This window comes from Culex quinquefasciatus, chromosome 3 (assembly GCF_015732765.1).
Source record: "Culex quinquefasciatus strain JHB chromosome 3, VPISU_Cqui_1.0_pri_paternal, whole genome shotgun sequence".
Classification (NCBI taxonomy): Eukaryota; Metazoa; Arthropoda; class Insecta; order Diptera; family Culicidae; genus Culex; species Culex quinquefasciatus.
In genome coordinates, this window is record NC_051863.1 from 39,225,321 (window position 1) to 39,297,409 (window position 72,089).

A 72,089-nucleotide genomic window follows, 5' to 3' on the forward strand; every position below is an offset into this window, starting at 1 on the left:
ACGAGCAATTAACATTACCTGGACATGTTTCTTGGCAAAACTTACTGCCCTACATTCCTGGAGTATGAAAATTTGGATGTGAATGAAAAAAATTCCAGAAATATTTGAACTTCAAATATTTTAATTCAAATATTCAATAAATTTAAAAATCCTTCTAGGATGGGACTCTGGGTCATTTCCTGGACATGTATTTAGGCAAAACTTGTTGCCCTACATTCCTGGAACATAAAAATACAACTTGGCATGAGGCCATGTGGAGAAAAAAAAATCCAGAAATATTTGAACTTCAAATATTTTAATTCAAATATTCAATAAATTTAAAAATCCTTCTAGGATGGGACTCTGGGTCATTTCCTGGACATGTTTTTAGGCAAAACTTGTTGTCCTACATTCCTTGAGCATAAAAATACAACTTGGCATGATGCCATGTGGAGAAAAAAAAAATCCAGAAATATTTGAACTTCAAATATTTTAATTCAAATATTCAATAAATTTAAAAATCCTTCTAGGATGGGACTCTGGGTCATTTCCTGGACATGTTTTTAGGCAAAACTTGTTGTCCTACATTCCTGGAACATAAAAATACAACTTGGCATGAGGCCATGTGGAGGAAAAAAATTCCAGAAATATTTGAACTTCAAATATTTTAATTCAAATATTCAATAAATTTAAAAATCCTTCTAGGATGGGACTCTGGGTCATTTCCTGGACATGTTTTTAGGCAAAACTTGTTGCCCTACATTCCTTGAGCATAAAAATACAACTTGGCATGAAGCCATAAGGTGGAAAACAATTTCAAGAATAGTTGAACTTCAAATATTTGAATTCAACAATTCAATTAATTTGAAAATACTTCTAGTCCCATCCTAGAAGGATTTTTAAATTTATTGAATATTTGAATTAAAATATTTGAAGTTCAAATATTTCTGGAATTTCTGGCCTCATTTTATTTATGCTCAAGGAATGTAGGGCAACAAGTGCCTCTCATCCCATCCTAGAAGGATTTTAAATTTATTGAATATTTGAATTAAAATATTTGAAGTTCAAATATTTCTGGAATTTTCCTCCACATGGCCTCATGCCAAGTTGTATTTTATGTTCCAGGAATGTAGGGCAACAAGTTTTACCAAAATACATGTCCAGGAAATGAGTCCCATCCTAGAAGGATTTTCAAATTTATTGAATATTTGAATTAAAATATTTGAAGTTCAAATATTTCTGGAATTTTTTTTCCTCCACATGGCCTCATGCCAAGTTGTATTTTTATGTTCCAGGAATGTAGGGCAACAAGTTTTGCCTAAATACATGTCCAGGAAATGACCGAGAGTCCCATCCTAGAAGGATTTTAATTTTTTTTGAATATTTGAATTAAAATATTTGAAGTTCAAATATTTCTGGAATTTTTTTCATTCACATCCAAATTTTCATACTCCAGGAATGTAGGGCAGTAAGTTTTGCCAAGAAACATGTCCAGGTAATGTTAATTGTTCGTTTTTTTTGAGAGTATAGCGACCGTCACTATAGCTTGTGAGATCTCTTCTTGTTTCGCGTGATTCCCAGCGATGGCATTCTCTCTCTATCACTCCTTCCCTTTTCCTCGACTCTGCGCTCTCACCGCTGAGTCTCTCAATCTCTCCGAAAACTGCAATGAAAGTACGCGAGAGGGCGACTAGGAGACGACCAAGCATGACGTCTCGTTAAACTGCGTTTGCGAAATTGGTTTTTGTGGTGGCTTTTGTGGTTAAACGCTGCTGCGGTAGGATGATCGTGGGAGCGGGAATGAGAGAGAAAAGGAAAAAGTCAATCGCGAGTGTGTAAACACGAAAACTTGTTCGGCTATTTTCGGCGATGAGAGTTTCAATAAGGAGGGAAGAGCAGTTGTTTTTTGAGGTATGGGAACACTTCTACGCTGTGGTGCTATCTTGTCATACGTTGCTTTTTGACGTTCCAAGAAAACGCGTTTTAATGTTTGACCTTGAACAAACAAAAACGAGAGCACGCAATGTAAACAATAACAAACACGTTTTGTTTGGTTGACCTTTCTGTGCATTGCCCCGAAGTTTGGTTGAAGTTGGTTGCTGAAGTCCCGAGTTATAATTACAAATGTTTACGGTAGTCGAGCATGTGCCTGTGTCAAACGCGTTCTGACCTGAAATCCCTTTGGCCATTTGTTGCACTTACATAAATTTTCAGGCTGTGTCAAGATAGCACGACAAGATTGAAACTTAAGAAAAGTGACAAAGAAAACAGAGTTTTTTTTGGTTTGTATTAAATATCTCAGGATTGAAATCGAATTTTGGGGATCTGTGAAGGTCAAAAGATGAGGCATTGTGAACTGCACAAAATGGCGTTCTTAACTCAATTTGATTAAAATTGCACGTACGGCAGCTTGTGACATGTGTTTTTTTCAGATTTCTGTTTACATTTGTTTACTGTATCTTTAAACTGGTGTTACTAAAGTACTTAATGGTCGTTGTCACAAGATAGCACACAACAGACGATGCATAAAGCATATTGTGAAACATTAAACAAAAATCTGAAAATTACCATTTGAATAAAATTTCTACTTGTTTTGGGAGAAACAAAACTTTGAAACATATTTTTAATGGTGGTGGAGAACCACCCTGCCCGTTCGGAACCAGTAGCTGGCCACCGACAGGTACAACACGGCCCGGCATGCTGCGCACTCCCGCTAGGCATTCCATTTTCCCATTTTGGAAAAGTTTAACGATGGAAAACAACTCGGGCTTCGAGGCATTTCATCGAAGTCTGCAAAATTTATGTAATAAAACCCTCGAACCCCCAGCAAACTAACCACCCGTGTGTGTGTGTGTGTGTGTGTGTGTTGACTCTGTTAGTGTGTGACTTTGTGTGCACACACTCCCGGCTCTGTTAGTTGTCATTTTTTGCCGGATATGAAATTCGATTTCGTAGTTTATGGCCGACAAGGACCATCAGTGGCAAGCCAGCCAGCAGGTCCCAATGTGATGGTGCAGAGAGAAAGCTCGTCCCAATGGCAAAAGTTTGGCAATTACAGTCCGGACCCCGGATGTACTTTTTCGGCAAACATAACACACACACACACACACAAGTGCCCGCCCACGTGTCTGCAGCTGGGCTAAACAGAAAATTACCGAGCTGATGGCTTAGAAGTGAGTGTGTGTGTATGGGTGTGTGAACTGAGAGTGCATCCGGCGGATGTAGTTTCGATGGATGTGATTGGATGGATTTCCTATTTTTTTAGAAAAGTTTATTTTTAACGGCAAAAAGTGGATCGAAGCGCTAACAACGCGTTAGCTATACATGCTCAAACAAGGTAGGTACATATAGAAATTAGGTGTATGTAAAAACATTTTTTCGTTAACACTTAGATATTTTGGAAACCCAACTGGACTATAAGATATTTTAACATTTAATCAGTTTTCTTCGGTACACGGAGAGACCGTGCCCAGAAATTTTAACAATTAAAATTGTTGATTTTACTTTCGTAAATTTTAACAAAAACGTACTTGTCACTGCCAATTTTCAGTTAAATTAACCAAAATTCAGTATTAATTTAGTAACCTGTTTGTTGAAAATGCTAAAGGCAAAAAGCTAACAGATTTCCCGAACTCAAATGAACGTGCTCGGCTGTTAGCTTTGGTTTTAGGAAAATCAAAAATTTTGTTAGTTGAATATAATTTACATTTGGTTCAATATTTGAAAGATGAACTTGGGTTTGTTTACGTCTGTCATTTGAAGTCAGGATTCGAACGGGAGCGGTCGATTTGTTGAGTTTGTGTTGTTAGTTATGAAGTGAGAGGATGTGGAAGGTGAAAATTACACTATTTAGCTAATGTTGAAGTGGCAAATCAAAGTGTTGATGATTTTTTTTACAGGCGATAAACTATGAAAAGCAAGAGGACGACCTTCGTCATAAAGACCTCTGATGCGAGTGAGTTGAACACGTTATAAGAATGTTTGAAGAAAAGAGAGGGCAGTAGAAGGGAGATGCGGGCCAGCTCTTTACGGATAGAGCAGCCCGGGCAAATTTAACAAAATGTTGGTTAATCCAAATAAGTATGGGTTAATTTGTGCACAATAATTTATCTTATGTGATACTTATTAGAAAACTGAATCATTAAAAAGCTTCATGCTTACGACGGATAATATCAGAATCATCAATTATAAAATACATAGAAATGCGTACACATGACAACATAAAAAATAGATATGAAGTAAAATATAAAAAAAAGAAAAATATATAAAATATATAAAAGAAGATAGATTATTATCTTGAAAGTTTTGTTGCAATACGTCTGCTCAATAAACTGGTAAGTAAAACTCTAAATGTTTTTTTCAGGAATCGGAGTACGTTAAATAAATTGAATCAAATGCAATGAAAGTTTGTTGCCAAAATAAAGTGTTAAATTATGCAAGCTTGGTAAGTAGCATTATTGATATTTCTTCTTTCCTCAATATAATTATATTTATTTACGTTCCTTGTTTCAGTTTATAGCCGAAGTTAAGAACTTTGTATTAAATTACTAATAAATTCACATGTCTATTTGCAGCAAAAGGTTCACTTTGGTGAAAATTCTGTGTCCCAACACAAGAAAAATAACTACTCCTGAGACCGTTGTAGATGATGATGACTTATCGGATGATTTCACAGTGATGGTAGGTGAATGCAACACTTAATTTTATACAACATAATAAAAATATAAGCTTAAAACTTGGTAAAAATTTTGCTCGGTTTCATTTTTTAAAGACTTCACGAGAAATTAAACATCTTTTTTAAATACGTTTCACAAAATTCGTAATACAATTAAATATTAAAATGCAACGTAAATTTTTAAACATTAATCAAACTTCACATGTTTTATAACAACAGTTAAAAAAAAGCTTTTTAACAGTAATTTAACAACTTCATGTTAAAAAAAAACAAATTAGTACAAAACGTTAAATTTTTAGGCATAATAAATGCGAATATAAAAACACTCAGCATTACTTTGTGAGGCATTATTACAAAATTTACTGCAAATTCTATAAAAATATTGCTAACAACTGCTAGTTATCGACTACATGTACAAATATTTTTCTGTATTCAAGGAAGACATTAGTTAAAATATAGCTAGAAATTCGGCCCAGCCTGTATAGTTAAATAATTAAAGAAAATATAAATCAACACTTACATAAATTATGTCTGATTAAGAAATGTTTTGTTATAAACCATTAATAATTTGCTGCATGCAAAAATATTTCGGTTGATACAACGAAAAAAAATTGTTGAAAAATAGTTGAAAATATGTCCCAGCCAGTTTTTAACAGAATATTTCACAATATTTCAGCTGAAAACAAGAAAATTTTTAGTTAATTTTCTGAAAAAAATATTCTAGCAGTCGACTGCGCGAATTTTTTCCTGCCATTTAACAAACAAAAATGGCAATTCCAACTATTTTTTTAGTTAATTTTTGTTACTGGTGGTCAGCAATTTCGGGTTAACAAAATCAACACTCGATTGTTGAAAAAAAAGCTGTGTAAAAAATTAACCCATACTTTTAGTTAAATTAACCAAGATTTTCTTAGATTTGCCCCGGCCGGTCTCTCCGTGAACAATAAAAAAAAACTTAAAAAAGGGGGATGGAAAACATGATCTTCGAAAATTTGTGTATCGGCCCCACTCGTCAGCGGCCAACCACAAAGATTTTTTTAAGAATTTAAGTCGAAAGGTTATGATTTACAATTCAGCAATATGTTTTTCTTAGAACCACAACCATTTCGGGGAAGTACCCTATTTTTGTTTAAATTTTCCTTTTTCATTTTTAATATATAAAGACTGAAAAAATCACTAAACTGTCACTGTTTTTAGTCATGCAGGTTTGACAAAATCACATTTCTGGATTTTTTTTTTGAAAAGGTACAATTAACTTAATTTTTAGTTTTTGCTTTTAGGGTGTTTTTTAATAGGAGGACCGGCCGTGGCTGACTGGTTACGGTGTTCGCTTTGTAAGCGAATGGTTCTGGGTTCGATTCCCATCTGCTCCCAACGAGTAAGTTAAGAACACATAAATTTGAAATGATGAATATGAACGAAAAATCCAAGTCGCTCGAGGCGGGGTTCGATCCTCCGTCCTTTGGATTGGTAAGCAAAAATGTTAACCACTAGGCCATGACGACTTGGTGAGCGTGAACTGGAATTAGGAATACTATTACAGAGAGCGAGTTGTGGCGCTATAACCACGGCAAATAGTGTCCAGGGCATTCGTGGAAATACAATGTCCCATCCCAGAGGGTCCCGGAGTACCAAACCTTCTTAGCATGGTGCTCCCAACGAATACAACCAAAATCTCAGAGCGTATGGTGGTGTGTCCCCACGCTTCTTCCTCCCCTGTCGATTCAGAATTGTGTTGTTGTTCGAACACTTTGTGCTCAAACTCAACCCAATTACGAGTCATCTCTGCGATACGGCTTACGCAGTAGGCCTGGCCGCTTCAACGCTTGTGATGTTTCAATGCATTCTAATGCAATGGCGCACTACAAATGTTAATAAATGACAAGAAGAGTGATAGGCGTCATCTAACCTAAGGCACTCTCCAGGATCCCTTCGAAAGATTGGCTGCGCTAGGGTCTGATTAGATTAGATTATATTAGATTAGATTAGGGTGTTTTTTAATACCCTTGTCTCAAGGCGGTTCAAAAAACACCCAAAAAGCAACAACTGGAAATTTTATTTATTGGACCTTTTCAATAAAATCCCGATTTCATGATTTTTAAAACCGAATTGTTTGAGAACAAAAATCTATCTGAAGTTTTAACGCAAGGCAGTTCAGCTTGCCGTTGAATTCAGGTTTTGACGAAGACTGCCATGACGTCGCTTTAAACTATTCAATTAAATACATTGGCGCGGATCTGGATTGACGCTTGGCAAATGCAATTAAAAAGCACACACTAGATTCCGTCAATTGCATTTCTGCTTGCGCGTGACACGTGACAATCACCCGCTTTCCACCGCAATTATACTCATTTCAAGGGAAATTTACAGGGTGCTCTCCAGCACTGGCTGACAGTTACTAATTACACGTGACAGTGGTGGTGGTGAGTAGTGTAATGTCCGCTTGCCTGACAGCAACCTGTCACTGCGCCGAGCTTCCGACCATCCATCCCTTCCGGCAAGGACACACTCCAGTTCGTCGTCGTCGCTCACCTGTTGGCCGGGAACCGGATTGGCGTCAATTGCATTGCCAGGCTTGATTCAATCATTGTGGCCACCAACCACTTCCGGGATTTCCACCCAACGCCCAAATCGAGAGTGCACTGGAAAAGCGACGCTTGGGAAGGGTGGTAAAAAATGAGATAAAGAATTAACGACGTTCATTGTTGCCGGGCATTCCCGCGAACAAATTGATTCCCGATCCCGGCAAATTGTGTCAATATTTGATTGAATCATAAAATCCCGCATAAATGCTATTAAATTTGCATGACATTGTGCATTCTGCCATCCTGTGTTCCCGCGCAGAGGAGAGCGGATTTGGCATCGTCTATAGTGGGATATTTTTGGTCACTGGGTTTCTCCATGTCCTGTACTAGTTTTGAACTATTTAATTTAATGAAGGAATCCTGCGTATCTCCGATGGCATTTCTATTGTTTCGCTGTTTGTGTGCTTGGGTGCGTGGTTATTATAATTAAATAATGGCATCATTAGTGCGCTGACCACGGGGACGCGTTGTCTTGTTTTTGCATGCTCATTTTCATTTCTTTTGTGCCGCTGTTTGTGTGCTTGGGTGAGTGGTTATTATAATTAAATAATGGCATCATTAGTGCGCTGACCACGGGGACGCGTTGTCTTGTTTTTGCATGCTCATTTTCATTTCTATTGTTTCGCTGTTTGTGTGCTTGGGTGCGTGGTTATTATAATTAAATAATGGCATCATTAGTGCGCTGACCACGGGGACGCGTTGTCTTGTTTTTGCATGCTCATTTTCATTTCTATTGTTTCGCTGTTTGTGTGCTTGGGTGAGTGGTTATTATAATTAAATAATGGCATCATTAGTTCGCTGACCACGGGGACGCGTTGTCTTGTTTTTGCATGCTCATTTTCATTTCTATTGTTTCGCTGTTTGTGTGCTTGGGTGCGTGGTTATTATAATTAAATAATGGCATCATTAGTGCGCTGACCACGGGGACGCGTTGTCTTGTTTTTGCATGCTCATTTTCATTTCTTTTGTGCCGCTGTTTGTGTGCTGGGGTGCTTGGTTATTATATATAGGTGTTGGGATTTTATTAAATGATCATTATATTGCATTATTATATTTATTTGACTATATAACCACACTATATTTTACACTTAACACATCATACAAAACACAAATGAAACTGTAAACAGGAGCGTTTGGTACGGTATGTCCACGCATCCTTCCTCCCCTGTAGATTCTGTGAAATGTGATCCGTTCTCAGAATCCTCTCTGCGGTAAACACAACGTAGTAGGGCTGGCCGCTTTAATTTTTGCAATACATTTTCGGGTGTTCTCGGATGTACTGCAATTATTAATAATGACAAGAAAAGTGCTTGGGGCGTAATCTAATCACAAGACTTTCCAGCATGCTTTCATCGGACTGGCTGCGTTTGTGTTAGATTAGATTAGATTAGATTAGATGAAGGAATCCTGCGTATCTCCGATGTTTATTTGATATAAAGTTGTGTTATAATATTGTATAATATTGCACAACTCAACATTTTTGAAGTTCAAGTTAAAAAAAGCTTTAATTTCGCAAGGTATGGAAGATTTGGGCTCCCTGAACACGCTCCATTCTTTAGAACTGAAATTTAGGTGAATATAATTGTAAATACCGTAAACTGGGGTGACTTTGATAGCCCGGGGTGACTTTGATAGGTTTTTCAAATGCCCGTCAAATTAATATTTAAACATTTTTGAGAGTTATAAGTATGTATGCATTTTTTTTTCTCTTTTTCATAAAATTATGTTTTTAGGTCCTTTTCGGTGCTGGGACCTGGTTAGTACCCAGTCGGCTTTTGTAATTACATTTTACTTAAACTAAGAGTAACTACAGAGGATCTTGTGTGTAAATGTTAGTGGGAGGGAAGCCGATTACTATGTAAGCATTAAGGGATAGCTTATTACCGAACATATATGCAAAAATGTTACTGTTACATTGGATGTATCAAAATCAGTGGCCAAATCAAATTTCTATCAATGTCACCCCGGGCTGTCAAAGTCACCCCAGTTTATGGTATCTGATATAAATGCTATGGAATTATCCTAAGCAACCACATCCACATCTATGGAGGCAGCACAAAAAGGGGGGTGCGCATTAGGGTGAAAACAAAACTTTTAAAATTTTCAAATCAAGCCTTACATTTCATAAGGGCCAAAAATTCAATATTACGCCTTTTTGAAATGTTAGTCTTGATTTTAAAAAATTGAAAATATTTTTTTCGGAAAGATCGTAAAATTTCACCAATGTTTCATATTTTAACATTGTAAATCGGAGCATTCGTTGCTGAGATATCAACGTTAGAAAATAATGGGTTGTTTGGGTGAGACTTAGAAAACATAAATTTTTCTGCTTTTTAAACCTTTGCATGGCAATATCTCAGCAACGAAAGGTCGTATCAACAAAGTTCAAAAATGCAAAATATAGAGAATTTTCTCAGCTTTTCAAAAATATTTTTTCAAAAGTAGGCAAACATGTGCACTAATTCAAAAAAATGGAAAACTGCGACTATTTTCAGAAAAGTTACCTAAAAATATATATAACTTGAAAACGGTGCAATTTATCAAAATTTCATTAAAGTACTTTTTGATTGCAAATTTGATTTTACATCGAAAAATTAAGTTGAAAAATTTTTGGGACCAATATTTCGATTTTTTGAAAAAATCTGTGTTGATTCGAAAATTTGTGACTCGGTCAAAGATTTTTTGCACAACTTGGAAATTTCTGAAAAGTTGGCATTTTATGTCCCCTAAAACATATAAAAAAATAAAAAAAATAAAAATGGTTTGTTTTTTTTTTGCAAATCAAGTTTTAGTGACAAAAAGTTAAATTAAAAATCACCAATTTTTTTTACCGCGTATCATTTTTTTCAGTGTAGTCCTTATCCGTACCTACAACTTTCCCGAAGACACCAAATCGATCAAAAAATTCATTCAAAATATACAGATTTTTGAATTTTCATATTTTTATTTTTGTAGCGACAGCTGCCAAATTTGTATGGAAAATTAAATGGATAAACTAATGATGCAAAATGGCTTCTTTGGGCATACCAAAGGCACCAAAAAAGTTTCAGCCGGATAAAAAATACATAGAAAAAAAATCGAATGACTGAAATCTCAGAGAATTGCTCTGCAGTTTTATTGTTTTGCGAAAAGCACATATCTTTGTGCGGCGTGGCATTCAAAGGATAAAATTCAATCTAAATGTATAAAACGCTAAAAATGGTACGGTTTGGTCTTCCAAAACTGGGCAATATTAATCGACTTTATTTGATATTACTAAAATTTTGATCAACAACCCCATATTTTTTGAATCTCTACAAAGTGTTAATTTTTATGATTCATACAATTGAAATAAAAGGCAATTTTCGTCTTTAAACAAATATATTTGTTAAACATCACAATATCATAGTCACATTTCGAATCCTAGTTCTGAATAGTGGTTGGTCTTGCCTAACCCTACAATTTTCATCACGCGTAGGGTCAGAAGTCCTTACTTCTTGGCGTACACCAGACCATAATCGGTGATGTACACTTGGGGAGTCTGGAGTGGGGCGGGGGCCACCTGCAGGGGTGCAGCCACGGGAGCAGCCGGCACCGGAGCCAGTTTCAGCTGAGCCGGGTAGGCAGCCGACGCCTCGTTCAGCAAAAGCAACCGCTGGAGAGTGGATTCCGGGATGTTGACCAGGTAGATTGGTTGCTGTGGCTGCTGCTGGTTGTCATCGTCTCCTTCCAGCTGCTGCAGTCTGGCGGCCAATCCGTTGCGGCGACGGGCCTGTCGCAGGCGGGCGGCCCGCAGCTGTCCGGCCACGGCTTCGGCTTCAACGGTTTCGGTTTCCGGGTCCTCGGTCGCGTTGTCCTCGTAATCATCAACCGGCAGGGCAGTCGTGGTGGGCAGTTCCGTCGTTGTGGGGGCCACCGTGGTCGTCGCTGCTGGCTCCTCTGGCAGAGGGAATGGTTGCTCGGGTGGAGGATAGGCGTATCCACCGGATGGTTTCGGGTAATCGTAGCCCTGTGGAGGATCGGCCACTTGACGCGCAAACGACGGGGGTGCTTGCTGGAGCCGGCCAAAGCTGGAACCACGCCGGAATTGATGGTATCGCACCGGCGGTTCACCACTTACGGTGGCCACGGCCAAAACGAACACGGATGCCAGCGCCAGGAGTTTCATTTTGCAATTAAATTGAACCGAATGGCAAACAACGAACTGAACAACTAATTGTTTGATTTGATAACCCGCTGAAACTGATATCGATTGTCCGGTGGCGTTCACCATTTATACTAGTTAGATTCCGACTAGAGGACGGACTAGGATGGTGGGGGTGGTTGCCGAAAAACCAATATTCTGCATCGTTTCAAGTTCGATCACCGGCCATCAGCGTGGGGGACGCAACACCCCCTAGTCTGTGGTTGACCCATATACGACCGCAGCCGCATGGCAAAGCGAAGCCGGGTTTAGAAGTTACGTGCTTCCACAGTTTTATGACTGATGATGGTGCGTCATTTCGCGGTTCGCGGGACTATGTTGGCGCTCGTTGATGAAGTTCTATTTGATGAAGCGCACCAGCGATGGTGCACCCAAAGCGTTTACAGGTCTTGTGATGAGAAATGATTTGAATTAGATTTCGTGTTTTGGTACAAACTTTTCTATAAAATTTCGGGTCGGTTTTCAAAAGTTTGCAACAGAAAACTCGACCTACGATATTTTTTAGTTTTTTTCAATAAACAAGTATCGTGAAACGTTTTAAAACTTTTTTGCAGCTGAATTTGTTTAAAAAAATAATGTTGGGGCCATCCCAATATGCCAAATACTACCAAGCTAAACAAAAAAAACATGACAATCCATTTTGAGTCATTTATATATTGAAAAAAAAAAAAAATACTTTCTGCAATTTCGGCATATTCAAAATAACCAATCGATTGTTGCATTAATCTTGGACCGACTCTTCGTGTAGAAAATTCGTTCTCTAGTAAAACCAATCCTGTGTGAGTCATTTTACTTTATGTGAATTTCCATCACATTTTGAGATGGATTCATAAAACAATGCTTTGTCAATATTAGAATACCAGTTTCTCAAATACATACACTTATTGTAGTCGAGTAGTTTTATATGATTTCGCAAATCGACTTTCTTTTGTAATTTTCATTTAGATGAGACTTTGTCCGAACATTTCATTCGTTGAAACTGTCTTTAGTTTTTTTAGTTTTTTTATAATGATTTTATTTATTTGTTTGACAAAAAATGTATAAGATGTGGTTTCATTTTATTACAATGAAGTATATTTGTAATTCTCCGCCAACTCACACAGCAGTTGTCCCGACCCCTCTTCAATTTGCGTGAAACTTTGTCCTAAGGGGTAACTTTTGTCCCTGATCACGAATCCGAGGTCCGTTTTTGATATCTCGTGACGGAGGGGCGGTACGACCCCTTCCATTTTTGAACATGCGAAAAAGAGGTGTTTTTCAATAATTGGCAGCCTGAAACGGTGATGAGATAGAAATTTGGTGTCAAAGGGACTTTTATGTAAAATTGGACGCTCGATTTAATTACGTACTCAGAATTCCGAAAAAAACGTATTTTCATCGAAAAAAAAAAACACTTAAAAACTTTGCAGGGTTATTTTTAGATTGTAACAGTGTTCTACAAAGTTGAATAGCAGACAATTACAAAAAAATGATATAAAAACATAAGCGGTTTGCTTACAAACGTCACGAGTTATCGCGATTTTACGAAAAAAAGTTTTGAAAAAGTTGGTCGTTATCGATCATGGCCGTTCATGGTCACCCGCGACAGACACGGACGACGAAACAAAGGGAAACGCAAAAAGTAACTTTCAAAACGTTTTTTTCGTAAAATCGCGATAACTCGTGATGTTTGTAAGCAAACCCCTTATGTTTACATATCAAAATTTTTGTAATTGTCTGTTCTACAACTTTGTAGAGCATTGTTTCACTCTTAAAAAATAACCCTGCAAAGTTAGAAAAAACACGAAATTTTAAAATGAAAAATATTGTTCCAAATGAAAAAATGACCTTTCTGGGTCAATGTAGATTCGAAAAGTACATTAAATTTCCCATAAAATGACATGTTCCAAAAATTTTTACAGTCGAGTAACGGAAAATGAGAGAATTTAAAAAAAAATTAGTGTTTTTTTCGATGAAAAATATGTTTTTTCGGAATTCTGAGTTCGCCATCAAATCGGGCGTCTAATTTTACATAAAAGTCCCTTTGACACCAAATTTCTATCTGATCACAGTTTCAGGCTGCAAATTATTGAAAAACACCTCTTTTTTCGCATGTTCAAAAATAGAAGGGCTCGTACCGCCCCTCCATCACGAGATATAAAAAAAACGGACCTCGGATTCGTGATCAGGAACAAATGTTACCCCTTAGGACAAAGTTTCACGCAAATCGAAGAGGGGTCGGGGCAACTTTTCCCGAGTTGGTGGAGAATTACCCATATACAATTTTTCATTGGGATCAGTTATAAATCAGTTGTAGTAATTATTGGTTTAGTTTAAAATCTTTGCAAAAAAAAAAACATTCCCGAATTAACGACAAAGGGCATCGCTTTGGAGTTATAGTAACTTCTAGGTTATTTTTTTATGATTTTTTTACATTTTTTTTCAATATTTAATAGAGAAAGGCATTTCTATAACTTCTAGCAATGCTCAAATCATACCTCGTTCATCAACAAAAAAAAACCAAACCGCATTAAAAAACACCGGACATCCTAGAGCATTTGCCGGTCACCCGGGAAGTAATCGTCTAACAAATCGAATATCAAAAAACAATCGAGAAGCAAATTTGCGCACCGGTGATTGTCAAATGCAAAAGACCCCCAGTACAAACTAGGTTCGACGGGTACACACACTTGAAGAAGCGTTCAACTACAGCAGAATTTGTCATAAAACAAGCCGTACGTGCGTGGCCGGTCGTCACCGTCGTTGGCCGTATAATTGCCGACGACGTCGGACGTGCCCCGACGGCAATGTGATGCACTCGCCCCGGGGACCGGACCTTGACCGTCAACAGAAAGAATACTGAGCTTGAGTCGAAGGGTGGATGAGTTGAAAACAATATTTTTTTTAAAAACATCCCTTTAAAGATTTCAAACAAACACAAAACTAGGATTACATTAAAAGTGTATAATATACGAAAAGCAATTTCAGAACCACCCTACCACCCAGAAATCTCTTTAACCGTTTGTACGTGCACGAATTTTTCGCACCCAAATCGAATTACGGGGGCTTCAAAAGGGTTTTTGGTGGAGAGCTCATAAAAGCAGGGTAAAATAAGGGGGAGGAACAAATCAAAGAGATAGTTTTACTTTTATAACCAAAATTCATACTTTTTTGTTTTGTTTTATGAAATGATCGCTCTATTGGCTCCATATCTAATTGTTCTCATTTTCTTATCTAAAAGACAAATAGTGGTAAGTAAATTGTAAAAAAAAAAATAAGTTTCAGTTAAGCCAAAGTGTACATTTTCAACTGTTCTAAATCAAACTGATTAATTTGCCAATTTGAAAGATTCAGAAAAAAATATGTCAATACAATTTTAAAATAAAAAAGGAGAACTTTAAATTACTCTTTGTCACACACTTGAACAAAAGATATAAAAAAAAGTTTTACGTTTTAATCTGTTTTTTTTTTTATTAATTTTTACTTCGCTTAATACCCTTAATACCTCAAAAATCAAATTGATATTACCGTATTGAACTTCTAATTGTGCAATTTATTGTGGATTTGACCTGATTCGGAGGTTGAGATTTGGGCAAAATTACAAGTAAAAAAAAAAGAGAGTAGTGGTCTCAGAAATCGCCCACTTTATATTAGGAATAAAGGAAATTTGAAGAAAATTCAATTAAAATTTTAAAATTTTTGTATAATGGGTCTTTCTCCGCGGACTCACACAGCAGTTGCCCCCACTAAGGAGTCCAACTTTTTCGGGTTTTGAATTTCAATACCGGGAATTCCCGGGATCATAATTTTTAATCCAATGTGACTTCATATGTTTTTAAAATTCATATAAATAAATTTCTTTTTTTATTTGAAATGACTAAAAAGCTTAAGAAATATCATTTAAGGGGTTACATACATGTAGAAAATCACAAAATTTTATATTACAGATTATTTGATGAATCCACTCAAAACTTGATTTTTAATCACTCCTGAAAGTTTCATGAAGGAATTTAATGATTCAACTGAGTAAGAGACGATTTAAGTTTAGAATTTGGCCATGCGCAAAGCGGGCTGTCAAACTTTGTTGGAGTTTTTCTCTAAACCTCGAGTTGATTTACGGGTGCCACGATATCTCGAGATGGGATGGACCAAATTGGCTGAAATTTTAGGTGAAGATTCTCAAGATGTATCCTGTGTGCATGACGAAGCCCAATTTTTAAAATTAGCTTTTTAAAAAAATACAAAAATCAAAAACAAACGGTTTTTAATATGAAAAGCATAAAAATATTTTTATCTTTTTTTATAATAAACTTTTTGAAAATCGGGCTTCGTCATGCACACGGAATCGGTTTAACGAGTATTCACCAAAATTTTGAGCCAACTTGGTCAAGACTGTGTTGAGATATCGTGGCACCCGTTTTTTGAAACTGCTAACTTAAAATTGGTATATCTCGGCAACGATGCAACCAAATATCTTCAAATTTGTTTTGAAAGTAGGTGAAAATGTATATTTTAATGCCATGAAAAAATAATTTAAAAAAAGTTGAAGTGTGTGCCCATACTAACCTCTGACTTTTTTGCCAATATACATGTATGTAATCCCTTAAGCTGATTGAAAAACAAGAAACAAAATCAAATAAAATGATACCATTCAATGCAAAATTATAAAATTTTTTAGAATTTCATGTTTTATATAAAACATATTCTAAAAATTATCATTGAGCCACTACCGCCAACTGCGGGGAAATCGGAACTGCAGTCTAAATAGGTACAGGATATTTCAGATCAATAAATTTGAAACTAATTGTTTTGTTATTTTAAAAAATATCAAAACATTATGGAAAAAATATTGGCATGAACAGCTGTCTTGATTCGTTACTGTATATTGTCTTGGTTTGCTCCAGATGCCAATGTTTTATGAAAAATAATAAAAAATGATTTTTTTTCTAGTTTAAAATGGTTATTTAAATCATAATAAAATCATAATATTTAAAAAATAAATAAAATTTTATGAATAATATTTAAAGCGCTAGGCATTTTGCGGATCCGTAAACTAAAATTTTAATTATTTTCCCTTATAAGCCAAATCAGTGTTGATATATGTCGAATAAAAGTTTGCTAATGTTTTAAAATTCTTATGGATTACTAAGTATACAACTGTTCATCTATTTCCACAACCAGATCTGAGTTTCCTGACCAAAAATTTGTTTTTTTTTTTAAATTTCGGGAATTCCCGGTTTAGGGAAAATCCCGGGATTTTTGTCCAGGGAATTCCCGGGAGGACGCACAAGCCCCGACCCCTCTTCGATTTGCGTGAAACTTTGTCTTAAGGGGTAACTTTTGTTCCTGATCACGAATTCAAGGTCCGTTTTTTGACATCTCGTGACGGAGGGGTGGTACGACCCCTTCCATTTTCGAACATGCGAAAAAAGAGGTGTTTTTCAATAATTTGCAGCCTGAAACGGTGATGAGCAGGGTTGTTAAAATATCAAAATATCAGCTCTCAGCAACTACAATTATCCCGCCTGAATATTCATGCCTCAAATACAACTGCTCTTCTCTCTTCATTGAAACTCTCAGCGCCGAACATAGCCGAACACGTTTTCGTGCTTGCCCACTCGCGATTGACATTTTCCTTTTCTCTCTCATTCCCGCTTCTACGATCATGCTACCGCAACAGCGTTTAACCACAAAAGCCGCCACAAAACCAGTTTCGCAAACGCAGTTTGACGGGACGTCATGCGTGGTCGGATCCTAATCGCCATCTCGCGTTCTCTCATTGCAGTTTTTGGAGAGATTGAGAGACTCAGCGGTGAGAGCGCATAGTCGGGATAAAGGGGAAGAGTGATAGAGAGAGAATGACATCGCTGGGAATCACGAGTTACAAGAAGAGATCTCACAAGCTATAGTGACGGCCACTATACTCTCGGATATTTTTGGTGCAGAGATAATCTATTGATAGCTTTTTTATCACTCATTTGCAACACTGGTGATGAGATATGAATTTGGTGTCAAAGGGACTGTTCGCGCGTTGGTATTTTAACGATTTTCGGACACTACACATAAACTCGCACTTTACAAATTACTAAAACACGGTTCATTCACGCGAACTAAAACAAACGTTTATTGAAACGCGAGGGTCACTTGGTGACGGTTTATTTCTGACTGTGAAGTCCTAAAGTAAAACTACTTTGGCTGACCGGTGAGACACTCTTTCTCGCGATGTCCAGCAGAGCTACGACACTCGCGGAGTGGGATTCTGCAAATCAGAATTGGAGATCACAACTGATCTCTGATGCGAGAAGGTACAGCTTGGGCAAGGGGAATAAGGGTTTCAAAGGGTTTACAAATTTATCTCCTAACTCGCTTCAACAGGGACTTTTATGTAAAATTAGACGCCCAATTTGATGGCGTACTCAGAATTCAGAAAACACGTATATTTCATCGATAAAAACAAGTAAAAAGTTTTAAAGACTCTGCCATTTTCCATTACTTAACTGTAAATGATTTTGGAACATTACATTTTAAGGGAAATTTCATGTGCTTTTGAATCCACAATGTTCATTACAAATGTAGAGCAGATCATTAAAAAAAATGATATATAAACATAAGGGGTTTGCTTGTTATCATCACTAGTTATCGCGATTTTATGAAAAAAAAGTTTTGAAAATGTTGGTTCTGTCGATCATGGCCGTTAATCGTCACCCGCGACAGACACGAACGACAAAACTAAAAGAAACGCAAAAAATAATTTATCGAAACTTTTTTTTTTAAATTGCGATAACTCGTGATGTTTATTAGCAAACCCCTTATGTTTATGTATCTTTTTTTTGTAATTGTCTGCTCTACAACTTTGTAGAACATTGCTACACTCTAGAAAATAACCTTGCAAAGTTAGAAAAAAAAACAAAATTTTAAAATTATATGTTTTCTAAATGAAAAAAATGACTCTCCTGGGTAATTCAGATTCAAAAATTACATTAAATTTATCTTAAAATGACATGTTCCCAATTTTTTTCAGTTGAGTAACGGAAAATGGCAAAGTAATTGTAACTTTTTCAAGTATTTTTTCGATGAAAAATACGTTTTTTTTCGGGATTCTTTGACACCAAATTTCTATCTCATCACCGTTTCAGGCTGCAAATTACTGAAAAAAACACCAATCTCGATTTATTCAAGATTGAATGACGTGGGCTTAAAATACTATGGTTATCTAAAAAATCAGCTCTATTCAGGATTGTATTAGGTTTTTCATAGTCTCGCGGAATTTCCTCGAATTTTGAAGATTTGATTTGAAGCTCCCAAAGAAAACTGAACATTTTCAGCTTGAAAAATCACTGCGCTTGAATGCTTTATTGAAAATTAAGTATACAAAAATCTTTAAGGTTGTTTAATCTAAGATTTTAAAAATTATTTAAGTATTTTTCACGCTCCGTGAAATTTTCGAGAAATTTGTTGTTGCATTTTTTTTATCGTGAAAAATCACTAAGCCTAGTGATTACCCATAAGGAAAAAGTTTACGAAAATCAAGTGAGTTGGTGGAGAATGATCCTCATATTTCCACATACTCATTTGTTTTGGACAATGTACAGGTTTCCACTGTCGAATATTTAAGCTTCCCTAACATTTTGAATCGTTCAATTAAAATGATATTAATTTCTTGAAAATCATGTTGTGATCAAGATCAAGATCCAAATAAGGCCATTTTAAACGAAAATTTATCAAACATTTCTCAGATTTGGATTGAAGACAGTCTTAGTGTGTTGATCGCATCAAATATAAAAATGCAATTGAAAAAAGTTTTTTTTACTTTGTACCTATTCCGCACCACGTGCCCCCGTCAACAGTTTTAACGTCAACAATCCCCGTATAATTCGTACAATTCGGAACAAGCGACCGCACGAAAACCCGGACAGAGACCGGGACCAAAAACAGAAAAAAAGAATCTGCTTAATATTCATTGTGCGGATATTGCTCACGTGTACACGCGGCTGCCGTTTGCCTTCTGTTTTTTTTTCTTTTTCAAATGTTGGGGTGGGGACTCTTTTGCTGGCCAATTCGTTTTCGGGCAGGCAGGTGTACGTATACACGGCGGAGTATAGAGTCATCGGTTCGTGTGTGCCACACACGTATGTTCCTGACAGAGCTTTATTCGTCTGTTTGCTCGTTGATGCGTTTTTGAACGCTGCTCCACCACTTCCTGGCCACCGGCCCTTTGAGCGGGCGCGCGGGGGTGGCCTTGCCAGGGCCACTCGCCATACGGTGCGCGTTTATGAGCGAACGGTCGATGCCGGCGCCGTACCTTGATCCCGGAAGTGGTCGTAGAATCTGCTGCTGGCTTCCGATGGGCACGCGGTGGGGTTGAATGTTGCGATGACATATTTGACGCGTGTGAGGATTCATTGTTTTATGAAACCTTGACGGCAAACATTGCATTGGTTCGTTCAATAAATAACGGTGTTTGAACCCACCGTGTGCGCAGAAAGAAATCATGCGATTACCGGAGAGAAGGGACGGATCCAAACCGGTAGCACTGCTTAATCGCTGATGGTTGAATTTCGAGGAAACTGGGATTCATCCACGAATGGAAGCTTAACAAGTAGGTGGGTGTTTTCCAGATGTTTGAAACAGAGATTTTTTAATTCTCATTAATTTACAACATGAAATGGATTTTGGCCGAACAAAACACTTAAAAAAAATGCCCTTGATAATCGGATCCGATAAGTTGTTATTTATGAAAAAGCCTTATAAATTTCGATAATTTTTTAAATTATTTATATCTAGAAGATATTGTTTTTTTTGAAGATCACAGATCGGTAATAGACGGTACTTATGAAAAATAAAAATCAATTTATTGGTTACTATGCAATTGTTTGACAATGTATAACACATTTCAAGATACCCTAATCTTAAATATTTTGAAAACTTTAAAAGCCAATTTTTTTATTAATATTTTCATGTAAAATAAACCAATGTTGGAATTCGAGTGAGAAGAAGGAAAACATTTCTCGCTCGCGAGCGATGGAGAACAATGATAAAATGGCTCTCACAAGTCGTAATTTCAACCAATCAGGCTCATATTTGGGGGAAAGGTGTGTCTACTGGATACACGTCTGCCATATAAGTGGCTTTGGTTATGGACGCTCCCTTGAAAAATAATTCATAAATGTTTGATTCTGGGGTGTAAAAGTAAATCATGGACTAACAATACTTTTTCGCTCGTAGGCTGCCAATTACACCAAAACTCATATTTCTTCAAATGTCTTTCGACGTTCCATAGAGATTAAGTTGGGCTACAATGTCCTTTCATTAGATTTGGCCAACATTTAGAATACACCCAGAATCCAGGACTGTCTCATTGTTCCCCACTCATTTCAGCCCATGGGTAACAATGAGACACGATGATTTTTCTTCATTAAATTTTTCAAAATCGATGGAAATCTTTCAAAACATGAATTAAAAGTGATTTTTGGCATATTTATAGAGTTTTAACTTCATTTAACCAAAAATACAAAGTTATTTGGTATTAATATATGGATTTTACAAAATTTAAATACTTTTTAGTGTAACTTTTGTTATTAAAAGTTTCATGTTGGAAAAATTGCTCTAAAATGTTCAAGGCAACCCGCATAATCAAAAACCATCGGGGGAATAGTCCAAACTATATTACTACTAAAAGAGATGTAGTTACCACATACTTAACCATTATCATATAGTTACGGCACTATACAAAACCATAACGAAACTGATAGTCAAATGATGACGTTTTTATTGAAGTAAATCTAATGATTCTAACTATTTTTGAACTATTTGGGGTACAATAACCTTACACTAAACAGTTCGGATTGTTTAGACAACGTGACTCAACGAAAAAATGTACAAGTCCAAATAGTTCAAACAATTTATCAACTTTATTGAGAACAATATAGCAAAATTCCACAGATTTTAGATTTTTATAGTCAGAACCTGTAAGAACTAAAAACCTACTATAAATGCTATAGTAGAACACAATTGATGGCGGCCACATTTTTTCGATAAGTTTGTATAATCCAAATAATTTGTCAACTTACATGAAGTAAAATTACTATACACCATACTATTTTGAATTAAAAATTTCTATAAGTCCAAATAGTTCAAACAATATTTCAACAGTATGGAGTACAATTACAGTTTGTTATATAATCCAACTATATGTTAAACGATTGGTACAAAAATTTCAACTTTTATCAAGTAAATTGATCACAGTCGATTCCTCTGGATGATAGAGAACCTTCAACACCCCCACTTTTCCTCAGATTATCAGAAAACTCCCCAAAAGAAGAAAAATGTTACGAGGGCTCATGAAATTGACTTTCACTATTCCAGAAAAAGTAGGCATGCTGTTCTTACCATACACCAAAAATATGTGTACTACATGGTGGATACTTGGACTTATCGAAAAATACTTGCCCCCGAGCTTGCTCCCTTCTAACACAACATGTCACCAAAACCACTGAAAAACCACCAACAGATATAGATCAATCGGATAAGGCGGCAGCAGTTCGGCAGCAACGTAAATAACATCACATATAATGGCGGTAAACATTCTCCAACTATCGATAGAACTTAAAAATCAAATTTGATTATATCCGAAGTAGTTATCACAACAATTGTAGGGTTCATTTTTGCGGTCTTTTTTAAAGTGTCGGCAAAGTAGTGTCGGTAAAGTAGTTTTTCAGAAACTATATAGGGAATAGTCAATTTTTTGGGCAATGACTATCTGACGTAAAATCCAAGTTTATAAAAATATTTACATATGTATGAAAACCTCATATAGTTTTCTGCCTAACAACTAATTTCTCATATAGTAAAATCGACCAAAACTATTTTGGGAATGGAATTAATGGTTTGATATATCGTACATATATAGTTGGGTTACAATTTAATGAATAGTAGAGACCATTTGATAAATAGTTGAGTAACTATTTGTCATAAAGTAGTTATATAGTTCATGACTATGCGGGAAGTCACCGGCAATGGAACAATACAAAAACATGATGTTTTGCTAGAAAAATGTTGATTTTCGTAGAGTATCTCATTGTTCCCCAGCTGTCTAATTGTTCCTGCCAAGTGCGTCTACAATGAGACAGTTGAATAACTCTGGCTGTAGATGTCGGATCGATCTCATATTTTGGTCAATGATAGAACACATTTAAAGAAAGATAACTAAAAGCTAATTAATACATGCTGATGAAAAAAATAGAAAAATCGTTGAAAGTTGAAAACCAAAAGTGTCTCATTGATGACTACCCTACCCTACTTACACACAAAGAATCGTTCATTGGATTAAAACACACTATCCCAGTTTTAGCTCATCAAGTCGTGATTGCGTTGTGGTTATCATTTTTGCTTACCAATACAAAGGACGGGGGATCGAGCCCCCCCACCTCTCGAGCGACTTTGATTTTTCGTTCATATTCAGTATTTTAAGTATTTCTAAGTCTTAAACTTTCTCGTTGGGAGCAGGTGGACATTGAGGACCCAGTATCCAGTTAGCCACGGCCGCTCCCTTTTGTTGAACGAAATCGTTAAATCGGTAAAAAAATTTACTTCTAATTTGATAAACTCCTTTTATGACAATAATTTAAAACATTGAATACTACAGTAATTATTAGGGTTAGTGAATTTTCACGATATCGCGGGCAGCGTGAAATTCGTTAAATTTGAAAATTTCCGTGAATTCCCGTGAAATTACCAATTTTCTCAAATCAATTCATTAAAATAACAACATAATAAATATTTCGTTTATAAAAACTTTTTAAGTGAATTTTATTAGTTTTCAATTGAAAAGTGTGATATGAACCATTTGAAGAATTATTAGCAAAACAAACATTAACATAAAATTATTAAAACATTTACAAAGGAGTGAATGCTGCGAATACTTAGAAGATGTTAAACATCTTCTAAGTATTCGCAGCATTCACTCCTTAGTAAATGTTTTAATAATTTTATGTTAATGTTTGTAACAAAAATCTGCCAAAGAAAAAAAAATATTCTCGGATTTTATTTTTTACAGATTTTTTTTTTCAATCAAAACTTGTTGAAATTTACTGAACAAGTATATAATGCTCAATACTATGTTTTTTTACAAAGATTGTACAGATTTTTTTTAAACTATATTAATTTATTTTTTGAAATCAATTGAAAGCAAACATTTATTTAAAAGTAACATTCAGTGAAAATTTCCTCCGGTCAATGATACCGGAGGAGTAAAAAAATAGATTGAAAAATTTTATTCCATCAGATTAAAGAAAAATATTGAGAAAGTAGGTTGCTATTTTAGTTAAAAGTTTCATGTGATAAATGTAGAACTTCAAATGAGTTCATCAACCAGATGTGTTCTGAATGATCCCAACTTTAGCAGTATGCAGTTGAGCAAAGTCACCTCAAAAACATATACTACCTACTTTTTAAACGTAAATAGTGGCAAAATTTTACAAAACAAATATAATTAATTTTATTCTATTTTATGCCTGCATTTTTTTTTACAGTGCGCATTTATTGGTTTATTTTGGTTCCGTAATGAACAGCTGTTCTTTTGTTCTGGCTATGTGTAGGTGCCGTAAATGACAGCTCCCTTTTGTTCTGACTTTGTTTTGGTGCCATAATTGACAGCTTTTGTTCTGGCTATGTTTAGGTGCCGTAAATGACAGCTCCCTTTTGTTCTGACTTTGTTTTGATGCCGTAATTGACAGCTTGTGTTGGCTGCGGTTGAGCTGCCTGTAGTGTGATACAGATGTCGCCTCCCTGCTTTCACCGCAACAGGGTATATCACTCCACACAAACGTCATCGTCGTCTTTTTCATTCTGCCGCGCTTGGAGCACTGACGTCGTCAGTGATTGGAGTTTTGTTCGAGCCGTTTGAAGACGGCACTTCGCTGCCGCCGACTGTCAAAACTGGCGTCATTTTTTTGTTCGATACCACATTGATGGTGCGCTCTATGTTAGTGGAGGATCCACCGCCGGCCGAAAGTGTGTAAATATAATCGAAAATCTACCACCGGAACCAGCAAATCATTTGTTTACATTTTGGACTTAGACGTACACGTTTTATGCAGTCGCAATAAAAGTAAAAACTTTTAAATCAGTTAGTCATGAAGTTTTCAAAAACTTTGTTAGTAAACGTTTTCATTTTAAAAACAAGAAAAAAAACTTTTAATGTATCGAATTTTAACCACTTTTTGTTTCAAAAGAAGGTTACTCATGTCATTCCATTATTTTTTGTGTGTGTAGTGTCGTTTTCTTTTGTTCAAAACAATGTTATGTTAATTTTAATTGCCAATTTAAAAACCTAAAAACTAAATATACATTGTCCCATTAGCAAATGCAAAGAAAATTTATTCATATCCATCACGGCAGTTCCATGTCAGTTTCAATCATCATCAATAATTTCATTATATAAAACATCGCGTAACCAAGCAGAAACAGAATTGACTGTGGTCAGTCATTGGAGGTCAAAGGTTAAAAACTATTCATTAAGCATGAGTGCTAAAGTTTGAAGTGATTGTAACAAATTCAATACCGTCAGTGGGGGTGATTAACTTAATAACAGTAACAATTTAAATATCATCGAAACTTTTTTAACGTAAATTGTACTTAGATAAGTTATTAACGGTTTCCCAAAATATGGTGAAATTAAATGCCATTTTTTTTGAAAATTGACCAAATCTCACCTCTTAGAGGAGAATTTCAAACATTTAGGTACTTTTCGAGCAATTCCAATTAAAAATATTTAATAGTTGTTTTTCGAGAGGTCATTCTTGGCCAAAAACGTACCGCAACTTTAAACAGCTGTCAAAATGACATGATTTGTTCTGGGAACCCTTTCAACATAATTTAGTTTCATTGAGAAGAACCTGAGAAACGGTAAAATCCGTAAAAACTCACATTTTATCAAGGAAGTTTCGAGTGAAACGTAATTTTAAGCAGGAACTTAAAAGTGTCGGGGTTGTGGAATGTGGGAGAACTTCCACTGGTGCACATTTTTTGTAGGCAATAAAAAAAGCAAAACAAATGACAATAATTACACTGAAATTACACTCAGCGTACAGTTTTGACAAACAAAAAAAGTGCACTTTCGTCACCAGTTTGAAGTGTGCAATTTGGCACAGTTGTCGCCGTTTGCAACGTAGCTCATGTGGGCAGTTCCGGCCAACCCGCATGCGGTGTGACAATGTGTAGGGTGCTTTTCTCCCCTATTATGACGTGGCAGTTGTGTGGATTGGTGATTGTGGTGCCATGGATTTAATGTGTTGTTTTTCATTCTTTGTATTTTCAGCTCACTAATGATGATTGTTGCTACATTGGACAGAAAAATAAAACAATGAAAGTGCGCTTTTCTTTCTGGCATGATGAGTTTCAATGAGTGGTAGTATCAGTAGCTAATGAATGTTTGCCTCGGACGAGATATCATTGTGTAGTTTTTTTTTTGCATACCAAGGGGCAAGCGTAAAATTATTTGTTTTGAAAATAATTGGGATTTTCATGTTTTATTCTTTTGAATTGTTTCTTTTTGATTCTATCGTTAATCAGTTACATGTATGCAACCCATTTTTTTTTGTTTTGAAAAAAGGATTGTAAGCGTACAAAAATAAAATATTGTGAAAATTTATTGTTTGCAGATGGTGAAAACACTGAAAAAAATTTGCACTGTCTCATTTTCATCTAATGACATCAGTTCCAAAGAACATCTCATAACTCAAACTGAGTAAACAAACACGATCAATTAAAGTTTATGTCTTTGACTCTGGGATAAAAAATAATATAAAAAATCAAATTGAAATTATTTTGTTTGCTTTACTGTAGATTAAATTTAATAATAAAGAAAAAGTTGACACAATGTTTCATTCAAATAGAAACATTCATTGCCCAACTTCTTTTTTTTGAAAAGCCCTCTTGTAACTCTTCACAGTGTGCGTTAGCGAGTTTGGTGTGTTGGTGCACGAATGTTTATAGAAGTTTGTGTGCATGTGTGTACGTATGCTGCCCTGCAGTTTCGTATCGGGCCAGGTTCGTGCCTATGCGTACACAACGTGCACACACGTGTTTACATGTTTCTGTTTTACGGCCACACCGAAACCACAGTTTACTAACGTTGAGGTTTGTTTGGTAAACTCAAAGCTCGAACCTTTACATTTCGGGGGAAAATATATTTAGCATGCTCTTGGTGTTGTGGTACCTGGTTTGTAAAATAATTCAATGTTGTGCATTTTTAACGTAGAAAAACGTTTGAATTAAATTCTTTACTTTACAATTTCCTTTTACTTTACAATTTCCGACATCACAAGAATATTCCCGCTGAAATTTTCACATGAGGAAATCTCGTTTTAACGGGGTCACGTGCACGGTAAGTTTTTTTTCCGCCTCGTAATGGTAATTAACCTGACCAAATTACAGCAGCTCCCCAGAAGAACCCGGTCCGAGTCGTAGGGGGTCCTTCCGGTTGGTCATTTGCAGCAAGGGGGTTTCTGTCACTTCAGCAGAGCGTGGAAATTTTGGTGAAAAGAGATTTTTTCCTAGCATTTTTTGTTTTTGTTTCTGGCTGGTTTAGACAGGGAGAGGATGATTTTGGTTCAATTTGAAGAATAAAAACCAACTTCGTTTATTATACGTTCTACTTGTCATTTAAGATAATTGTTGCTAATTGTTAAATAAACACTTAATTTAAAAAAAAAAATATTTCGCAAAGTAACAGAATAATCCACATCAAAAATTAAAAAAAGAACTACTAATTCTCAATTGAAACATAATGCTGATTTTTTTTTCAGGATAAAAATCAGGATGTTTTTAAAACTAACCCGAGAGTCACACTTTACAAAAATGCAAACTTTCAAGAAATCCATAGGAAATTGTTGGTTTCACTGAAGTTTCAGTCTCATTTCAGTTGAAATGGGGAAATTTTACGTTATTGAATGAAAAAAATTAATAACCGTTTCCCCATGTTTTAATGTTGAAGTAGCTCTTTTTTACTATTATATCTTGCAATCTTATATGCTGGTGAACTATTAAATTTTTAGACAATATAATTTCGCCGCTAAAATGTAGTGCCGATATCTTGGTTTATATTAAATAAAAAAAAGGTTTATTTTGGTTTTCATTTTTTTGATATTTTTTTTTTGCTGAACGCTTCCGATTATTTTTTCAAATCAGGTATTTTTCGAAATTCTTTATGGTGATTTGATTATGGTGCATATTCACCTAAACTATTTTCTTCAAAATGTAAAAAAGTGGTGCAGTAAGCGATTAAGGCTGATGAAAATATACCCCTTCTTGGCCCATCAATATTTTCGGGTCATCAAAACTTTGATTATGAATTACTGCTTTAAGAAGTGTTTTTGTATATATCAAATCAATTAAGAGCGAGCCCACGAGCAAAGCATACCCATGTCGCATCGACCTCACCAATCTGCCTGAAATTTTCAACGGGAAGTGGGGCAAATCGGGACACAAAGTTTGAAGGTTCAAAAACGTAAAAAATGTTAAAAAGGCTATAACTTAGGCAAAATTCAATTTAAAGTTGGTCGTCGTCGATCATGGCCTTTCATCGTCACCTGCGACAGACACGGACGACGAAACAAAGAGAAACGCAAAAAGTAACTTTTTCAAAACTTTTTTTCGTATAACCGCGATAACTCTTGATGTTTATAAGCAAACCCCTTATGTTTATACAAACATTTTTTTTTGTAATTGTCTGCTCTTCAATTGTAGAATATTTTTACACTCTAGAAAATAACTCTACAAAGTAAGAAAAAACACGAAATTATAAACTGAAAATATTTGTTCTAAATGAAAAAATGACTCTTCTGGGTCAATGTAGATTCGAAAAGGACAATAAATTTCCCTTAAGATGACAGGTTCCAAAAAATGTTAAAGCCGTGTGACGGAAAATGGTAGAGTTTTTCAAACTATTTTAGTGTTTTCTCGATGAAAATTACGTTTTTTCGGAATTCTGAGTATGCCATTAAATTTAACGTGTAATTTTACTTAAATGTCCCTTTGACACTAAATTTCTATCTCATCACCGTTTCAGGCTGCAAATTATTGAAAAACACCTCTTTTTTTGCATGCTCAAAAATGAAAGGGGTCGTACCACCCCTGCGTCACGAGATGTCAAAAACCGGACCTCTGATTCGTGATCAAGAACAAAAGTTATCCCTTAGGACAAAGTTTCACGCAAATCGAAGGGGGACCGAGGCAATAGCTGTGTGAGTTGGCGGAGAATTATTCATAGAAATAGTTTAACTGCAATCATTTCCAAATACATTTTCCAGCAAAGATTTTCAGTTGAATCATTTTGGCTTAAGGAGGTATTAGACTGTGACAAAAAAACAAACTCGCAAATTTTCGTGTATGCCAGTTCCAACAAAACAATACAAAAGGGCCGTAGTTGGTGTGTAAACCAAGAGGGTATTCTTTCATACCAAATGTAAACAATCTCTAGACTTAGCAAGATAAACTCTTTGTTTACAATCTCACTACGGCCCTTTTGCATTGTTTTGCTAGAGTTTGCCAAACTCGCAAACTTGTTTACGGCACACTCGTAAACAAAGCAAAATGTATGCAGCCTGACGTTTCGGCAAACAAACAAAGCAGGCAAACTGTCAAAAAGTGCGAATTTGCCAAGGTATTTAGATTAGTAAGGTAAGGCGGGTTTTCCAGCTGTCAAAATAGTTAGTTAGAACGAAACCCGGATTTTATATGGAGATTTTCAGAAATGTTAAAATTTGACCAATTTCCGGGCAAATTTCACCGGATTTTTTTCTGTACGGTTGTTAAGCATGCCAAACTGAACCGAAATACACTTTTAAAACAAAAATATTTAAAAAAAAATTCAACTTAACGCGTTTTTCGGTTCTATTTGAAAAGTTTAACAACCCTACAGAAAAAAATCCGGCGAAATTTGCCCAGAAAATGGTCAAAATTTCACTTTTCTGAAAATCTCCATATAAAATCTGGGTTCGTGCTAATTATTTTGTCAGCTGGGAAATCCCGCGTTACCTTATCTAATCTACATACCTTGCGAGTTTGTTTGTTTGTTTGCTTGTTTGTTTGTCATAGTCTAACACCTTCTTGATTTTATCATCAATTTAATTTTTTTTAAATTATGATACAAAATTAAATCGAGTCAAATTTACCTTTATTATGGGCATGCAATTTATATTCTCTCTCAAACAGAAGGCAAAAGTATGATTGTGGAGAATGGATTCATTTAAGTCATTGTCAAACACCTAATACACAAATACTTCTGAACCAAAAATACAATTTAAGCCTATTCAATTTGAAGGAAATAGGGGAGCTGGGGCTAAGACGGCCAGGCGGGGTAAGACGGCCACCCCACTGTTTTAATAAGTATACTAATGAATATTACTAAAATGTTTAGCAATACTATTCCTCATGCTAAATAATGCATATGGAGTCACCTTTGCCAGAAATATTGTTTGAAATAGTATGAAAATAGCTCAAAATAAACAAATAATTTTTGAACTTGAAACTGGATGTAATTTTCATGAATTACAACTTAGGCATTTTTGTTGAATAACAATATGTTTTTCTGTCTTCAAATATTTTTTCATGTTAAATTGAAATTTTCCCTAGATTATGTCCCTCGAAAAAGTTCAAAAAATGCGATGAACTGTTTACAAAAAATGTTTAAAAAAATAATTTATGTGGGGGCAAGACGGCCACCTCCTCCGGGAGTAAGACGGCCACCCGTAATTTGTAGATTTTATTTGATATAGGTTATATTTTTGACGGTTTTTGACAATTAAGACATATATGTAGATAAGGAAAAGCATTTTCAATAAAACTATCCATTTTTAATCAAAATGCTGTTAACTACCGTTTCGACAACATTCTTTACTGTGATATAGCAAAACTCATTGAATAGTATGAAATCCTATCAAACTTTTCATAAAAATCGCTAATTTAATATTGTTTACATAATTTGATTCAAAATAGTTATGATGTTCAGAGAAGTCTGTTGAACCAACCATGTAGGTGTTTGGGAGGATTTAGCAAAGTTATTAAGTTAATTTATAGCATTGGCCGTCTTACCCCGCGTATTTCATAAATATACGATTTCAATTATTTTTTTAGAATTGCTGAAAAGTATTGAAAATTGGTTTTTAGACCAACTAATTTATGTCATTTCTATAATGGACTAGTAGTAGAACAATATGTACGTAATTTGAGATCAAAATAATCTGTTGTGTAAATTTTATTAGACTTCTCCCTTAGGGTGGCCGTCTTACCCCCATCTCCCCTATACACAATTGAAGTTGTACGATTTTTTACATGCAGTCAAGCTTTTACTTGATATTATTTCAACGATTTAACTTACTTTCTTATACCAATTTGTTGCAATCTATTAATCAGAGCCAAGATCAGATCAATTTAAATTAAAAAAAAATTTCCGGAAAATTGGTTAAAAATTTCTCGTTTCCCGGAAACATAATTTAACTTTAACTAAAGTGTTCTGTGGGGATGTGAGCCGTTCCGCCTTCGATAGCTCTCTGGTCCGTCGAGCTGTTCCCCCGTGCTGGTCCTTCTCACCTGGTGAAGTTGTGGTGTCCGCTGGGCGGCTTCTTGTCCCAAGTTGGCCAAACACAAAACACGCACTTTACATACTTCACAATATACAACATTTATTACTTTACAAACGCGATTTATTCTTTAATACAAATTTATTCTTAAAACTAACAAAGATCAAAAAAATGTAAAATAAAATTGAGTAGGGGTTTGCCGTGACCCGTTCACCACCGCAGCAAGTGGGCAATAGAGCGAGGCTTGCCGATCGCTCTTCGCTGCTCCCGACGATCCCGCGCGCATGATGAGGTCGTAGTAGTACGGTGGGATCGCTGCGATGTTATCCGTCGACAGGTCTGGAACCCGTCGACAGCGATCCCTCCGATAGTCCGGACCCTCGTACTCCAACATTCTCACCCACCCTGAAGCAGCTGATGATTCTGAAAAGAAAAAAGAAACTCCCCTTCGACGCACACGTAACCAAAGAACGACTGGACTGCTCATGAAGACTCGGAATCAGGTGTTGGTAGAATACAAAGCTTGACGACTGGCCGCTTGTAGCTCCGAGTAGCTGTCCTAACGGTCACCACTCGAACAACTCCGTCTTCTCCAGGATGTAGTTCTTCGATCCGTCCAAGTTTCCAACGCATCGGAGGTTGATTCTCGTCCACGATGATTACCAGCATGCCGACGTCCACCTTGACCGGCGATTTCCAATTCTTTGGCTTGGCTTGCAGCTGAGTCAGGTACTCCTTCCTCCAGCGTGTCCAGAAGTCCTGAAGCTGTCGTTGTACCAGCTGCCAACGACTCAAGCGGTTCAGCTTCTCGTTGCTGTAGTCCGGTTCCGGCAGCGCATGGATTGGTCCTCCAGTCAAGAAATGGGCCGGTGTCAGGGGTTCTAGGTCTGTAGGGTCATCTGAGAGAGGTGTCAAGGGTCGGGAGTTCAAAACGCCTTCAACTTGAACCAAGAGTGTGTTGAAGTCCTCCGCGGATACCGTGCTGTTTCCCAAGACTCGTAGAAGATGGTACTTCGCCGAGCGGACAGCAGCCTCCCACAATCCACCGAAGTGTGGGGCACTGGGTGGATTGAAATGCCAATTAATGCCTTCCTTGGTGGCTTCCCGACATATGACCTCTCGATCAGATTCCAAAATGTTGAACAGTTCCAACAATTGGTTCCTTGCCCCTACAAAGTTCGTGCCGTTATCAGAGTAGATATCGCTTGGCCTACCTCGCCGTGCGATGAATCTGCGTAACGCTTGGAGGAATCTCTCGGTGGAGAGATCAGAGACATGCTCCATGTGTACGGCCTTTGTACACATACAAACGAAGACCGCAACGTACGATTTAATCGCAATTCTGCCTCTTCCAGCCTTCGTAAACACAGGTCCAAAGAAATCAAGGCCTACTTTGAGGAACGGTTTACAAGCAGTAACACGAGCTGATGGCAATTGTCCCATTTGTTGTTGGAGAACAATAGGCTTAGCTCGAAAACAACGCTGACAACGGTGATAAACAGATCTGGCTGTATTCCGACCTCCTAGTGGCCAGAAACGCTGCCGAACTGCTGCGAGAAGTTGTTGTGGTCCAGCATGCAGCAGTTGTTCGTGGTAGTCCTCGAAGATCAGCTGAGTCAGCGGATGCTTAGCTGGCAAAACCATGGGATGCTTGGTGTCGTGTGTCTCCTGCGAGTGCGATAACCTTCCACCCACGCGTAGAATACCGTTTTCGTCAACAGCAGGGGTGAACCAGCGCAGTGGAGAGCTTCGTGCAACCGACTTCCCTTCCGACAAAGCCTTTAGTTCGTCCGCGAACACCTCCCGTTGGACCATTCCAATGATGGCCAGTTCAGCACGCTTGAACTCCGTCGCAGAGAGGAATTTATGTTGTTTAGGTGATGTTTGGTGACGCAGCATAGCTTTCAGCCGTAACCAGTACGCCGTTGACCTGACGAGCTTCATGTACGAGGAATACCTTGAAACGAAGTCAACGCTGAACGGTGTTTGTTCTTGAGTTGCTGTGCACGCCGTCTTTCTCCTCTCCGGTGCCTCATCCGGGGACACGGTTGGTTGCGATGGCCATTGGTCTTTCTCCAATTTCAAGAAAATCGGTCCCTCCCACCAGATCACGTTACTTCCGATCATGTCAGGCGGGATTCCACGTGAGATCAGATCAGCTGGGTTGATCGTTCCTGGTACGTGGTGCCAAGTGTGACCTGCCGTCAACGCCTGAATCTTGGCGACGCGATTGGCCACGTACGTGACCCATGTGCTTGGTACAGCCCTCAGCCACATCAAAACGCAGGTTGAATCCGTCCAGTAGTACACGTTCACCGAGACCTTCAGAGCTTGCAGAACCTTTTCCACAAGTAGTGCTCCCAGATACGCACCACAGAGCTCAAGGCGGGGCAGAGTTTGGAGTTTGCGGGGTGCGACCTTCGATTTCGACGTCAACAGGTGAACCGAAATGTTGCCTTCATCGTCCATGCTGCGAAGGTAAATGCACGCTCCGTACGCCTTTTCAGACGCGTCCGTGAAACAGTGCAGCTCGAACTTTGTAGCTCCTCGTGCCAGCACACAGCGCGGAATTCGAAGCTCGTTCAAGTGAGGAATTTTTAGCAAAAAACGTCGAATTTTCTCACCCACCGTCGCTGGCAACTCCGTGTCCCAGTCGATCGGTTTCCCAGTTTCCTTGTCGATCAGATCCCACAACTCCTGGAGGTAGATTTTCGCCCCAACGACGCAAGCTCCTATCAGGCCGAGTGGGTCAAAAAGTCGTGCGACAATTGACGTGACGATCCGTTTCGTCAAAGGTTGATTGGATTTGATTTCAGGAATTTGGAAGTTGAACCTGAATTGATCAGTTCTTGGTAGCCACGTCAGACCCAGTGTCTTAACGCTTGCGTCCTGATCCCAGCTGACCTCGTCAGCGAAAGCCAAATTCTCGTTCGGAACTCCCTTGAGTGCGTCTTCCCAGTTCGACGCCCATTTCCGCAATCTCAACCCACCGCTGGCCATCATTCCATCGTACTGTTGGCGCAGGTTGATTGCGGTGTCCAGATCAGCAGCTCCACAAATAACATCATCCATGTAAATGTCATCGTCGACAGATTCCGCCGCCAACGGGAACCGTTCCCGTTCGTCAGTCGCGAGCTGCTTGAGTGTGCGTGTTGCTAAGAACGGTGCAGGCTTGGTGCCGTAAGTCACCGTGGATAGCTCGTACGAGGCCACCTCCTCGTTCGGTCCAAACCTCCATTTGATGCTTTGAAGTGGTCGGTCCTCTGGGTCCATGTCGATCTGTCGAAACATTTTCTCGACATCGGCGACCAGCATCACCTGGCGAACGCGAGCTCGTAGCATGATCGTACGCAAGTCTTGTTGCACTATTGGCCCTACCAACAGTGTGTCGTTTAAGGAGACGCCCGTGGATGTTTTGCATGAGGCATCAAACACCACCCTACACTTTGTTGTAGTGCTTGACTCGCGTAGAACAGGGTGATGCGGAAGAAAGCACCGCTTGACGTTCGCTCGTGAATCGTCATCCACCTTCTCCATGTGCCCTAGAGTTATGTACTCCGTCATGAAGTCGTTGTACTGTTTACGCAATTCCAAATCCCTTTCCAGTCTCCTTTCCAATCCGTACAGCCGTTTGGTTGCGATCTCCTCCGAGTCGCCTAGCTGTTCCAAACCTCCTTCGTGTTTTGGTAGAGTGACCGTGTAGCGCCCATCCGGTGCCCGTTTCACCGTGCGCTGATACTGCTCCTCGCAGCGAGTTTCATCCACCGAGTAGTTGTTGGAGTCACCTACTTCCTCGCAGGCCCAAAACCTCTCCAGCAACTCGTCCAACCGATCAGTGAGCGCCATGTTGCAGGTGATCGTGGTTGGTTGTGAAGTCTCCACCACCTCGCCGGAAATGATCCAACCGAAAACCGATTCAGTTAGAGTTGGCAATCCGTTGCAGAGCGACAGCTCTTTCCCAGTCTTGAAGAAGCTAAAGAATGCCTGAATGCCAATCACCAGATCGACACTCCCTGGTTTGAAGAATGACGGATCGGCCAGATCGATGCCGTCTGGAATTTCCCATTCCGTGATGTCCACTTGAGTCATTGGGAGATCAACTGTGACCTTTGGAAGCACGATAAAGTGAAGGTCCCGTGAGAAGATCGAAAACCGTGACTTGATGGTGGCTTGAACCCTGTGTTTAGCCTTGGTGGCGGCATTTCCGATGCCAGTGATCGAAACGTCGACCCTTTCCCGTTGTATCCTCAGTTGTTGACAAAGTTTCTCCGATATGAAGTTACATTCAGATCCGGAGTCGAGCAGCGCACGTGCCGGTACGCGAAGACCATGCTCGTTCTCGATCAGTACCACAGCGGTTGCCAATAGTATTTTCGACGTTCGACGATTAGCCACGTGGGAGGACACCTGCTCACCAGCGGCTGTGCTTGCGGTTTCACCTAGCGTAGATTGGCGTTGATTGTTGTTGCTCGTAGTCGGCACCATCTCGGTCGGGTTACTACGCGCATTTCCTCCTCCTTCCGGTTGGAAACATACCATCGTATGATGTCTGGCCTTGCAGTTCCTGCACGAGAAGCGAGATGTGCACTTCTTGGCTTGATGACCTGACCTCAGACAGTTGCGACAGAGGTTGTTGTTACGGATGAACGATTCCCTACTCGCGACCGACATTTTTTGGAAAGTCGGACAGATGTAGAGTCCGTGCGATTCGGGACACGCTGGGCATTTTGAGATCGGCTTCTGGATAGCGTTGTGGCTCACCCGAACCTGAAACGGTTTCTTCTTCGCGGCTGCGTTAGAGTCCTGTTTGTACTCCGACGTCTTCACTGGTAACGCTTCGAGAATCCGTACTCGACGCGTGAGAAAATCCGTCAGATTTTTCAAAGAATCCGTTTCCTTCGTAGATGTAAACTCCTCCCATCCACGCCGCGTAGCAGGGTCCAACCTTGAGCTCAGAAGTTCCACCAAAAGTAGATCCTTGTAATCGTTGGGCTGAACCACCTGGTCCAGGGACTGAACGATCATATTGAACGATTCCACCAGCTTGTGCAGATCCTTTGCAGACTCCTTCACCAGAACAGGAAGCTCGAAGAAGGACTGCGCCTGTTTCTTCTTCAGCAGTTTATGGTTGTTGTACTCCTTAGACAGGGTTTCCCAAGCTAGTGCGTAATTGGCCTTAGAGATCTTTATGTTCGCGATGTGTGACAAAGCTTCGCCTATCAGACTACTGCGCAAATAATGAAATTTCTCGACATCTGGCAAATCGGTCTTCCAATGGATTAGTGAGGTGTAAAGATCCCTAAAACTCAACCATTCGTCGATGTTTCCATCGAACTTTTGGAGAGTAATCGGCGGAAGACGAACATGATCCATAGAGCCTGACGACGTTGATTGATCAGCTGGAAGGGTTGATTGATTGAGGTTGGGTTGCGTGAAATCCTTCAACTTGTCCAGCAGAAAAGATTTGACCTCGTAGTACAGATTTTCCCAACTTGATCGTTCCTTGTCAAATGTTGCAGTGGTGCCCTCAAAATCGTCGTGCGCCATGATGTCACTTGTGACCTCGCTCATCAATTCCCACAATTCATCTAGACGCTCGAGACGAACGTTGATTTGGTTGGCGGTCGCATCTTCCGGGTAATCGTCTTTGAACTGGCAAATGATGTTAAACGAAGTTTGATGGCTTTTGAGCTTCGCCAGAAGCACCTTCAGCGAGGTCGTGGCAGTCGCCACCGTTGATTTCGGAAGTCGCGGCATGACGTTGAGCGTGATTGACCGGGAAAATGAGATGCAGTTGTAGTGACCGTACGTTTGTCCAGCAACGACAAGACATATACTGTGGCTGTGGCAGCTTACCTGCCCAACAGTTTACTGCGCTGGGTAAATTTGAATGAAATGTCGCAGTAGATCCACAGTCCGTAAAACGGTCCACGCAGGTCGTCAATGAATGCCAGTTGCCAGTAACGCTCGAAATAGTTCAACGGGAAATCGACGAGGAGAAGAGTGCATGTAGTATCCAACGTTTTCACTTCGGCCGACATATACTGTTGGCTTTACCTGTGCAAACAACAGCCTAGCAGGATACCGAAGGAAACCGTCCAACGACCAGAAAACGAGCAGCAAAGCGGAGTCTCAGAGCAGCCAAATCGAATCGTTCCAAACCGAGGAGAGTGAGAGGGCAGATGTAGTACCAAAAGTCTTACTTCGGCGTGACATATACTGTGCCTCACCTGGAGAACTAACAGCAACACCAACACGAAGTAGCGAAGAATCACGTTGAAGCGGATGGGTTAACACCCAGGGATTGCGCGCCAAAGAATGGTAACTCGAAGCGGTGTTTGTGTGTGCATCGAAAACGGGATTTATTGTGTAGTAACCAAATGAGTTTGCCCCGGCAGGGCATATACTAGTGTGTTACCTATGCAAACAGGTTTGAGTGCGATGCCCTGGTCGACGGCTGCAAATCCACACGGTTGTACACGTGGCCGGCTTCGTCCAGCCTGCCAACACCGATCGGTCGGCGTCCACCGAGTTGTCGTCCCGTACCAGCGTTCCGCGCTAGCGTCCCAAGCCAGCGAACCAGCGTCGCCGTTCCGTACCAGCGATTGGTACTGGCGATCCAGGCCGGCGTTCAGTACCGCCGTTCCTTGCCGGCGTCCAAAGCTACACCAGCAGCACACGAACGCGATGATGATGAGTTGATGCCACAGTCGATTTCGTTTTCACCGGCGGATTCCCGCACCGGTAGTTGTCCAAATCGAAACTCAGCAGTCGTCCTCGCTCGAGTAGTCCGCGTCGGTAGTTGACCGCACCAGCGGTTGACCACACCGACGATTGGTAGCGCCTGAAGTTGCCAGGGGCCGTTCCGATGGCCGGTTGACTCGGAAGTCGTAAAGTCACAGTAGGACGTGAAAGAAGTTGGTGTTAGAGTGGAGTTCGGCTTCGGCCAAGACATATACTAGGCGTAGTGCGGAGTTAGCTTACCTCACCAGAAAGGTAGTTACATGGAGTAAGCTACCGCGATGGCCGATCCTCGCCGTGATGAAAAGGTCCTTTGATTCCGACAGGACAATGCGGAGTCCCGTTGAATGCCCGGTTGTAATGGCGTCGTACAGCGTCGCGACCTGGTTTCGCGCGCTGCTGCTGCGATGGCGTCGTCCCCGCGGTTCACGCGGCCCAGACGATCCGGAGATGTTGCCTCGACGGTCCTTCCCGGAGTTATCCGGTTCGAAGGACCAGCAATGTGGGGATGTGAGCCGTTCCGCCTTCGATAGCTCTCTGGTCCGTCGAGCTGTTCCCCCGTGCTGGTCCTTCTCACCTGGTGAAGTTGTGGTGTCCGCTGGGCGGCTTCTTGTCCCAAGTTGGCCAAACACAAAACACGCACTTTACATACTTCACAATATACAACATTTATTACTTTACAAACGCGATTTATTCTTTAATACAAATTTATTCTTAAAACTAACAAAGATCAAAAAAATGTAAAATAAAATTGAGTAGGGGTTTGCCGTGACCCGTTCACCACCGCAGCAAGTGGGCAATAGAGCGAGGCTTGCCGATCGCTCTTCGCTGCTCCCGACGATCCCGCGCGCATGATGAGGTCGTAGTAGTACGGTGGGATCGCTGCGATGTTATCCGTCGACAGGTCTGGAACCCGTCGACAGCGATCCCTCCGATAGTCCGGACCCTCGTACTCCAACATGTTCTTTTCTTATAAAAAATGATTTTATTTTTAAAGTCTTTGCACTATTAAAAAAAGCTTCAAAGAGTATTAAATAAAAAGTGCTCAACTTTGCCCTCAATTTATTTGTAATACGTTTCAAAAGGTATTTGACACATCCATATGTAACAAAATCGTTATTAGGCAATCATTTATTTATTTTTCTGCAACAAAATCATTTTTTAATTGGTATTTTTCCAATTAATCTGTGCAAACAAATAAATAGAAATTTAAGCAAAGATAAAATAAACAGTTCAAAAAATCCTGCCGTCCTCGTACCGGGATATGACGGGGTCGTTTGTTTTAATCGCTCTGGAGCAGTGGGTGGTAAAATGGCGAAAATGAATGAAAATATAAAATAAAAAAAACGAAAAAAAGGAAATTCCCGTTGAAAGGCCTTCGACAGCCGAGAGTGAGGCAGAGATGTTTATCATCGCCGGTGGGCTAACCGGACGAATAAAAACGTCAACCAGCACCGTCCTCCCCCCCCCTCCCCCCCTCCCTCATTTGTCCGTATGTGTTGGAGTTGGTTAGGGAGAGAGTGCAAAAAAAGTGCTAAATAAACGGAAACTTTGTTATCCGGCCTCCGCTTTAGATTTCGTCTGGTCTATAGGGCCTCAAATCTGAATCCCTTGTGTTTTTTTTTCAATTTGGAAAAAAATACATTGAAATAATGATTGTTAAAAAAAAACAAAACATTTGTCAATTATTTTTTAAATAGTTAGATTGTCCCTTTAAGATTTTTGTTTTGTTCAACACACAAGTTATTCATAATCATTTCTAAAATCATTGTGCCTTTTCTAAACTTTAATATTTTGGGTCGAACACTATGAACATAGACCCCAATCCCAGCGTTCAATCAAAACTGCTGAGTCCACTAACTGGTGTTGGCTCCCACCGTGAACTTCCCCACGGGGTGGTCAGTGACAATCGTGTTACCCCGCGGTGTCACCCCAAAAAACCTTCACAAAAAAAAGCGAGAATCACACCAACACTAATCTTGTGAGCAGTACCAAAAAAAATCAGGATCGAGTCGTTTTTGAGGGTGCATGTGTGAGAGTGTGTGTTTGCACTAAATTTTGACCCCCCATTGAAACGTGTGATGGCCTGCTGGCAAAATTTTCCATTTGCACTTTATCTGATGTCACTTTAGGGATGATTTTTGGATCCAGTTTTTTTTCGGTCTCTGTTCTCACCATGCTGCCACCGGAATTGTTCGCCAAATTGAGGGGAAGGAAACAAGTGGTTCCGCTTTGGAGACGGTCCATTATCTGCACACTCTTGAAAGGTTTCCTGACCCTTTGATGGATTACTAGTGCTGTTTTTTTTCTCTAGTAATTAACAATCGAACAATTTATTACAATTTCTGAATTTCTGAAATGATGAGGGTCTGGGGTTGAATTTGGCACAAACATTTTCTATATTTTTTTTTTGTGATTTACAATTTAAATGAGAGAAGTTAATATCATTCTACAGTAGAAAATGTAAAAAAAACTATCAAAATATCTAAAAAGTAATTGTAAAAACATGACAAAAACTATAAAGGCAAAAGGGGTGGTAGAATAAGCCAAATATTTTCAAAAAAGAACACTAAACTTAACAAGAAAAATACAAATAAAAATACAAAAAAAAAAATGAAACAAGAAAAGCATCATCAAGAGAAGTAAAAGGGTAATTCTCCGCCAACTCACACAGCAGTTGCCCAGACCCCTCTTCGATTTGTGTGAAACTATGTCCTAAGGGGTAACTTTTGTCCCTGATCACGAATCCGAGGTCCTTTTTTGATATCTCGTGACGGAGGGGCGGGCATTTTTGAACATGCGAAAAAAGAGGTGTTTTTCAATAATGTGCAGTCTGAAACGGTGAAGAGATAGAAATTTGGTGTCAAAGGGACTTTTATGTACACCCAAAATTCAGAGTCGTGAGAATCGTTCCCTCAAAATTTATTGAGGGAACAGTACCAAAATCGAAAGAATAATGCTACCAACTCACACCATCATAACAAATTCATAACAAAGTTCATTCGTTAATTGAAACAATAAATCTCCAACAAGTGTCATACATCGACATCTGACCACTCCTTAGTTACCAAGCTGTGGTGGCAGAGGCAGTTAAGTCATTGGGTTAGTCTGTCAAAGGTCTCTGGTTCGATTCCCGAAGTCGACACTTTTGGTTTTTTGTTTGACGGATGAACTTTTTTTGCAAATGAACCTCGAGAGAATAATTCTTTCGCCCATCTCAAGCTGTGTTCTCTGTGTCCATGAATGGAATCACTATTCTCTCGACTCGAGACCATTGTTCTCTAGGACGTTGCTGCCCAGTTTTGGGTGTAAAATTAGACGCCCGATTTGATGGCGTACTCAGAATTCCGAAAAAAACGTAGTTTTCATCGAAAAAAAACACTGAAAAATTTTTTAAAACTCTCCTATTTTCCATTACTTGACTGTTAAAAAATTTTGGAACATGTCATTTTAAGGAAAATTTAATGTTCTTTTCGAATCTACATTGACCCAGAAGGGTCAATTTTCCACACAGCTAAAAAAGTAGTAATCCAGCTGCGTGTAAAAGGCCTGGGTGTAAAATAAACATTGCATAATTTTATGCAATTTTATGTGATTTCACACCCTGCAATATGTAGCCCATCAGTATGGAAAACCTACTTGACCGAAATGTAAAGCTCATATATGCGTTTATCCTAAAAGCTTATCATCGGTCTGACGGCCGAGTGGGCTAAGGCGCCAGTCCTTTCTGTTGGTGCTGGGTTTGAATCCCGTCGGTTGCAGCTTTTTTGTGTTCGCAAAAATTGTACATGCAGTGTGTAATATTAAGTGTTTATTTTGACGAAGGTGATGTGCATGCTTTTGCATGCGATTTTACCATCGGATTTTTTGCTGTGCATTTAGAACAAAATTTTTCATTTGTAATTTGTAATTTGTGCGTTTATTTATAACGATAACCTGTTAGTTTACAACATTTTATCAGGCCAAGGAAGTAACTGTAGGAAAAATATAGTCGATAGAAATAATCCATACAAATTGAGTTAGTGTAACTATTCATTTTTTAATTTTAAAATTTCGTGTTTTTTCTAACTTTGCAGGGTTATTTTTTAGAGAGTAACAATGTTCTACAAAGTTGTAGATCAGACAATTACAAATTTTGAAAACTTTGAAAGGTCTTGACAATTTATTATTATTATTTTTTTTAATACTACTTCTTAAATTTTGAAAAAAATTATTCACTAAAGTTTTAAATCAGCAAAAATCAAAAGACCCAAAGTTAAATTATTGCCCTAGGCAAGACCAAATTCTTGGGTCTGATTTTTTTAGGGCAGTTTTCGCCCGTCTTCAAAAATTACAGAAAAGCAGCAAAAGATGAGTGAAAATAACATTTTAGTAATAAAACAAAATTTAAAAAAATAGCAAATAGTGTTGAAAGATCTTTGCCAAATATTTATCCAGAAACTAATTATTTAGTTGAGCAGTTTGAGACTAAGAACGCTTAAGGTAAGACCGCTTAACAAAACGAAACTATTGGCACTATGCCCCCCGGGGCATGGCCTTCCTCTAACGTGGGATTTCTGCTCCAGCGCCTCTGACGAGACAGGAGAAACCGGGACCGACGTTTTACTTCACCATCCGATAGAAGCTCAGTGGATAAGGCGGGAATCATCGGGATCGGCAGCCGAAGCCGCTACCCCTGCGCCACGAGACCCACAGACCGCTTAACATATGAGCCGGTAATGAATTTTATTTATATTTTTTTATTTGGCTCAAACTTTGTGAGGGCACCCATACAAGTCTCCGTACAATTTTGGCAGCTGTCCATAGAAAAATGGTTCAAAAATATTAAAACAGCTGTAACTTTTGAGTGAATTTTCTGATCCATTTGGAGTTTTCCGCAAAGTTGTAGGTATTGTTGAGGACTTTTGAGAAAAAAAAACAGGTGCACGGAAAAAATGGCCGATTTTTAAATAACCTTTTTTTCACAAAAACTCAATGTCACAAAACAAGTATTTTTTTTTTTGATTTTCGAGATTTTTTATATGTTTATATATTTTTTATATGAGACAAAAATCCTTAACTTTTGAGCCATAGAGAAATATGGTCAAAAAATCTTCCGTGAAGCTTTGAATTTTTGAAATAATAGTGATTTTTGGAAAAAAATCGAAATATTACACCAAAAAAATTCGACCTAAAATTTTGCCGCAATTTTTGCGGCAAAAATTTCAAAATATTGTTTTCGAAAAGATCGGAAAATTTCACGAATGTTTAATACTTTAACATTGAAAATCGGACCATTAGTAACTGAGATTTCGACATAAGAAAATGGTGGGTTGTTTGGGTGAGATTTAGAAAACTTTAATTTTCATGTTTCTTTTTCTCTAAGCAGCTTTATCTCAGCAACCAGATGTTCAATCTTTAATGTCTCTTAGACAATTTTATAGCAAATTTTCTGGACTTAAAAAAATATTTTCTGAAAGGGTCACTCATAGTCACTATTTTTAAAAATCGAAAAGCTGCAAATATTTCGTTAACAAAATTTTCGGTGGCAATATATCGAAAATGAAGCCCTTTTTTAAAAAAATCTGTGAAGTACTTTTCGATTGCAAATTCAATTTTGCATAAAAAAATTGAGATATTTTTTAGTATAAAATTTCGATTTTTTACAAAAATCACAATTTTTTCAAAAAATCATCGCTCGGCGGCAGATTTTTTTTACCATACTTCTCTATAGCTCAAAAGTTGTGGGTTTTTCCCCCTTAAAACATACAAAAAAATCTCGTAAATCAAAATATTCATTTTTTGAAAATTGAGTTTTTGTGAAAAAAATAAATGATAATTAAAATATCGGCAAAAATAATTACCGTGTACCTATTTTTTCCTCAATAATCCTCAACAAAACCTACGTTTTTGCCGAAGACACCAAATTGATCAGAAAATTCAATCAAAAGTTAGAGCTGTTTAAATATTTACGTACCATTTTTGTATGGACAGCTGCCAAAATGGTATGGAGACTTGTATGGGTGAACAAATGACGCAAAATAGCTTTATTATTCATAGGGAAGGCCCCCACAAAGTTTGAGCCAAATAAAAAAATACAAATAAAATCTATTTCCGGTTTTGATGGAGAGTTGCTCATGTGTCATTAGCGACTTAGAATCGAAGACTGAACAAATGACTGTATGTGGTGTCAAATATGACGAATTTGATTTTTTAAAGAACCCGGAGTCAGAGTCAGTAACTTATCAGAAGCCGGAGTTGGAGTAGGAGTCAGAGTTTCTAATTTGTTAGAACCTAGGCTACTTATTCTTCGATTTCATTACTTAAATTAAACCTGTGACACAAAATGCGTAAATCACAAATTGCTATCGGTTCGCACATCTCACAAAGCATCCTATTGTCACCAGAATAAGCTCCTCGTCCGATATCTTCCCCTCTGAAAGGAAGCACCTCTAAGTGCGTTAACGAGAAAATGGAGAAACCTGATTTGGTCCGTGAGCAGGATCCCATTTCCAGGTGGCTTTATTCCGTGGTCCCCAACTCCAACGCAGCAACCAACAAACGGTCGTCCGGGAGCGTAATCCACCTGTTTGAGTTATCACCCCTCTGGTAGAAATTGGATTCCGTGCTGGTTCCGGAACGGGGTCCGGTGTCCAGGAAGGGGTCGTCGGGTGGTGGACAGCAACACACCTTGGACACCAAACTACGTGACGTTGGCCGCAGGGTGCTAGATTAATGCAGTTATAACCTTCCGATGGGCACGAACCGGGGCTTGTGACGATGGCAATACTCCGAGTTCCTGGGCATGGAAGGGGGAATGGAATGCTAAATTAGGAGAATAAGACTGGTGGAGAAATTGGAATTTGCCAACTCGAACTTTGGAAAAACGACAAGAATAAATTACACGAGTAGTTTGCTGCCATTTCGTAAGATCAGGCGTTTTCATCGAATGTTCAAGTTACTGAAGATGATTTTATTCGTATTTTTTGCTAAACATTATAAACAAAACCTTTCTTCCAATATTTAAATTTTGTTATCAAACATTCCCAAGAAGCTCCTAAAATTAATTTTAATCGTATTGCTTCAGCAATGGGCATCTTCAAACACCATCGTTCAACTTTTACGACTAACCTACGCTTCAAGTGCCCAATATCGACCCAGCCAGTAGTGGCATTACCGACCACTTGTCTGACAAACGCAGAGCACACGTGTACCGCTACCTACCAGGAGGTGGGTGCCGGCTAATCCGTTGCTAATGAACACCGGTTCGGAGGGGGTGCCTCCGTGTTGGACACTTAACCCGTTCGGTTGGGCCATTTGGCCGGTCCCTCCCCCTGGACCGATTAAGCCTAAATTGAAAGCAATAAAGAAGATCAAAATTAAATTGAATCTTCGGCCATTTCCCGGGCCCGGCCGTATGGTTTCCACCGTGGACACCACGTGGTTTGGTACACACTTCTACACGTGGGGGCCATTTTCCTCTCACGCACACGGAAAGGTAAGGTTATAGTGCCAATTTGGTTCAGCTTAACAAACGTGCTGGCAGTGGCGCAAAGGTCGTGTTTGTTTGGAGAAGTATCGCCAGGACTGGAAATTGGTGCGTTTCTGTGATTTACTCCGGTTTTGCTGGAAGAGAAACTTGGGCAACATGAGTGGGAGCTTGTTTGGAAAAGTGGGACATTGGCATTGAGAAAGTGGTCTGAATCATTTATTGTTATTTTTTTCAATAATGCCAAATCTTCCAGCGTTGGTAAGAGTAAACTTGGCTTTAGTTTCCAACCGGCTTCGCTAAAACTTACAATTAACCATAATTCATTGCAGCCTGACAGCTGATTGTAATCTGCCACATCGTTGCCGTCGATCTAACTTGTCGTACGTGCAATTTGGGCCAAATTGAGTTCAGAACGCCATTATGTGCAGCTCACAATGCCTCATCTTTTGACCTTCACAGATCCCCAAAATTCGATTTCAATAATGAGATATTCAATGAAAACCGAAAAATACTCCCTGCTTTGTTGTCACTTTTCACTTAGTTTCAATCTTGGCGTACTATCTTGACACACCCTGAAAATTGGTGTGAGTGCGACAACTGGCCAAAGGAATTTCAGGTCAGAACGCGTTTGACACAAGTACGAGCTCGACTACCGTAAACATTTGTAATTATAACTCGGGCAACCAAATTCAACCAAACTTTAGGACAATGCGCAAAATGGTCAGCCAAACAAAACGTGTTTGTTATTGTTTACATTGCGTGCTCTCATTTTTGTTTACTCAAGGTCAAACATTGAAACGCGTTTTTCTCGAAACGTCAAAAAGCGTCGTACGACAAGTTAGCACGACGGCGTCGGCAGAGCGTATACTGATGTTTTGGCTTGGAACATTCTTCAAAGTAATAAAATTATAATTATTGATGTTCTTGTAAGAATTTCAACTATTCTAAATAACGTAGCATGATGATTTTGCAATAATTATGCAATCGATGCCTCTCCACGTGTTCACCGTCTGGTATGTGACGTCATGGTTTTCACCAAGCTGTCATAGCATACGAAGGACAATGCGTACTTTCGAAGGGAGAATCGTTCGTTCTGGAGACAACCCTAATTCCTTTTGGAATGTGTTCATTGAACCATCCCCTACACACCTGTCATTATTCCGAGTGAATCCATGTTGTCACCAGACCTGTAGGAACGGTTTACGAAAAAGCACAAAAATCCCGTAGTAATTTCCATGTAAACTTAGAACCGCTGGGGACAGGCCAATTCTCAACCAAATGGGCTGATATTTGGCATGAGAGTCCCTATGGGTATCATCTACAAGGGGAACCTTGGTTTGTCGTAATCTGAGAACTTTTTTGTTTTGTTGAAACACCCTAATGGTGATATTTGGTACGGTTTCAGGTCATTTATCTAACATCCGAATATATTCGAAGACACATTTGAATACAAAATGGTGGGTCTACGAGCTATATGTGGAAAGTTCATTTTTATAGCCGGATTGTAGCCTCACCTCAGTGAGGAATGCAAAAATGGATTCGATTATCCAGAGAAGTCTCCGGATGATCGAGTCTGAACCGTACTATTTTTTGAAAAACTCATGCCGAATATTTTCCATAACAAAAAAAGTGTGTATATCTTTTGAAATTCAAATGAAAACCATGTTATTTGTTTATAAATATCATAAACTGTGAATAAAAACCCATTATAGTCCTGAATCGATTTACTCAACTGACAAAAATAGAGAGATATGTAAATTGATTGATTGATTGATGATTTCAATGTTTACATGTATTCTTCATGTATTATCAGAATTTTAATAAAAAGTTTTTGAAAAAAGAAACGACCTGTTTTTCGAGTTTTTAACCCCCAAAGCTCAATCGTGTGCTTTTGAAAATATTTTTTTTTCAGGAAAGTTCTGCAAATTGTTCATAATTTTGGCCCTTTGCTGTGTATGTCAAAATTTCTTGCCTCATCATTTTGTTGCGAGTTGGTTTACTCCTTTATTGATACAAAAAAATAAATAAAAACTAAAAATCAAGTATGTATTATAAGGGCGTCCCAAAAAAATGAAAAGTTGTCAAATCTTTGGTGCTCAACCCTAGCATGATAGATTAGGATGTCAGGAATAATGTTTTCATACAACAAAAAAATCCCAAAATGATTTACAACTCGCGCGCGGAGCTTGAATGAAAAAAGTGCATTTTTCGAGTATTTTTCAGAAATGCGCGTAAGAATCATACTGAAGTCATTCAAATTTGGTCGTCTTGGGCTTCAAGTTATAGTTTAATGTCCCCTGAACAAATTCCTGTACAGACATGGTCCATAAAAGCTTGTGTTTGGGCATGGCAGGGCGTTTTAGGGAGAACAATTTATATTTTTTAGCTAAAAAATTTCAAAACCACTCCCCAAAACGTGCAAAAAAAAATTGCAGACAAAACTAATGCATTCAGCTTATAGGAGATTTTACGTCGATCATTTTGCTTTTTTAACATTAAATTTATGTCCACGCAAAATCGAGATATTTGCATTTTAGTGAACAAAAAGTGACGAATTTTCAAAATTCTTAGTATTTAGGCGTTTTTAGCATATAACATGGGCTACTATGATTACAAACGAGAAGGCTTATATTTTGGATATTTTTATATTGCTCGCTCAAAAACGATTTTTGAAATTTTTTAGCTAAAAAAATACAAATTTTTCTCCCTAAAACGCCCTGCCATGTCCAAACACAAGCTATTATGGACCATGTCTATACAGGAATTTGTTCAGGGGACATTAAACTATAACTTGAAGCTCATTCCTTTGTGAACCATCATTCAGTGAGGTACTCCTGGATTTTAGCTCCTGAAAAGTGCTTAAAAAGTGCAAAAATGCCTCAGGGCAAGAAAAAGAGGCGGTCCTCACCAGCAGGATCGGCAGATTTGAAGAAGCTAAAGAATGCTGAAGCGCTACCTGCAAAGCCAGGCAGTTTGAGCAAGGACGCTCAAAATTTGTCTGGAAATCAGTTCGCTACCCTCCCTGTGGACGTGAGCGAGAAGGAAGAATTTGAACGACGGGAAAAGTTGCCACCCATTTTTGTGAAAACATCGTCATCGGATTCGGTGCGAAAGTGGCTGACCGGGTTTATCAAATCTGGTGCTTTACGAGCTTCCATTCGCTTGTGTGCTGATGGACTCAAAATTCTGCTAACTACCAGAAAGGATTACAACTACGTTCGGGATTTCCTGAACAACACAAAGATTGAATACTACAGCCATGACGATCCAGGTAAACGCCCCATGAAAAAGGTCCTCCGTGGCCTGTACGACATGGATGTGAGTGTGCTGAAAGAAGAGCTCAAAACTCTTAAGTTGAACGTGATCGAAGTCTTCAAGATGACGAGACACAACAAGGACATCAAGTATCGTGATCAACTGTACCTGGTTCATCTCGAGAGAGGATCGACAACGCCGTCTGAGCTGAAAGCAGTTCGGGCAATTTTCAACATCATCGTGACTTGGGAACGTTACCGTCAGGGCACCGTGACGTGACGCAGTTTTCGAACTGTTTGCAGTTTGGACATGGTGGAAGGAACTGTTTCATCAAGAGTCGTTGTACAACCTGCGGAGGTGAGCACAAAACTCAAACTTGCGAAACAATCAACGAGAACATCGAAGCGAAATGCTTCAATTGCGGCGGCGACCATTCTACCAAGAATCGGAGCTGCCCAAAACGAGCTGAGTTTGTAAAAAATCGGCAGCAAGCGACGACGAGGCACCAACCAAATCGTCGCAAAACACCACCAGCATACACGGACGTGGATTTTCCTGCTTTGGCGTCACCAGGAGCAGGATCTACTCGAGTGGTTCCAAATCTGCAGCCATTGCCGTTGAATCAGCGGCAAAGAGTTGCAGAAAATACAGTCAGTCAGCAACCGAGGGAAAACCAACCAACATCAACGGGTGAAGGCAGTAGTGACCTGTTTTCACCACAAGAACTTCTGAACATTTTCATCGAGATGACAACAACTCTGCGTGGGTGCAAAACTCGCCAGGAACAAGTAAGAACTCTTGGAGCATTCATCTTAAAATACAGTTCGTAGTTTACTCGTTCTAGTGATTTTGAATATTTCAATGGATTTATTTTTTTAGTTTTAAGTTAGGATTAGTTGTTAAAGTGATTTTTTTTCTTTTTTACCCCAAATGTATTCGATTCAATGCAATAATGTAAAACAATTTGAAGCAAATAAATAAATGTGATCAGTTAATAATAAAACGAAAAATACAACAAAGATGAAAGCATTAGGCCATACCACTTATCATGTAAAAGAAATGTAATTATTATAAGAATGTTCAATAAAGACATATTAAATTTCAAAAAAAAAAAATAACTTGAAGCCCAAGGCGACCAAATTTGAATGACATTAGTATGATTGTTACGCGCATTTCTGAAAAATACTCGAAAAAAGCACTTTTTCATTCAAGCTCCGTGCGCGAGTTGTAAACTATTTTTGAGAATTTTTTGTTGTATGAAAACATTGTTCCTGACATCCTAATCCATCATTCTAGGGATGAGCACCAAAGATTTGACAACTTTTCATTTTTTTAAGACGGCCTAATATAATATGTTTAAACATATTCAGACGGATTGGCAAATTACTCCGATATTATTACTGCGCTTCAATGATACAAAATCACGGAACTTCCATTCGGTTGCTCTTTAGATTCATAAAATCCGCCCACTTCTGAAGCAATGGTTCGTCACGTGGAAAACAAAGATTGACTCTTTTGGCCGCCCATCATTTAGTCTACGAACAAAAAAGCGCAAAGCACTTAATTTTTCAGCGAAAACATTAAAATCAACAGATCCAAAATGTTTCAAAACAAGTCACTTCAGCAGCAAAAAATATGTCACGGTTATGCTTGAACATAGCCTAGGCTACTACTTTGTTTATGTTTACAGCTGTAGTGCAGTTGTATTAGTGAAGAGCAGTAGGGATCATTCGGAAATCACGTTACGCATTCTGTCTTTTCAGCATCCAGCTCATAACCTGACTGCAAGACAAACTCCTGCTTCTAATCTTTTTGGCAATAAATAAATCACCCATGAATATTCGCTTTCCAATATATCAGCACATTCACCTCCACATACACTTCATCGAAAAGAAGGAAAAGTTCAAAAAGAATGTTCCGGCATAGTAAAGAGCAAACTTTTACCATTTTATGAATATGCAAAAAAAAGAAAAGAAAAACTCTTGCATACATCTTCCTCCTAAAATCATAGGGATGAAGCAAAACAAAAAAAAAAAAACTTTCTTCATCATTGTCATATCGATATCCTTATTTACCTCAATTCCGGTGTCTTGGGTTTCCGGCGCTACATGTCTGCGGAAGTATTCGTGGAAGACACAACTCGCACGTGGCAGTAGGAGATTACATTGCTCCCTCACCAGCAGATTGAGCGGAAATGGATTCGTTCAGTGTGCAGAGCAATTTTTTTTTCGTTTTATGATTTTTGCAGGCAGTTTTAAGACATATATTGAAGATTGCGATATAACTTCAGTGTGATCTTGTTACATAGAATTGAATGAAATGCTTTTTTGCTTCTTTTTTGATTAATGGAAGGAAAGAACATTGTAAAAACTGAGGAAAATATCGATATTCCGATAAAATCAAAGTATCATGCTCTGAACAAAATGTTGTAGAGATGGTATCGAATATCCGATGATAACTTTTTAGCTTACTCACATGGTGCTGGGGGAAAGTGCTGCTGCCATCAAAACAAAATTAATTAAAAATCTCAATTACCCACTCTCTTCTAAGGGTCAATCGCATAACCCTGTTCTGTCCATTTTCTTGTAAAAATAAATTTTGATTTATTTATTTTTGTTGCACTACACATAATTTCAATATTTTTCATTTACTCTTGGCAAACATATATAAATATCCATATCGATTTAATAAAAAATAAGCTGCTAAAAAGCGTTGAGCAGAGGGTTATACACCAAAGAGTTGTGCTAAAGTGCATGACCAGGCAGAGTGGACTGCATTAGTATGAAAAATCATCAACAACATTCTGGTCTCTAGAATGCATCAAAGTTTAGCTGCTTTATTGGGGCTGATTTAATGAAGTTCCCGAAAGTTTCTGAAAATATTTGCAATACGGAACCATTGATGGATTAAATTTAACATTTTATCGAATTGAATCTCCTGGAAAATAACCTTGGCTCAATTTAGGATCTTCAGTACTCTTACATGTAATGTGGAAAAATTTAACTTTTTGGTTGATAAAGGGCAATTTTTGGAAAGCAATACTGCTTATCTTTAACATTGAAGTGCTCTTCACTATGATTGCCCTCTAATCTCGCCTGTCCCTCCACTTTTCCAGGTCCCATCTGCCTTCCCTCCTACCCCTTTCAGTGTGCAAATTTGATCTACCAAAACACGTTGCTCATTTTCCATGGGGCGCGTCCCTAATCAACGGTGTGCTCGTGTCACGCCATTGACAGTCTCTTGGATCTCACTTGACTCCGAGTTCTGCCTCGACCTTTTGCCGTGCCAAAGATCCAAAGTCGAACGTGTGTCGTTCGAGACGGGAGCAGCATCAAACACGTCCATATGTCACAGGACCGAGCTGTCAGAGCGCTATGTTTGAAGAAGAGGAAGAAAATGGGAGAAAAACTAGCAAAGTTGGTAAACTCATTAGGGGGATGGGTTCTGCCACTGGCAAGAAGGAGATTTTTCGAAAAGAGATTTCACAAACAGTCTGAATCATGGCGAGATCTACAATAAAAAAAAAACTAACTTAATCCACATATGTGGTTGGAGCCTTACTCACTCATTACCAACAATGACTGTACACAAATTTCATCTATTTTTAAGATCCGTAATAAAAAAGTACATAAATATCACTTAAGGGGCCATATCTCGAGACAGGGTTGCCAGATCTTCATTGTTTTGGACTCGTTGGAAAGGTCTTTTGATAACATAACCAACGATGGGTCGGATGGTGAATCCGGACTTAGTTTATATACATTTAAGTGAGATCCGGATTTATGTGAAAACACATTTTTATACATAACTTTTGAACTACTTATCGAAACTTCAATCTGTATAAAACTCGATCTATGGGACCCTAAACCAAGTCAAATGCAACAGGTTTGGGTCAAATCGGTTCAGCCAGTGCCGAGAAACATGAGCTAGTTTGTTGGTCACATACATACATACACACATTTTTTTTTTTTACAAAGTTCATTTTTAGAGCAGGATTATAGATTTACCTCAGTGAGTAAGGCAAAACGAAATAAAGTTTGAATTTTACCGTTTTTTTTTAAACAATTTAATGAAGTTTTGTATGTTGGATTTGGTCCAGTAAGATTGCCTTTCTTGATATGTTTGTACTTAGTTTAGTCTATTCTCAAATAAATCTGAGTAATAAAATATATAATTAAAAAACGTTGTGTACATCACTTGAGTTGGTGACTCCAGAAGCTTAAATTGCTCTCAATCAACTTTGTCTAACCTTATTTCAGAAGATTGCTTTATATTAGTCAATGGAATTGAAAAATAAAACTCGAGTAGCAGTTTTTAAATTTGCTGTATATTGTGATATTTTGAATAAAAAAAGTTCAATGAAATAGATTAGACAACTATTTTAGCTTCGACTAAAATATTTCTAATCCATTATTTAAACTTAACTTTTATTATGAACTTTCTATCAATATAATTTATCTAATTAACGTCCTTTCGTGAAAGTGTATCCGACGCTGTACTTATTTCCACTCATACTCAACGTTGTTTTGCCGTCAACAAAAAAAAAATGCAGCCAGCGTTGCTGTGGCTTGCTGAAGTTTACAGGAAAAGGACGATGACGACTATCGCTGCACACTATCACTTACCTATCCTGTTCTCCGTAACTAACGTTGCAACGTTGATAGCAGGGATCGTTTTAAATTGCTAGTGTAAGTTTCCTGTCAATATTGTTGCTTTGCAACGAACATTCGCTTTATCCCTAGCAGTAATATTTAATGTTTCCCGAGCAGACGGAAATAACTTGGGAATAACATTTTTTGATATTAGAAAATACTATGCCAATAACATTTTATGTTATTTATAACAAGATTTGTTTTTCGCCGTTATGATTTTCTTGTTATTGGATTGTTATTGTAATAACAGACTAATAACATTTTTAATTATTCTTCGAACAAATCTCTGTTATTATTTTTTGTTATTTTAACAACTAATCCGATTATCCCAATAACAGTTTGCGTTATTGTTCCATAACTAAAAATGTTATTCAAAAGTTGTTTTGGTTGTCAACCAATATCAGACCAACAACAAATTTTGTTATGATAACATAAACTGTTTTTAAACTCTTATGCAAAAATGGATTTTGCAAGAACATTCCATAACATTTTCTGTTATTTTAACAATATTTGTTATTGAAATGGCATGAATTTTGTTATTACCGTCTGCCCGGGTTGTCCTGCTTAAAGTGTTTTTATTTTTCATAAAAGTGTTTTTTTATTAATTTTGTAGAGAGGTCATTCTCCGCCAACTCACAAAGCAGTTGCCCCGACCAATCTTTCAGTTGCGTGAATTAAGTCATAAGGGGTAATTCTAGTTCCTGATCATTAGGCTCAGTGATTTTTCACGCTAAAAGACTGCAATTGTCACGGGGACCACTATCCGAAAACACAAAATTTCGCGGAAACTTCACGAATCGTTAAAAAAACAGGATTTTTTTTTTGTGTACATAATTAAGTATAAAGCATCCAATTAAAACGTTTTTTTTTTGGAATTCTGTCGTGAAACTACTTACTTTTCTTGTAATTGTTGAGCGATGAAAAAAACTACATTTCTGTGCCAATAATAACAAAATCGAATAGTAACACTTTTCAAAATAAATGCCGAAAAGTTCTACTTTTCAGCACTGTTGCAAATGTTGTATGGAACTCGTTGCAAAACTTGATTTTTTAACACTCGTCGTATTTATTCAACTCAGTGAACCTCGTTGGATAAATGTGCGACGCGTGCTGAAAAAATCTTCTTTTTGCAACTACTATTTCAAGCCTAAAATTTCCAGTTTTCACGGGGACCATCAAATCAATTGATCAATATTTTTGAGAATTTCACGGAACTAAAAAAAAATGTATTCCAGAAAAGGAATTATTTTTTAATAAACGTTAAATTTGTATGCCCAAGTCATTCAATTTGTAGTAAACCGAGTTTGAATGTTCAACTTTTTTTTAATTCTACTTATAAAATGAAATGGCAGGTACAACAAATAAATAACGATGCACAGTGGTCAGAATCGCAAAATTAGCAGGTTACAATGAAAAAGGCATTTCCAACTTTTTTTTCCAATGGTGTCAAAAGCCGGTGAAGATGCATTTCCAACTTTTTTGACCCCGTGTTGGGGCTACAAGTGTTGAACGAACTAAATCGTGCTAAAAGTGACAATCGATGCAGGAAAATGCATTTGTTTTCAGCTAGGGGAACTATACTCTTTCTCAGCCTATTTCTATTATCGGCCTATCAGCACTTTGATCATGAATTACAGCTTTCATAAAGTGTTTTGGACTCTTCCAAATTTATAAATAGCTCAAATAGAATTGAGCAAGCAACTCTCCATGAGATGATGATGATGATGAATGATGATTTAATAGCGAAAAATGGCAAAAGTGATGAGAATCGGTCGAACGGCTTAGAGTTATTAAAATGGGTATATTTCCCCTAATTGCACTTCAATTTTCACTTAACATTTGAAAAAAAATATTAAAAAATATTGTTTCCAAAATATCAAAAATCAAGACTTCTTTATACAGTCATCCCACATATTCGGAACGGTTTACATATCTGCCGATGTTCAAAAAATCATAGAAAATCGATAATAGAACATAATGGTTTGCTTTTATCTTCATGTGAACCCGAGCAAATGGTAATAACTTTGGAATAATATTTTTTGATAGTCGAAAATACTTGGCCAATAACATTTTATGTTATTTATAACACGTTTTGTTATTCCCCGTTATGATTTATTTGTTTTTGGTTTGTTATTGTAATAACAGACTAATAATATTTTATGTTATTCTTCGAACAAATCATTGTTATGATTTTTCGTTATTTTAACAACTGATCCGATCATCCCAATAACATTTGGAGATATTCTTCCATAACAAAAATGGGTAATTCTCTACAAACTCACACGAAATCAGGAAAAGTTGCCCCGACCCCTCTTCGATTTGCATGAAACTTTGTCCTAAGGGGTAACTTTTGTCCCTGATCAAGAATCCGAGGTCCGTTTTTTGATATCTCGTGACGGAGGGGCAGTACGCCCCCTTCCATTTTTGAACATGCGAAAAAAGAGGTGTTTTCAATAATTTGCAGCCTGAAACGGCGATGAGATAGAAATTTGGTGTCAAAGGGACTTTTATGTAAAATATCCCTTTGACTTTTTTAAGTATTTTTTTAATATTAGACGCCCGATTTGATGGCGTACTCAGAATTCCGAAAAAACGTATATTTCATCGCTAACACTAAAAAAGTTTTAAAAATTCTTCCATTCCCGAGCAGACGGAAATAACCTGGGAATAACATTTTTTGATATTTGAAAATACTAGGCCAATAACATTTTATGTTATTCATAACAAGATTTGTTATTCGTCGTTATGATTTTTTTGTTATTGGATTGTTATCAAACCGGAAGCTGTCCAACCAGCGGCTGTTGCACAGGATGCAACGGGCCGACTCTGACATGTGCCCCAACTGCAACAACGAACCAGAGGACATCGCACACAAAATCTCAACATGCCCGCGCGTTGCAGCGGCGTGGACCATGCTGCAGAGAAGACTGAGGTGCATCGCCCAAAACAGAAACATCTCTCTCACCCATCTATTGCAACCAACACTTCTCGCAATGAGAAGATCAGTTAAAGTTAAAGTGCTTAAAACGTTCATTCAGTTTGTCATCTTTGTTAGCAAGGATAATAATGTAATTGACATTAATGAATTAGAATTTCACTTAGATATTGAAGTTTAAGCTATTTGGTCAAGTAGTTTTTAAGCAATCAAAACCAATAAAACAATATTTTATAAAAAAAAAAAAAAAAAAAAATGTAATAACAGACTAATAACAATTTAAGTTATTCTTCGAACAAATCTTTGTTATTATTTTATGTTATTTTAACAACTAATCCGATCATCCCAATAACAGTTGGACTTATTCTTCCATAACAAAAAATGTTATTCCCAAGTTGTTTTGGCTTTCAACCAATATCAGACCAATAACAAATTTTGTTATGATAACATAAACTGGTATTCAACTCTTATGCAAAAAATTATTTTTCAGGAAGATTCCATAACATTTTTTGTTATTTTAACAGTATTTGTTATTGAAATGGCATGAATTTTGTTATTACCGTCTGCCCGGGTTTTCCGTTACTCGACTGTAAAAATTTTTGGAACATGTCATTTTATGGGAAATTTAATGTTCTTTTCGAATCTACATTGACCCAGAAGGGTCATTTTTTCATTTAAAACAAATTTTTTCATTTTAAAATTTCGTGTTTTTTCTAACTTTGCAGGGTTATTTTTTAAAGTGTAACAATGTTCTACAAAGTTGTAGAGCAGACAATTACAAAAATTTTAATATATAAACATAAGGGGTTTGCTTATAAACATCACGAGTTATCGTGATTTTACGAAAAAAAGTTTTGAAAAAGTTACTTTTTGCGTTTCTCTTTGTTTCGTCGTCCGTGTCTGTCGCGGGTGACCATGAACGGCCAGGATCAACGACGACAAACATTTTCTAAACTTCAATCAATATCAGACCAATAACCAGCGATGGAATAAACATCATCAAAAGAAAATATTTGGACGATCAACAAGAGAAAAAATCCGAAATGAGCTTGGCTCTTCTCTCTCGCGCACGAAAGATCGGTAAAAAGAATCCGAAAAAATCATCATCTTGATTATTCGGCGGAACATCTTTTTCACTACTACACTTGCAAGTGTAACGTCACACGTCAAAATATGACCTGTCACATTTTGTAGATGGGCAATGTGTGTAAACAAAGTGAAATAAATATCATTAAGTGGTGCTGACAAGGAAATTCACAAAAAATCATCAGCAGATTGATTTTCTTGGAGATTTTCGGGAGCGATTTTCTTTTGCGTGATTTGCCTCCTCTCTCTTTCGCGGGATAAGAAAGTTCGCAAGCGAAATTGATTTTTATGCGATTATTCCATCCCTGCCAATAACAAATTTTGTTATGATATCATGCACTGTTATTAAACTCTTATTTAAAAATGGAAAATCCTGGCGTTAGAAATCCGGAAATTTTGATCTTTCCAGGAGTACCGTAAACTGGGATTTCAATTCGTTTTTGGATTATTTTCCAACAGGAAAGGTTTTTCTCTAGATCATTACTTTTAAAACATGTACTGGGGTAGGCCACACAAAGTTCATGCACTATTATAGAAATAAAGTTTTTTCAATAGTGATTAGAAAAAAAGTTACGTTAAAGATCATTAGTATAAACTCTGAGGTGACTTTAATAGTCAAAGTTTTTCTTGTTAAAAACATATTTAAGACGTTCAAACTTTATTTATACGTTAAAATTACCTTTACTAAAGTAGCTGATATAGTTTGTTAGAAAAAAATCAAAGTTTATATTTAGTTAACTAAGTTTATAAGCTTGTTAACAAAGTTCATATAAATTTAAGAGCGAGTCCACGAGCAAAGCATACCCATCTCGCATCGTTCTCACCAATCTGCCTGAAATTTTCAGGGGTTGTTTGTACATATGAAACTAGCAATTGGCCAAAATATGAGCACTCTAGGTCAACGGGAAGTGGGGCAAATCGGGACACAAAGTTTGAAGGTTCAAAAACGTCAAAAATCTTAAAAAGGCTATAACTTAAGCAAAATTCAATCAACTTTTAAAATTCGAAATGCATCTGAAAGGGCTTAAAAAATGCAACAAAATGCAGGGCAGAGCATCCCAATTGGTTGAATCTAAAAGGTGCTATTGACATTTTAGTGAAAAAATAGCATAATTTTCAAAGTCAAATAAAAAAGTGTTCCATCCAGATATCAACTCGGTTCGACCTGCAGCTTGTAGGGGACATCTGGGACTACCATCTGAGACTGAGAACGCTTTGGGTAAGGCAGTTTAACATATTAAATAGACACTTTTGCTTTTAGTGAATTTTTTGGTTGTAAATTTTTGCTCAGGGGACCACTTAGATCAAATTTTCCGGTGACAATTTTGTCATATTCGTGTTTCTGAGACAATTTCACATTAGAAACATGCATAAAAATGTTTATTTTCATCCATTTAAACCCTTAAAAAAAATTAAGAAGCTGCTTTTTTTCTGGTGTCATCTACTATCCACGAATATGACAAAATTGCCACCGGAAAATTTGATCTAAGTGGTTCCCCGAGCAAAAATTTACAACCAAAAAATTCACTAAAAGCAAAAGTGTCTATTTAATATGTTAAACTGCCTTACCCAAAGCGTTCTCAGTCTCAGATGGTAGTCCCAGATGTCCCCTACAAGCTGCAGGTCGAACCGAGTTGATATCTGGATGGAACACTTTTTTATTTGACTTTTAAAATCATGCTATTTTTTCACTAAAATGTCAATAGCTCCTTTTAGATTCAACCAATTGGGATGCTCTGCCCTGCATTTTGTTGCATTTTTCAAGCCCTTTCAGATGCATTTTGAATTTTAAAAATTGATTGAATTTTGCCTAAGTTATAGCCTTTTTAAGATTTTTGATGTATTTGAACCTTCAAACTTTGTGTCCCGATTTGCCCCACTTCCCGTTGACCTAGAGTGCTCATATTTTGCTATTTTGCCAGATGCTAGTTTCATATGAACAAACAACCCCTGAAAATTGCAGGCAGATTGGCGAGGTCCAAACGACGTCCCATATAAAGGGGTATGCCCTGTACGTGGACTCGCTCTTAAGGTAAAATTGTTTAAAAGTCTCAATTTTGCCTGAAATTGGTTAAAACTAGTTTTGTTTTTAAAAGTATAGATTTTATCGATTTTCATTTTATACTGAATTTGAAGCACAAATCAAAAGTTTTTACATCATATCGGAAATTTGTTAAACTTAAACCGCCTACAAATTTGGAGATTTTTTTTTTAATTATGTATCAAAACCACATATGATTTATATTTACAAATTTATTGAAACTTCTCTTTGTGGAAAATTGTTCAAAGAATCCAAAAATACATTCCGTTTTCCGATTCAAAATCATGTTTATTGAGAAAATCATGACACTTTGAGAAGTTTAAAGTAATGACTTTCACCAATATTTTCTTAAATATAGTTAACTAACTATTTAAACTTTTTTTCACCTCTTTCCTCAAGGAAGCAATTCTCCACCAAAACCGGAAATGGATTTTATTTGTATTTGTTTATTTGACTCAAACTTTGTGGGGGCCTTCCCTATGACCAAAGAAGCTATTTTGTGTTATTGGTTCACCCATACAACTGTCCAACAATGCCTAATTTTGGCTTTTGTCCATATAAAAAAGTTTGAACCAAAACAAAATACAAAAAAAAATAAAAATGGTCGACATTGGCCGATTTCATTGAGAATTGTCGTGTATGCAAGAGCGACGAACCGCCCTAATTCTTATTATACAAACATTGAAGAAACAACATTCGGTCCTGTCTAATATTTTTGGAACATTCAAAGTGCACGAGTTTCTCGGGACCACAAAGTGCATGCTTCCCGTCAAGTTGAGTCTGCGCAGTCGTATTCGTCATATTGTGTAGGTTTCATACTTTTGAAAACTTTTACCAAAAACTTAAAGATGTGTCACAATCTTTTGTGGTTTTCTTTGATGATAAAATTTCTTCAGAAATAAAAAAATAAAGAAAAAGGTGATTTCTTATCTGTTCGCCTATAAATGTTAATCAATAACACGTTTGAAGATAAAAATGTCGATGTGGCATTGTTTTGTCTTTACTTTCGATGAACTCAATCTAATGTTGTGCCCTGAATAACAAAAGGAAAAAAAAGTTTTGTACAGTACAGTAGTGATTTCATAAATGCCCAAATCTTCATTAAACTTGATGCAATTTCATTCTGTCTTTTCATGTTGTTCTCATTTTCATCAGAAATCATGTTCCCGAGCAGACGGAAATAACGTGGGAATAACATTTTTTGATATTTGAAAATACTAGGCCAATAACATTTAATGTTATTTATAACATGATTTGTTATTCGTCGTTATGATTTTTTAGTTATTGGATTGTTATTGCAATAACAGACTAATAATCTTTGTTATATTTTTTTGTTATTTTAACAACTAATCCGATTATCCCAATAACAGTTGGAGTTATTCTTCCATAACAAAAAATGTTATTCCAAAGTTGTTTTGGCTTTCAACCAATATCAGTCCAACAACAAATTTTGTAATGATATCATAAACAGTTATTAAACCCTTATTCAAAAAATGATTTTTCATGAAGATTCCATAACACTTTATGTTTTTTTTTTACAATATTTGTTAATGAAATGGCATAATTTTTGTTATTACCGTCTGCCCGGGTTGCTAACATTTTTAAATATTTGTTTCCGAACCACTTTTGACAGTCATTGAAAGTAAGTCCAACTCTTGAGTTTTTTTTGAAAAGGTCCAATAAACAAAATTTTCAGTTTTTGCTTTTTAGGTGTTTTTTAATACCCCTGACTCAAGGCGGTTTCAAAATCATCCAAAAGGCAAAAACTGGAAAATTGGTTTATATGACCTTTTCAAAAAAAAAAAAAAAAAAAACTCCAGAAGTGTCAACAGATTGAACGAGTATTGAATGATTCATAAATGATTAATCTACGGCAATTAAAAAAATCATAAATTAATTCAACTCATCGGTGGTTAAATGAACGGTGGTTTCTACCTCCTAGTTGCGGTCATTTTGGTTATGATTAATTATTGCATTTTTGTGCATCACTTGACAGATTGTTTACGTGCAAAGTGGTAATGAAATTGAACAGATCCCGAAGTTACATCGGATAAGCGCTCATTTCCGGCAGAACAATTGATGCCACCGCATTTGTTGGATGGTAGCGTACACAAAGCGGATGTACCCAATTATGCAATCGACCATACTCTGTTGCCATCAATCAACAGTTTTGTGGTTTTTGGTATAATCAATCTATCCAACTTAATTCAATCAATATTGCGATTGTTGTAACGGTGGTTTGCCATCAAATGAATTTGTGACTAAAATATAGAAATATGCCTTTATTAAAAAATATAGAATTTCACTTCTCAACATTCTTTTTTTTTTTTTTTTTTTTTTTTTAATTTATATTTATTCAAATTTCTTTTCCATGTACATTCATTCAGTTAAAATATTATTGAGTGTCCAATCACAAACGATGACTTTTCACCTCAATTTTAAATACTAGCAACTTTCATTTATTCATGAAATATTGTAGCTTTCGCTATTCAGTGATTTCAAATGTAGGAGGTCCTACATGTACAAAAGGAAAAGGGATACCTTAAAACTAACTTATAAACTATATAAAGAGCGGATCAATGCAGCTGAAGACTGCAATGATTTTTGTCGAAATGCATCAATTATCTTATTGGACATAACATCCAAAGTGTCAACTTCGGCTAATTGATGAAGTTCACTGGTGCTGAACCAGGGAGGAAGTTTCAGAATCATTTTCAGAATTTTGTTCTGAATCCTCTGAAGTTTTTCTTCCTGGTTAAGCAACAGCTTGTCCAGATCGGCACAGCATAAAGCATGGCAGGTCTGAAAATTTGTTTATAAATTAACAGTTTATTCTTGAGACAAAGTCTAGAATTCCTGTTTATAAGTGGATACAAACATTTAATATATTTGTTACATTTAACCTGGATACTTTCAATGTGATCCTTGTAAGTAAGGTTTTGTCAAAACCAAGTCCAAGATATTTCACTTGATCCTCCCACTTTAAATTTACCTCATTCATCTTTATAATGTGATGACTTTTTGGTTTAAGAAAATCAGCCCTTGGTTTGTGAGGGAAAATAATAAGTTGAGTTTTTGCAGCATTTGGAGTAATTTTCCATTCTTTCAAATAAGAGTTGAAAATATCCAAGCTTTTTTGTAATCTTCTTGTGATGACACGAAGGCTTCTGCCTTTGGCGGAGATGCTTGTGTCATCAGCAAAAAGTGATTTCTGACATCCTGGGGGCAAATCAGGCAAGTCAGAAGTAAAAATATTGTATAAAATTGGACCCAAAATGCTTCCTTGAGGGACGCCAGCACGTACAGGTAGTTGATCAGATTTGCTATTCTGATAACATACCTGCAGAGTACGATCCGTCAAATAATTTTGAATAATTTTCACGATATAAATCGGAAAATTAAACCTTTTCAATTTCGCAATCAAACCTTTATGCCAAACACTGTCAAATGCTTTTTCTATGTCTAGAAGAGCAGCGCCAGTAGAATAGCCCTCAGATTTGTTGCTTCGAATTAAATTTGAAACTCTCAACAACTGATGAGTAGTTGAATGCCCAAGGCGAAATCCAAACTGCTCATCAGCGAAAATTGAATTTTCATTAATGTGCGTCATCATTCTATTAAGAATTATTCTTTCGAATAATTTACTAATAGATGAAAGCAAACTAATGGGCCGATAGCTTGAGGCTTCAGCAGGATTTTTATCCGGTTTCAAAATCGGAATTACTTTGGCATTTTTCCAACTACTGGGAAAATATGCCAAATCAAAACATTTGTTGAAAATTTTGACCAAGCAACTTAAAGTTGCTTCTGGTAATTTTTAATTAAAATGTAAAAATGCCATCCTCACCAGGGGCTTTCATATTTTTAATTTTTTGATAATAGATTTTATTTCATTCAGATCCGTATTAAAAACTTCATCTGATGAAAATTCTTGTTCAACAATATTCTGAAATTCTATTGAAATTTGATTTTCAATAGGACTCAAAACATTTAAGTTGAAATTATGAGCACTCTCAAACTGCTGAGCAAGTTTTTGAGCTTTTCCCCATTAGTTAATAGAATATTATCACCATCTTTTAAAGAAGGGATGGGTTTTGAGGTTTCTTAAGAACCTTTGAAAGTTTCCAAAAGGTTTGGAATAAGGTTTAATTTGTTCGACATCTCTTGCGAACTTTTCATTTCGCAGGAGAGTGAATCTGTGGTCAATAACCTTTTGCAAATCTTTTGAATTCGCTTCAGTGCAGGATCACGAGAACGTTGATACTGTCTTCGGCGAACATTTTCAGACGAATCAGAAGCTGAAGATCGTCATCAATAATGGGAGAATCAAATTTGACTTGGACTTTAGGAATAGCAATATTCCTAGCATCCAAAATTGCATTAGTTAAAGATTCCAAGGCTGAATCAATATCAGCTTTGGTTTCTAAAACAAAATCATGATTTAAATTATTCTCAATATGATGCTGATACCTGTCCCAATTAGCTTTGTGGTAATTAAACACAGAACTATTGGGTCTGGTAACTGCTTCATGAGAAAGTGAAAAAGTTACTGGAAGATGATCAGAATCAAAATCAGCATGAGTCACTAAAGGACCACAATACTGACTTTGATTTGTCAAAACCAAATCAATTGTTGATGGATTTCTAACAGAAGAAAAGCAAGTTGGCCCATTCGGGTATAAAACCGAATAAAGACCAGAAGTGCAATCTCTGAACAGAATTTTACCATTGGAATTTACTTTTGAATTATTCCAAGATTGGTGTTTGGCATTAAAATCACCGATGATCAAAAATCGAGATCTATGCCGAGTAAGTTTATTCAAATCCCCTTTGAAATAATTTTTATTTTCCCCAGTGCATTGGAATGGCAAATATGCAGCTGCAATCATAATTTTCCCAAAAGAAGTTTCAAGTTCAATGCCCAAACTTTCAATAACTTTTAACTTAAAGTCACGTAACGTGCTATAAGTCATACTACGGTGGATAACTATTGCAACTCCACCGCCATTTCGATTCATTCGGTTATTAGTTATAACTTTATAATCTGGATCACTTTTCAAATAAGTGCCAGTTTTTAAAAATGTTTCGGTTATAACAGCAACATGCACGTTATGAACTCGTAAAAGTTGAAAAATTCATTTTCTTTCGCTTTTAAAGAGCGAGCATTAAAATTCATAATATTGATGGAATTACTTAGATCCATGATTAAACTTCAGGGTAAGAACAACATCATTCGCAAATTTTAATCCAATCTGGATAGCTTCCATCATGGATGTAGCATTACTCATTGTTTGAATCAAACCAAACAGTGAGTTTTGCAAAAAGTCATTTTTCAAACGTAACATCGCCGAGATCAGAAGATCCCAAAGCGTTGCCAGCAGAAAAATTTTCAAATGAGATTTGAGGTACCTGCCCAATTTCAGAAAGATTGGTAGAGGATTTAAAATTCGTGGATGAACCCGAAACGACGTTAGCATAAGAAATGCCATTGTTGTTACCTAACTTTTCCACGGTAGGGGTATTTCTAGAATTGTTCGAGTGAGACAGCACGAACGTTTGATTTAAAGATGCAGGTACAACCTGACTTTGAGAAAATTTCGGTTTGGATTTCGGCTGATGCTTAGCACGAGAATCCAAAACCTTTTTCTGATGGGGCAATCCCAGAAATTTGATTTGTGATTTCCACCACAATTTGCACATTTAAATTGGGTGACTTCTTTCACGGGACAATTGTCCTTGTCGTGAGAAGAATCCCCGCAAACCATGCATTTTGGAACCATGGCGCAATGATCAGTACCGTGACCGAATGCCTGGCAACGCCGGCACTGGGTCAGATTCTGGCCATTACCGCCATGTTTCTTAAATGCTCCCACTACCCGTACATGGAACAAAAACTGAACTTTGTCCAAAAGTTTCAAATTGTTGATTTCATTTCTGTTGAAATGAATCAGATAAAATTGTGAAGTCAAACCAAAGCGAGAAATATTCCCGTTTGATTTTTCTTCATTGGTATTACTTGGGATGGGGCAAAGCCAAGCAACACCTTAAGTTCGTTTTTGATCTCATCCACCGACAAGTCGTTGGAGAGACCTTTCAAGACCGCCTTGAATGGCCGAGCATTCTTGGTCTCATACGTGTAGAAATTGTGTTTGTGGTTTTCAAATAACCAACAAAAGTTTGGTGATCTTGTAAAGATTCCGTCAACAAGCGACATTCTCCTCTTCGACCAAGCTGGAACGAAACCTTCAAATTGCAAGTTTCCTTGCAATTCTTCAGTTGCGTTCGAAAGCTGGCCAAATCGGAGACGGAAGTCACAACAATTGGCGGAGCCTTTACTCGTTTCTCGACGGCAGAAGGCTCAGTACGAGGAGAAGGTTCCTTGTCATCAGTTTCGGATAAAACACCGAAACTGTTTGTCAATGGAATTGGAGGATTGACCTCACATTCAGAATCAGAATCAGACCTCAGAAGAGGCTGTTTTCTTTTTCTGTTTCCGTTAGCCGGTTTAGCGTTCAAACGCTTCACCGACGTAACGACCAAATCTTCAGAAGATTTGCGTTTACCTTTGTTTTGACGCATTTTGCAAGCAAAGTTCTCTTAAAAGATGGCTTCGTTTGTAAAATACAACAAAATTTCAGGTGGGGTTAGTCTTGAAAAGACTGTTTAGAATTTTGGAAAATAACTCAGGTAGTCTTTAAAAAGACTGTGAATTTTGTTTTGAAATAACTCTGAGCTTAGGTAGTAAAAAATACCGCAGCTCTAGTGTCCGTTCACCGACTTCTCAACATTCTGATATCTTCCTCCGCATGAGCACCATCACAAACAAGTCTCTTTGTCAACGTCAAAAAAAAAAAAAAAACTTCAACCGAACAAAAGTTCCACGATTGGAAGCTGGTGGCTTGTGACATTTTTGAAAAGACATGCAAAAAAAAAAAAAGAAAAGAAATCGCAAAATTCCCTGAAAAGCTGCGATCTTGAACGAAAATTAGCTCTCTGATAGAGAGGAAAAGTTTTCCCATCAACTCCGTTTGGCATGTTCGTCCCCCTCCCCTTCCTGCTATCTTCAAGGGATGTGTTCTTCTTGTTCTTCAGTCCCAAGGACCATCATCGTCGGTCGTGATGCACATGTTGAGATTCTTGAGTGCTCTATTCGAGGGAGTCGAGTCAGCTAACAAGGAAAATGCTGCTGCACACATCACACAATTTGTGCATATATTGCACGCAGCAGCACCTCCCCCTCCTTGGGTTGGTTGCAGGGAAAAAGACTTCCGGTAAAGGGGAAAATAGTCGTAGAATTGTAGTTTGCTATCAAAAAACAAAAAGTAAAAAGCAAAAAGCAAAAAGCAAAAAGCAAAAAGCAAAAAGCAAAAAGCAAAAAGCAAAAAGCAAAAAGCAAAAAGCAAAAAGCAAAAGCAAAAGCAAAAGCAAAAGCAAAAAGCAAAAGCAAAAGCAAAAGCAAAAGCAAAAGCAAAAGCAAAAAGCAAAAGCAAAAGCAAAAAGCAAAAGCAAAAAGCAAAAGCAAAAACAAAAGCAAAAGCAAAAGCAAAAAGCAAAAGCAAAAGCAAAAGCAAAAAGCAAAAGCAAAAGCAAAAAGCAAAAAGCAAAAAGCAAAAAGCAAAAAGCAAAAAGCAAAAAGCAAAAAGCAAAAAGCAAAAAGCAAAAAGCAAAAAGCAAAAAGCAAAAAGCAAAAAGCAAAAAGCGAAAAGCAAAAAGCAAAAAGCAAAAAGCAAAAAGCAAAAAGCAAAAAGCAAAAAGCAAAAAGCAAAAAGCAAAAAGCAAAAATATGCACGGGAAGTTTTCTGAAAATACTTGGCAGCAATACCATTGAATGCCCAACTTCCCCTACGTGGTTAGTGATAGCCTGGGGGTCTCCTATGGACGTCGGTGGGTCCCAACCATGCAGGCGACCAAGTGTGAGAGTGCGATCCTTCGGGGTCAGACTTTATTGATATTTCCGGATTCCGGTGCATCCTCTGGGTTTGCCAAGGAGCGAGGTTGGCAAAGTTTGATGGCGGGACCTCTGCTGCAGCTTGCTCCAGGGGCACAACCTCCTGGGTGCTCCCTGGCTCGTGTGTTGAGTTAACGCAAGATGGCTCCAATTTGCTCTGTGTGTGTGTGTGAGTATGTACTCAAGTGTGTATTTATATGCAAATTATGACGATGATGGGGGCGATGATGATGACGGCGATAAAACCATACTGTTGGAGGAGGCCAGCTGCTGCATCTTGAAGATGAACTTACTCTCCTTCGGTGGTGGTACGCCGTGGCGAATGTGTGTGCGTGTGTGTGTAGATGCGAGAATTCATACTTTTTCTGTTTTCTACGGAAGCAGTGATGAAAATATATTGAACAAAAAAAATTTCATACTTCAAATTTGGTTTAAAATTTGTAAATATTTCAAAAATCATACATCCACACGTCAAACTGAGCGATTGACCACGTCAAGCTTCGCCACCACTGCCAAACTGAATCAGCACTTACAGAGGGAGCATCTTGTAGCGCGTTGAAGGGTGGCGACTGCAGCATCTTGACGAACTAACATAGAGCTGCTGGCAGTGTACGATGACGGCTATGGTAGGACGAGCGGCGATGGAGTTTTAATTTAGTCCCGAGGATGCTAATGAATATGTGAGAGCACTTTCTAATTGGTGCTGGATGCAAATTGCACTCCAGCACTCTGCGCGTAGTTATTGGGAGAGTTGAATTTCCAAGTGGCCAATTATTCTGATTTGGACGTATTGTTCAGTTTGAAATAGCGGTGGAAACTTTTGAGCCTGGTATTTTTTGATACAATGACTAATTGAATTGCTTCCTTGGAATATTGAAAAGTAAACCACGGGGTGGAAATACTTCTCAATACTGTTCTTAAAAACATAAATGTTATTTTTTGAAAGTAAATAATTCAATTTTCAGAGCAAGTCCACGAGCAAAGCATACCCATCTCGTATCCATCTCACCAATCTGCCTCAAAATTTCAGGGATCGTTTGCACATGAGCAGTTCTCAAGGATTTCGGTCATTCGTTTTTTTTTGTATTTTTCAATCCGACTGAAACGTTTTTGGTGCCTTCGGTATGCACAAAGAAGCCATTTTGCATTATTAGTTTGTCCATATAATTTTCCATACAAATTTGGCAGCTGTCCATACAAAAATGATGTATGAAAATTCAAAAAATCTGTATCTTTTGAAGGAATTTTTTGATCGATTTGGTGTCTTCGGCAAAGTTGTAGGTATGGATACGGACTACACTGGAAAAAATGATACACGGTAAAAAAATGGTGATTTTTTTAAAATTATTATCACTAAAACTTGAATTGCAAAAAAAAACTATTTTTATTTTTTTATTTTTTGAAATGTTTTAGAGGACATCAATTGCCAACTTTTCAGAAATTTCCAGGTTGTGCAAAAAATCATTGACCGAGTTATGAATTTTTGAACCAATACTGATTTTTTTCAAAAAATTGAAATATTTGTCGCATGTAAATGATGTGAAATCAAATTTGCAATCAAAAAGTACTCTAGTGAAATTTTGATAAAGTGCACCGTTTTCAAGTTAAATCCATATTTAGGTGACTTTTTTGAAAGTAGTCTCGTTTATTCATTTTTTAAAATAAGTGCACATGTTTGCACACTTTAAGAAAAAATATTTTTGAAAAGCTGAGAAAATTCTCTATATTTTGCTTCTTCGGACTTTGTTGATACGACCTTTAGTTGCTGAGATATTGCAATGCTTTAAACCTTTGCGGGAAAATTTTGAAAATATTGTTTTCGAAAAGATCGGAAAATTTCACAAATGTTTCATATTTTAACATTGAAAATCGGACCATTAGTTGCTGATTTATCGACATTGAAAAATGGTGGATTTTTTGGGTATTTTTTCTTAAAGTGTGCAAACATGTGCACTAATTTAAAAAACTAACTTAATCCACCTATGTGGTTGATGCCTTCCTCACTTTTTACCAACAATGGGTAATATGAGTGGTTTAGACACATATTTCAGCTATTTTTTTTAGGTCCAGAAAAATAAGTACACAGATATAACTTAAGTGGTCAGAACACGAGACAGAGTTGTCAGATCATCAATTTTGTGGACTCGTTAGAAAGGATTTTCGATTACCTAACCAACAATGGGTTGGATGATGGATCCGGACATCGTTAACATGCATTTAAGTGAGACCCGGCTTCAAAAAGTACATAAATATCACTTAAGTGGTCATAACTCGAGACAGGGTTGCCAAATTTTCAATGTTGTGGACTCATTAGAAAGGTCTCTCGATTACCTAACCAACGATGAGTCGGATGATGGATCCGGACATCGTTTACATGCATTTAAGTGAGATCCGGCTTCAAAAAAGTACATAAATATCACTTAAGTGGTCATAACTCGAGACAGGGTTGCCAGATCTTCAATGATGTGGACTCATTAGAAAGGTCTCTCGATTACCTAACCAACGATGAGTCGGATGATGGATCCGGACATCGTTTACATCCATTTAGGTGAGATCCGGCTTCAAAAAAGTACATAAATATCACTTAAGTGGTCATAACTCGAGACAGGGTTGCCAAATTTTCAATGTTGTGGACTCGTTGGAAAGGTCTCTCGATTACCTAACCAACGATGGGTCGGATGATGGATCCGGACATCGTTTACATGCATTTAAGTGAGATCCGGCTTCAAAAAAGTACATAAATATCACCTAAGTGGTCATAACTCGAGACAGGGTTGCCAGATCTTCAATGTTTAGAACTCATTGGAAAGGTCTTTTGATTACCTAACCAAAAATGGGTCGTATGATGGATCCGTACATAGTTTACATACATTTAAGTGAGATCCGGCTTCAAAAAAGAACATAAATATCACTTAAGTGGTCATAACTTGGGACAGGGTTGCCAGATCATCAATGTTTTAAAATCATTGGAAAGGTCTTTCGATTACCTAACCAATGATGGGTTGGATGATGGATCTGGACATAGTTTAAATGCATTTAAGTGAGATCCGGCATCAAAATTCCAGCACCCGATTCGCAACTTTGACACTTTTTTATACGTAACTTTTGAACTACTTATCGGATCTTCAAACAATTCAATAGTGCAGTATGGGGCAACAAACCGGACCGAATGCAACTTATTTGACTCAAATCGGATCAGCCAGTGCCGAGAAAACTTGGCAAGAATTTTGAGCACCAAGGGGAATACGCACACACATACACACACACACAGACATTTGTTCAGTTTTCGATTCTGAGTCGATAGGTATACATGAATATAGGTCTACGAGCTGTTTTTCAAAAGTTACTTTTTCGAGCAGGATTATAGCCTTACCTCAGTGAGGAAGGCAAAAATGAAAAACTGCGACTATTTTCAAAAAAGTCACCTAAATATGGATTTGACTTGAAAACGGTGCACTTTATCAAAATTTTACTAAAGTACTTTTTGATTGCAAATTTGATTTTACATCGAAAAATGAAGTTGAAAATCGACCAATATTTCGATTTTTTATAAAAATCAGTATTGGGTCAAAAATTCATTACTCGGTCAATGATTTTTTCCACAACCTGGGAATTTCCGAAAAGTTGGCAATTGATGTCCTCTAAAACATATAAAAAAAAGTGTTTTTTTTTGCATATCAAGTTTTAGTGATAAAAAGTTAAATAAAAAATCACAAAAAAAAAAAATTACCGTGTATCATTTTTTCCAGTGTAGTCCGTATCCATACCTACAACTTTGCCCAAGACACCAAATCGATCAAAAAATTCCTTGAAAAGATACAGGTTTTTGAATTTTCATACATCATTTTTGTATGGACAGCTGCCAAATTTGTATGGAAAATTATATGGACAAAATAATGATGCAAAATAGCTTCTTTGGGCATACCAAAGGCACCAATAAAGTTTCAGTCGGTTTAAAAAATACATAAATTAAAATGAAGAAAAAAGACTGATTTCGTAGAGAATTACTCACATATAAAATTAGCATCAGGCCAAAATATGAGCACTCTACACAGAAAAAAAAATCATGGTAATATTACATCTGGGAAGGGGTACATCTTTTATGTCAGAAAAAAGGTGTAATTTTCCCTCTGGAAATGTGTAATTTTACCCTTTTTCTGGTGTAATGTCACTTTTTCAGTCTAAATTGAGGTAAAATTACATCATAAAAGAGAAAATATTCAACCTTCCAAAATTAAAGCTTCCAAATTTACAATATTTTTTTCTGTGTAGGTCAACGAGAAGTGGGGTATTTGAAATGCATCTGAAAGGGCTTAAAAATGCAACAAAATACGGGGTTAAGCATTCCAATTGGTTAAATCTAAAGGGAGTTAAAAGCATTTTAGTGGAAAAATAGCACAATTTTTAAACTCAAATAAAAAAGTGTTCCATCCAGATATCAACTCGATTCGACTTGCAGCTTGTAAGAGACATCTGAGACTACACGGAAAGGAGATCCATTGGCAAATTAGAAGAATGATTTTCCTGGTTTGATTTTGCTGATATTTGCGAAAAATTACATTGAACCAGCAAATTAAAGAATTTTTCAAGTTTTTTTGACGGTTTTGAACTTTAAACTTTGCGTCCCGATTCGCCCTATTTTCCATTGACACCTGAAAATTTAGGATTGGTTTGGTCGGATTGGTTTGGTCAAAACGACGTCCCATACAAAGGGGTATGCCCTGTTAGTGGACTTGCTCTAAATCAAACAAAAACGGCGGGCGTTCTGAAATTCTTTGTGTAAATATGGGTATTCGGCGCCGTCGCTCCGTGCCATACTTTCATACACTAAGGAGCCCAGGGCGGCGAAGTCCTTGTAGATAAAAGGAAGACACTAGTAAAATTGATGTAAGTGCGACAACTGGCCGAAGGGATTTCAGGTCAAAACGCGTTAGACGCATGTACAAATTAGACTACCGTAAACATTTGTAATTATAACT

The 72,089-nt window shown here is 37.5% G+C and overlaps 1 protein-coding gene across 1 annotated transcript; it reads right to left on the reverse strand.

Moving 5' to 3' along the window:
• Positions 1-31,464: 31,464 nt before the first annotated feature.
• Positions 31,465-36,738, reverse strand: LOC119768929. The gene is made up of 2 exons (XM_038260741.1): positions 32,502-36,738; positions 31,465-31,868 (listed from the first exon to the last, which is right to left on the reverse strand). The coding sequence occupies exons 1-2, from the start codon at positions 36,736-36,738 to the stop codon at positions 31,465-31,467; spliced, it is 4,641 nt and encodes a 1,546-aa protein (XP_038116669.1).
• Positions 36,739-72,089: the final 35,351 nt, after the last annotated feature.

Coding starts and splice junctions, on each gene's coding strand:
- LOC119768929 (XM_038260741.1), bottom strand. CDS start 36,738: ATGCCGCGACTTCCGAAATCAACGGTGGCGACTGCCACGACCTCGCTG. Junction 31,869..32,501: donor GCGTTTCTGGCCACTAGGAG/GTCGGAATACAG, acceptor ATGACCCTACAG/ACCTAGAACCCCTGACACCG.